Below are 71,632 nucleotides of genomic sequence, written 5' to 3' on the forward strand. Positions count from 1 at the left end.
TCATTAATTACATATAAGTTTAGTAAGTGCCTTCCACATTAGTCAGAATGCATCAGTACACAAAACAGACGAAGCGGGCTGCCTCTCAGATCTCACATCAAAGGCTACGTAAATGTTTTCTATAAACAGTGAGATATTAAATATTTTAGGGTTTGCAGCCCATATGGTCTCTCATAAATACTCAATTCTGCCATAGCTGTGCAAAGGCAGCCATCTCTCCATGGATGAACGAGCATGATTCTATTCCAAAGGCCATTACATTGGGATTTTTGTATTGTTTTTATACATCATGATTATGTTTTATTAAAGCAGCAGAAAAAGTGACTGTTTTACCCCAAGAAATCATGTTATCTGCACACCACAAATGCTTTGATTCCATCTATTTGTCCCTGAGCTCTTTGCCTTCAATAGTGTTTCGGCACACAAAAGAGAGATATTACCTCATCTCAGTAGAAATGGGCTTTGTGTTTTTCTTGTTTAGAAAAAAAAATATGGTGGATCTGACTCCTCTGGTACCAGTCTATTCCCACTTAATTTAGATTCTTGAAAACTAAGGCTGTGTTTTCACACGCACGCGCACACACATGCACATACGCACATAGTTTGAGGTGACAGCTTCAATTCTCCATGTTGGGTACTAATGAGCTGAAACGCCAGCAGTTGGAGCAACCGTGTTGCTGGTGGCATTGCCAGTGGTTGTGACGAGTTGAGACACCTTCATCACTTACATTCCAACACGCTCTTCTCTTTGATCAGCAAATGTGCTTTTGTGAACTCTACCCCAGCAGGTAAGGCACATCAAGCAGCAAAAGGCAAACTTGAAATTGGCAATCCTGATAGAATATTCAGGGTTTTTTTTATTGGGTTCTTCTACAGAAATTAAAGCTAGTTATTTTTCCACTGTAGTCTGAGTAGCCATTCTGTGTCCTTTTCTACCTCTTTGCAGAAAAGATACTTGGGCATTGCACGCTGGCTAAGGCAGGAGACTCAGCTGTTCTCTTTAAGGACATTTGTTTATTGGCCCGTGTGCCAAGAGTCAAAGACACCAGAATGTGACTTGTCCGTAGCCCGAGCAACACATTCCAACAACTGGGGTTTCCTGCCCTCTGCTGGTTCCAAGTGGATATTTGTCTATTTAGGAGTGTGTACGTATGTCTGTATGATAGAACATGTGTGTATGTGGGGTGAGTGTGCACATACACAAGGCCAGAGGTCAACATTGGAAGTCTTCCTTGGTCTCTCCCCACCTCTTTAGAGATAGGGTCTATCAGTGAACTCAGGGCTCACAGCCAAACTGCCCGCAAGCCCGTCTCCAGCTCCCCAGCGTGGGGATTTCAGGTGTCTGCAGTCATGCCCAGATTTTATGGGAGTTCTTGGGATCCAAACTCTGGTCTTTGTTCTTGTACGACCAACGCTTTACTGACAGGGCCGTCTTTCCTGCCCAACAACTGTATCTCTGGTGGGTAGAACACATACACATTTCCCCTTAAAAACAAAATAAACAAAAGTAAAACAAGTGAGAATGTGAAGGCTGGTGTGGGCTCTTAGCCAAAGAGCCAAAATTCCGATTCCATATAAGACATCATTGAAGGTCATCAAAATTGTAATGCTTGCCCAGAATTTTAGATTCCCAGTAGAGTTAGTAATGATGACACGTGGGAAAAAATGTCTTCCATGCCATTTTCTAAACAGGGGGTCTCATCTGCTGGCCTTGCAGAGAATGCTCTGTGAAGGCCAGGAACACCAGGCAAACATAAATCAGCCCGATGACTTCAGTCCTTCAATGCTTTTTATTTGGTGTGTGATCCCAGTAGGCTCCAGGATTTTCCCTGCTGGGGCCAGGAAGCTTTCAAACTGGAAAACACAGGCAAACGAACATCCAGAGAAGGACACACAAATGCACAAGTGGAAAAGTCTCTCTCTCTCTCTCTCTCTCTCTCTCTCTCTCTCTCTCTCTCTCTCTCTCACACACACACACACACACACACACACACACAGCTTCAGGACCAGTTACCCTATACTCTTTTGCATTGGTGTCTTCTGCCATCCTTGAATGATGAAGTGCCATCAATGGCCAACTCTGACTTTTCTGGATATTTCTGCCGAGACGCTGCTCCTCTCCCTAAGTCCCACTTAGGATGAGCATGCTACAGACAGACATGCAGGTGATGCCACCACTGGCCAGGCCCACACATACTGTCTGCCCTGCTCAGGACCTAGGAGTTCTAAACTCTTCTTCTGGTAAATGGCAGGCGCTCTCTACACAGCAGCATAACAGAGAGCCATGCTATTCCAGCCGAAGGCTTTTCCACAGCTGCTGGGTAAGCGTGGTAGTCTTTCTCCATGGCAAAGTTAGAGTTAGTGTTGGGGGAAGGTATCACTTTCGTTTTTTGTTGTTTTTTTTTTTTCGAGACAGGGTTTCTCTGTAGTTTTGGAGCCTGTCCTGGAACTAGCTCTTGTAGACCAGGCTGGCCTCAAACTCGCAGAGGTCTGCCTGCCTCTGCCTCCCGAGTGCTGGGATTAAAGGCGTACGCCACCACCGCCCAGCGGGAAGGTATCACTTTCATCTTCGTGGGAATGCACTGAGCACCACTGCTGAGTCCAGAATGGCAGGTCTTCCCCTGTGAGGTGCGACACTATCACCTCCCACCACCTCCCACTCCAGACGAGTACCAACAAGCTCCAGACACTGCTGATTAGATCCGCACACACACCACGTGAGGGGTGGTGTGTCTAGGGTAGCAGATACCTGCCGGCCGCTCTCCTGGGTCCACTCTGGGACTGGGACTGGTGAAGAGAATGGTAGAGATGGGCGTTTGATCCATGAGGAACATGACGTAGCTCTGAAGAGACATCAGGTTGCATCAGATGACACAGATCCAAGGATGCTGAGGAAAACATCGGGATGTGGGTTTTACTCTTTCAGGGCCACCTGTCCACCTGTCCTTTCCAGTTGTCTCTGTATCGGTCTAACCCATAACCATCCCTACAGCCATGACACCCCCCTACCCAGCCTCCAGATGCTGAAAGGGCTATGGTTTTCAAACTTCTGATAGATGTACATAGAAGGTGGGCATGGGGTGAAGGCTCCAGACAGGTAGTGGCTATGACCCCCAAATGCTTCACTGGTCCCCCGCCACTGAGTGGCAGACCCGCACACACTGATCATTTCTCCCTCATCAGCCTCCTTCCTGAACCCCAATTTCTCCCTCATCAGCCTCCTTCCTGAACCCCACTGTGCATGTTTCTTTCCTTCTCTCTTCTATTCTTCCTTCTTTTCTTTCTTTTTAAGACAGGACCTCATTATGTGGCCCAGGTGGTCTGGAACTCACAGAAAATCCTCCTGCCTCAGCCTATGAAGTGCTGATATCACAGGCTTAAGCCACCACGCCCAGCACCTTAATGAGGTCTTTAACACCCTCGTCATTCAGCCGCACCCACACCTTTGTCTCACTAGTCTCCACCTTCACACTGCTGCACCGTCTGAAATCCACACACTGGTGTCTACGTGCCGGTTCTAATGGTTACTTCTTTTTTCTTTCCCCTTTAAAAAAAACATTAGGTGCAATTTGCTTATCCTCAGTCTCGTGAGCTTTGAAGCATAGAGGGGCGTGGCACCTTCTGCCCACCTCCACATCTCCTGCACACAAACTTGTCCTACACACCCATCCCATTCCCTATGCATGTGCCCCAAGCCTGTGACTTTGTATTCTCCAGAACATCACTTGACGGCCCTATGATGGAACACAGCAGAAAGAACACTGGGTCTGGCTTCTCTCATTCCATTTCATGGCTTCAAGAACATCCTGCTGTACCCATTTTTTTTTCTTGTTACTCAGTAAGATCCCATCTGGGGTGGGCCACGGTCTAGTTAGCCAGGAAGGAGTAAGAAAATGCCTATGTAAAATACACACATCAACCTGATAAGCTAAAACCATCAAGAAGCTGTAATGTGGAAGTTGATCCTGTGCTTTGTCTGTCCCTTTACACAGGCTGCAGAATCCTCTAACTTCGAGGAAGAGAGTACCTTCCTCACACTAGTGGAGAGAAGTAATCTTAGCCCCAAAGACTGGGAACCTGGGGCTATGATGGACCTGGAACTATGTGGACTTCGGCCTCTCTCCACACAGTTCCTATGAATGAGTGACTGTTCTGGATCCCACTGACTTGCACCTACAGTGTAATTTCTATCATTGTAGACAATTCATCATTTTCTGTCTAGTATGGGAATATCTTAGTCAGCCTGAGTTCAGCCCTAGCTTTACAAAATCGTTCAAATGAATTTAAAACTCTGATGTTTTTCTCTTGTAAATCTGCCTTTTTCATATTTGGTTTCTAGAGCAGAGATGCCCTTCAGGTCAAAGATGGGTATGGGTCATTACCAGAATGCCCTGTGCTCCCTCATCAGCTGAGGGGCTCACGGTGCCTCCTAATCTTGGCTAGTCAAATAAAGCTTCCATAAACACCTGCTCGACCTTGTTTATGGGCATAGCGTCATTTCTCTTAAGTAGCCACGGCTTGTGGAGAGGCTGACTTGATCTGAGAAGTCAGCCTATGCCTGAGTTGATTAAGAAACTGCCAGATTTTGGACATTTTTGCCACATTCATTCTCTGCTGAGCAAGCAGGAGGCTCTGTTGTGGCTGCTGTCATCTTGTGCTGAGAGCCACAGAGAGGATGCTGGGTGCCCCTGGAGCTGGAAATGGGGTCAGTATCATTTGAGGACACAGCTGTGGACGTCACCTGTCAAGAGTGGTAGGACCTCAGAGGAACCTCTGCAGGGACGTGATGCTGGACACCTACTGCAGCCTGCTGCTCTTGGAGCATCGCATGGCCAAGTCTGAAGTGGTCTGCAGGCAGGAGCATGGATTTGAGCCATGGAGAGAAGCAGAAGCTTAACCACGGAGCCTCCGAGGTTGGCAAAACTCCAGAGGTCAAGAGCTAGCCTGAGAAACTCAGCGAGCTGTCACACACACACACACACACACACACACACACACAGAGAGAGAGAGAGAGAGAGAGAGAGAGAGAGAGAGAGAGAGAGAGCGCAAAGTATTCTACTTGAAGTGTGCCTTATGTGACATCCGAATCCACATCAGTGCAAAACCCTGCAAATGAAGACAGCCACCTCCTAGCTGAGCTTGAAATGGCACCAAAACCCCGAAGAGGTCACCAGACTGAGGAGTGCGCTGTAGTAAACAGGCTGCTATGGTTCTCCTGAGTCTGTGCCAAGAGCCGCTGAGAAATCCCACAGACCCACATTAGCAGGCATCAAACAACTCACGACAGTGAGAGCTCACTTCAAATTTAAAAATAAATGGGGCTCGGTGGCGATGTGCTTTCAATATTTGCGCCGTGTGTCTAAACTTATAAATTCTTCATGTTACCTTCATCTTGAGGATATAAACCCATGGGTGAGTGTTTGTAAATATAATCAGTCATGGAGAAACTGTAGCCCATTTAAAATTCCCCTTGAGCAAGGACATTTGTTTGATCATGATGAGTTAAAAGAAAAAAAACAAAAAACAAAAAACCTTTGCTGAGAAACAAGGTACTGGATGGTAACATACAGGTCTGGCCTCAGACTGTTATTCCCGCCTCACCACTGTTGCCCCCGCCTCACGCTGTTGTCCCCCCCCCCCCATCTCACACTGTTGACCCCGCCTCACGCTGTAAGTCTGATGTTAATTTTGAAATGGAATTATTTTATTGGACATTAAACTAGTTCAAATATAGGCAAATAAACATAATAATATAGAAAGACAGGAAGGAAGGAGGGACAAGCCAGAGGTGGGTGTGGTTCAGCGGTAGGGCATGTGTTTAATATGAGCAGGCCGTGGGTTCCACCCCAGAAAGGAAGGGAAGGGAGGTGAGAAAAAAAGAAAGGGGAGAGACGGGGGAAGGGAGGGAAGGACAGAGGGCTGTCAAACTGACTTCCAAGGTGGCAGTACCATTTTTGGAAGTCTTTTTTTTTTTTTTTTGGATGTCTTAAAATGTCCAGCAGAGGCCATCATTCTGGCCAAGCCTAGGTCTCATCCACCTGTCTCTCACACCATTCAGCAGGCAGCCTGAACGCCTCAACACCCTTCAGGACCCCCCGGGTCAAGCTACTTAAAACCCCAGCCCCAGCCCTCGCCTGCTGCCTCCTAGTCTGGACTGCATGGCTGGCTTTGAGTAGTCCAGGTCAGCTGGCCTTCTCTCTGCTCCTCAAACTCACTGCACACCAGCCCGAGTCCACCCTGCCAGGGACATTGGAGCCTGTGCTTAATGCCGTCCTCTGGGTGCTGGACACAGTTACCAGCAGGGTCTCTGAGTCAGGGCAGGTCCCTCGTGAGGTCTTCACAGGCTGTGTTCTGATCATCAGCTGCACTTCACAGAGAAGAAGACAGAGGCAGAGAGAAGCTCACTCGCTGGCTTGGCTGGGGCACGAGACCGAGGCACTGACGGCCGCGGTACCTACAATTCTGTCAGCCACCAAGCAGAAGGCACACAGATGCCCTGGGCCGTCTTGGGATGCTTCAGAAGGGAGGCTGTGTTTGCCACTGAGGAAGGCCTTGCTGACCAACGGTTAGTGACAAAATGCAGTTCACTGCATGCAAACGTATTCATCAGATGCTAAAAACGTGTTCCACTAACGTGGGTTTCCCTGGAAAGCCTGCGTACTCTTTGACGTAATGTGTTTCAAAGTGTTATTCTAAAAGGATGGCACAGGGCACAGGACATTTCTAAAGCGTTCAGCAGTGAGTTCCTAAACTGGGTCTAGCGTTGACTGTGCAGCTGCTCCCCTGCGCCCCAGGGACCAGCTTCACAAGATCCTCTTGGCCCTCCCCACCCCCATCATAGGAGCTCACCTCAGCCCACCACTTCTCTCCTGTGGTTGTTTTCTGTCTCTGATAGGGCACCTTCCAGGTGAAAGGGGCCTACTTTTCTGAGTGCTGAGGCACAGCCGTGAATAGGAAGAAGTTCCTGCTCTCAAGCACAGAGGCCAAAGCAACCATCGTGTGTGTGTGGGGGTGGTGGTGTGTGTAGGGCTGAGTGGTGGGGATGAAGGCTGGGCCCAGCATGTTGCCCTCAGCATCCTGTGTTCTACATAGCATTGATGGAGGCTCATGGAGTGCCCTCATGGTACGCATGAGGCTCTGTGGGATGATGCCATGGTACAAAATCCATGAGGTCCTAATAGGGCCCTCTGGGGCCCTTGTGCCTTCCTGACAATCCGGTGTGTCCCCCTTTCCCTTTTGTGGAGACGACTCCCTTAGTCAGAATCCTCACTTCTAGGGGACTTGGACCAGGACTCTAGTGCAGCATCTGCCTCCTAGGTCCCATGAATGGAATGCTCTAGACAGCAGGAGGGTGGCAGCTTACAAACACTTGTGGGAAGGATGACCAGGGCTCTTCACTTCTTGTATAGAGAGGACGGTGCCCAGAGTGGCAGGCAGATGACAGGACTGAGCCCAGAATCTGGGCTTCTGAGTCCTCGCCAGCCTAAAGTGAGCCCCTTCTGCATTTCCTAAGGAAGATGATAGGTCAGGAGTCCATAGATGTCCTAAGTCTAAATTCCCCCAACACAAAGCCCACCCATTCCATCCCAACCCTAACCTCAGGTTCTGGCTTCAGATTTCAGCCACCTCTGGCCTTGGGCAAGACCACTCCTTCTCTGGTGACTGGTGGCCAGGCTTTGTCCTGGCTGGGCCACAAGAGGGGCTGCAGAGCCCTCTCTGTAGATGGGAAGGAAGCCTGTAGGCCTCACGATCCGTCCACTCACTTACATGTAGAGGTGCACTGTACCCTCTCCTGGCCCCAGGGACCCAGGGAGACCAGTGAACAGCCTGGGTACTATAGGGTTAACATCCTCAGAGGCCATTGAGGATGAACCCCACCTCATCATGGTCTACTTTAGGACCCATATCCCATTTCTCTGGTAACTCAGAAAGGTAAACATGGTCTTTGCCACCTTTTAGGATTTAAGTTACCATACGAAAAGGCGGACATATTTGGATTTTGTTGAGGCCCATTGAGGCAAAACTTTTATCTCCTGGTCAGAATAGAATCTAAATTCTACCTCTGGCCTAGTGTGGGGACCTGGCAATCTAAGCTTCCCCAAACACTATATAGTATAGTTTTCTCCCCTAGGAGTCAATCCAGCTGGGCTTGTTAATCACCTAAGCAGGTATCCACCCAGCCTCACCCCAAGAAATCTGGTTCACCTGAAGACACCTAAGAGGAAGAAAGAACCAATTATCCCCTTAATGAGATCACATATGTGTCTCTCCCAGGAACCCCTCCCTGAGTGGGGGTTCCTCCTCACAGAGCTTCCACCCCGTAGCGCCATGGAGCCCGCCAACATTTTAGGGTTACTCAGAAAAGCATAACTTACTTTCCCTTCTCTTCGATCTCTTTCTCTCAGATAATGGGCAAAGCCTGCGAGTGCTTTTCCTGACTCTCTAGACCTTCTCACTCATTCTAGGACGCTCTTCCCCAACCCCTTTCCCATCATGCACCTGCTTATCCACCACGTGACTGCTCCCTGCTGTCCTCCACTGAACAAGCGACCCTCATTTACACAGTGTGCCTTTTGCTCCTTCTCCCTTCTGCTGGAAGCTTTTGGCATTTACACCTTGCCTACCCTGTTGTTATCCTCTCAAATGCTCATAAACTAATCCTCAAGTCCCTTCTGAGTCCGTCTCTAGACTAAGAACCAGAAGGCAGGAACCATGGTCTTCCCAGTAACACAGGGCAAGATGGCTGAATGGAGCTGCTAGGGAGGGAGGTCCCACTGTCTAGCACACCTGCTCGGAAAAAGGGGGAGGAACTTCATTTACTTGCCAGGATGAGAGAGGGGGACCAGCCAAGACACTTCCCACCAACCCCAACAACCTGGGCTTGATCTCCTGAACCGACATGACAGAAGGAAAGAATTGACCTTTCAAGTTGACCTCCACACACACACGGTGGAAAGTGCATGCACACACACACACACATATACACACAAATACATAAAGAAATATAATTTTGAAGTGTTTTAAAAAGCAGTCTGGAAAGGAAGCAGTTCATGCAAAGGTCTAAGGAACCAAAGGGAGGTGAGAAGTCTGGGAAAGTTGGGCAGGAGATGGAGGGAGAACTGAGTGGGAGCAGGAAGTAGGAGTCATGGAGGATGGGGTAGTGGGGACCAATTGAGAGTTTACATTCAGTGTGGTAGAAAGCTGGGCGACCATGTTGGGACTGTGGTATCACAGTGGAATGGAGCGTCCTTGGGGGCTTTGTTGTTAAGGAATACATGAGAGGCTCTAGTGTGGCCCTTTGTGCTGAGGAGGCACCATGCACAGTTCCCTCGAGAGCAGGGACCTCCACCACAGTAGACAGGATGAGAAGAGCAGACTACTCACCAGGCTGTTCGTTGGCTGACAGGCACTCTGGCCTCTGCCCTTGCCACCAGCAGGCCGAGTGTGGAGTGTCTGGGTTGATTGACCCAACATGAAGACGGCTTGGGCCTTAGGCTTAGCTAGATCCCATCTCAAATCACTGACCTTCGATGATCTTGGTCAAGTCCTAATCCTCTTGACAAACTTCCTCTAACGCAGAGAAATGATGCCTCTTGGTTGGCTTGCCAGGGCATGGCTAGCATCAACAGAGACTTCCAAGCACTGCATTTGAATTTAGTAGGCACTCTGTCCCCCGTCGTGACCAAGTGCCAGCTACGGCAGTCTCACCTGTCTGAATGCAAATTCCCAGGGGATCCATTTCATCCTGGATAGGGCAGGAAAGGGAGCTGTCCCGTGACCACTCAGGCACAGCTGTCATACCTGCTCTCAAGTATACTGAGCACAGGGCCCAGAGCCCCAGCATAAATCACAAAACTTAATGTTACACAATGGTTCTTCCTACCTCCCAATGCTTTCAATATGTCTGCAAGCTGGCCATTAGCAGTACCATCTCAACTGATGGAGAGACAGCAGGCACATGAGTGCCCTGGCAATCGAGTGGCCTGAAATCTGACCTAAGCCAGGAGAGGGGGTGCCGAGAAACTGCAAACTCGGAGGACACCAAAGGCAAGTGGTATGTAGCGACCAGGACCAACTGTCAAGTGTAGCCACAGGCAGGGCCTAGACCTGCTGGTCAGTGCTGGAGGGGAGGCTTGTGTGCAAAAATGAGGTCACAACACTTGGGCCCCAGCTGGCTTAGATCCTGGTGGAAGAATCCTAGAAGAGCTGCAGGGCTATGCGCCTTACCAGACCAAGCGAGGAGCTGAAGAGCCCCCCTCTCCACTCCTGCAGACCCCACTATAGGAAAACACTGCTGGAACTCCCCTAGACCACCATACCAGGGGCTAGAGAACACAGCGCTCCTTCTTTGCTCATCTGGAACCACCTACATCTGCGGGATGAGGAGCCCCTGGGTCTGTGCTGGAGCAGAGGGTTAGAGATCTGTCCACTCGTAGAAGAAAGCTGGACAAAGGAAGGGATTCCTCCTGCACAGGCTTTGGTCATGGAGATCCCAGGGTCTGAGCCCTGGGCACAATGACATCAATCTCCAGAAAACAAACCGACACAGGTCCTACCACGAGCGTTTGTCTGCACTCTGTTCTCAGCTCCAGCCTCACCTGGCCTCAGGTGTCACCAGTTTGACTTGTGCTGGGGAAGGGCTTCTTTCAGTCCACGGTTCTCCTCTCCCTTCTGCAAAGGAAACATGGCTGCCCATCTCAGGGCCAGGCAACCTCTATCTGAAGGAGCTCTGGGAGGGCCCAGGACACACCTGTAGGGATAGACGCTTCCTGTGTGAAAGGAAGGAGGACAGGGCAGTAAGAGCCAAAGAATGGGGCAGAGAGGCACTGTGTGGAGGGGGTGGGGAGTGTCCATGGCAAAGGCTGGAATCCTAACCTGGGGTCTGAGCAGAGGCCATGCTGTCTCTTAGCAATGTTGCTGCCATGTCCTACTCTGTCCCTGAAGATGAGCTTCCGCCCCAGGGAGTGCTATGGTCCAGCCTGCAGGGGCCAGAGGACGTGCGAATGCCCGGCATGTGGCAGAGGCAGGCAGAGGACAATGAGACACACATCTCAACACAGTAGCACTCAAAGAGATCAAAATGCATTTAATGTGGTCTAGTCTCGTTGCCTACATCTTTAGATACCGCTATGTATTGAAAATAACATGAAAATTCTCCAGTTTCACCATTTAAAATAGATTTAACATTCTATGACCTCACACAGGGCAGACACCCATACAGGGGCCTCCCTGTGGTGTGTCCTTCTGCCCCCAGGCCCTCAGCTGGACAAGGACCAGGTGGCACAGCACCAGCATGGGCTCAGGGCAGCCGCGTCGTTCTATGCAGCTCTCACACGCTGCACACAGCACCCACCCCACTGACATTCACATACACGCACCCTGGGACCTTCACACACTCACACATGTTCACAAGCACAGATGCACGCATGGCCTCCATCAGGACCTGGTGCAGAAGCTTACCACCGGACTCCTGCACACTCAGACTGCTGCACACTGTGTACAGCCTGCATAACCAGGGCAGGGCAGGGACTCACGTCGGACTGTGATTGTGTCTGTGGCCAGCACCCAACCCGACCAGTTCAGGTTAGTGAGCACCAGACCCACCTTACCCGTATAAAAAAAGCAGACACACACGGACTACCTGCACATAAACCCCTGTGTATAACATAGAGCAGTATACCAAGACTCACACACAGGGAGGCAATCATGTGAGCACATCTGTACATGCAGGCACACACACCCCAGCTTCCTTCCTCATGCACTCCCCAGGGGCCAAGCTTTCCTGCTTGGCACAGGCACACGCTCCCCTCTCAGTGGCCTCCCCCATTAGGTGCACTAAAAAGAGGGGCTAGTTTGGTCTTTAGCACAAGCAATAAATAAATACAGGGAAAGAGGAAAAAAAAGAGGGCAGGAGAATTTGAAAATACAGGATCCGCCTGCCTTTGGCAGAGATGAAAGGCAGCTTGAGCTGCTCTCCAGCAGGGCCCAGGGACTGGACCATTCTGGCAGACCTGGGCCTGGGAGGAGGATGGGCCAGAGTGCTGAATGTTTCAGGCCACTGAGATGAGCTGGGAGCAGGCCTTGAAGAACCAGGAGCCCCCAGACCTTGCTCTGGATGCAGGCCCACCTACTCAGAAAGGTGCTTAGGCTCCCACAGTGGTACCCAGGGCCCAGGATCTCCCCTTCTTCCCTCCCGCAGCCTGACAACTGCACAGAGGTGGGTGAGAGCCAAGCACCCCCACACTGAATGCACCCTCAGGCCCCAGGGCCAAGGCTAGAAAACTCAGTGAGATGTGAGGGCAGAGGCCAGGCCAAGAACACAAAGGAGCTGAGGCCTCTGCAGCAGGTCCTAGACAGACTCCTAGGCTAGAACATAGCATGAACTCTTAAGCTAGATGCCTGGGAGCAAGCCCACCTCAGGTCTCCCTAACTGGGCATGATGGGAAGACTTCACGGTTTGGGACCTCGGGGAGGGAAAGCTCCATCACAGGCCCCTAAAGGCTACACAGAAATTGTTTTATGACATTTCTCTGGTCATCTCTATGGTGGCAGGGGCAGGATGGGGACTGGGAAGGGGTGCTCCTCTCCTCTCCTTTCCTGGACTCTGCCTTCCAGCAGCAGATGACTGGCTGGGGCCAGCTGGGCTACCTCATGGCGCCCCAGGAGTGTGGGAGAAAAGCAGGTAGGGATGCAGTGGCTGTGAGACAGGAGGGGTGCAGCCTGCACCCTCGGGTGGGGGGGGGCTTTCTGGGTGTCAGGAGCCGAGTTAGGGGCAGCAGGGAAGGATTGGACAAGTCTGATAAAACCAAAAAGACGGAAGCCAGACAACCAGAGTGTCTAAGGCACAACTCAAACTGTGAGTCCTACGGGGGTGGGGCTGATCCACTTTCTGGGAACGTGGGAACCAGACCCCATGCTAATTTCCTGAGTGTCCTTTCCTAAGAAGCACCCACTCTGGTGTTTCCTACAGGCCCTCACCGCAAGGGGTGGAAACCTTGGGCAGACAGGGAGTGAGGAACAGGGGCACGGAAGGGGGCCTCCCTTGGGTCCTAAACCCAGCCCTGATCCAGCTGAGGTACAAAGGCAAACACAAATGATCAAGCCAGATTCATCCTAGTGGGCCCCCACCCCCAGAGACATCCAGACACTTTATTAGAATCGTTAACATGGTCACAAGCCTGATTCACCCTTAAGCAGGACACGTGAGGGAGACACCAGACCTCCGAGAACCTTCCGGTCTCTCCATCCAGCTGCTTGCCTGGCAGCTGGGAGTAGAATTCTAACTGTCCCCACACCATGGATTTTAAAAAAAATGCAACCACATGTTAGTGTTTTCTTGTGTTTCGTGGGGTTTTGTTTTGTTTTGTTTTTTTGTTTTTGTAAACAGTCTTATCCAAGTTAAAAACCAATGAGGTGTGCACACACAACTTTCTCCATCAGGGCTGGGACCTCTCCTGAGCTGCTTCTGAGGCCTCCAGAAGAGTCCTCCACTCCTGCTGTTCCCCTTACCCCAAGAGGTCACCACCTCCTTGCCCATAAATATACATCTGAGGCCACAGGCCATTCATTCTGGTCACCCGCTCTCTCACCAACTTCCCCAGGCTATTGCGGAAAAAACATGGAAAGACTAAGATGCTACAGAGTTTGTGGCCCGAGGATTTGGCTTGCTCTGCTCAAACCCAGGTCCCCAAGGGACCTGGGACCTATTGTGGTCAGGGCGGTGCTGCACCCAAGTCAAGGGCACTCAAATCTCTGACTCCCGTCTGTAGGACCGCTGCTCAAGGGCACCACTGCCGGCCTGCAGTCGGTCAAAGTCATGCTCCGGCTGAGGGCTGCGGCCATCCCGGTCTGTTGCCACCTCATCCTCCTCATCTCGGCTCAGGAAGGCCAGCTCGTTCTCATAGCAGAAGGAGTTGGCACTGGGCAAGAGGAACTTGTTCTCCACCAGGTCCTTGGCGCTGCAGCGGGGAGTAGAGGGCACCTCATAGGTCTTGTGGAAGTGTGAGTAGTCAATCTTGTACTGGTTCTTCTCCTCAAAGAGCACTGGCTCAAAGCGGTGGCCCCACAGGATCTCATTAGCCAGGTAGGAACTGCGAGCCTGCGTGGTCATGGCCGTAGCCTCTACCATGCCTTCTAGGATGACGACAATCTCAAAGTCGTCTGTCTCGAGGTCCTGACGGCTAATGCCGAACAGAGGGCTGGCCTCATCAATCTCATGCAAGATTGTGATGGGTGATACCAGGAAGATGCGGTCCAGGCCCTTATCAAAGCCCACGTCAATGTCGATCTGGTCTAGCGGGATGTACTCACCCTCCTCTGTGACCCTGGGCTTGATGAGCTGAGCCCTCACGTGGGCCTCTACGATGTGGCTCTTGCGAAGGTTGCCCACGCGCCACATCAGGCAGAGCTTGCCGTCACGCAGAGCCACGACAGCGTTGTGGCTGAAAAGCAGAGTCTGCGCTCGCTTCTTGGGCCGGGCCATCTTAGCCATGATGGCACCAATCATGAAGGAGTCAATGATGCAGCCTACAATGGACTGTGCCACCACCATGAAGACAGCCACCGGGCACTCCTCAGTCACACAGCGGAGCCCATAGCCAATGGTGGTCTGTGTCTCAATGGAGAAGAGAAAGGCCGCCATGAAGCCATGGACCTGCAGCACACAGGGTGTACGGCCACGGCCCTCGGCTGGCTCCAGGTCTCCGTGGGCGACAGCAATGACCCAGAAGATGATGCCGAACAGCAACCAGGAAGCAAGGAAGGCCAGGGAGAAGATGAGCAGCATGTAGCGCCAGCGGATATCCACGCACGTGGTAAACATGTCAGCCAGGTAGCGCTGTGACTTCTCATCCATGTTGGCGAATTCGATGTTGCACTGGCCGTTCTTCTTGACAAAGCGGTTGCGGCACCGGCGCCGTGTGTGCACCTTGCCGTTGCCGAAACCGTTGGCGCCGGACATGGTAACCAGGTGCAGTCCGTCCTCCTCTGATGAGACGATGCTGTAGGGGTTGGCCCGGCTGGCTGCGGTCATCCCGGGGTCTGGTGGACCCTGGCCTGCCCCCAGGCTGACTGCAGGCAGGGGCACTTCTGCAAAAGAGAGGACAGTGGGTCTGTCTGGGCAGGCAGTCAGGGCCCATGACGGTAACTGGCAGACAAAGCCCCCGTTTAGTCAGCACAGAACCGTCTTCCCTCCCACTCAAAGCCTGCTCCTCAAATCCACCTTCTCAGCTTGGAAAACAGGCTCCCCTGGCTCCCAGCAGTGCCGCTCCAGCCAGAAATCTTGGGCTCTGCTTTCAAACATATTTCTATTTCTCTCACCCCCATAGCCTAAGTCCTGGTCACCTCCAGCCTGGACCAAGGCAGGGGCCCCCTCACCAGCCTCACTTACTCCCAGTCCCTGAAAGGGACCAAGTTAGATCCCACCCTTCCTCTACTCACAGCTGCAAGGCCTGTAAGGTAGTCCCATAGCTTTGTTGCCTGGTTGAACACACACGCACGCTACCCACACACACATACACACACACACATATGTGCACACGTGTGTGTGCATGCTATTCCTCCATCTGCCCCCCCTCCCCCAGACAAACACCCTCCCAGATCAGTGCTGCTGTACATCAGACTGTGCCCCCATGTTGCCAGGGCAGGCCTCCCCGTGCACCAGAAGAGATGCACTTGGCTCTGACCCACACACTGCACACCCCACCCAGCACGGATCCTCGTGTAGAGCAGCAATAGCAACAACCATAATGGCTGTGACATTGGCCTTTCTTTCCCTCACACACGCTGGTCATTTATGTCCCTCACTGTCTTACCCCAGGTCTAGAACAGGTCTGCCAAGGCCCAGGCCTCATCGTGTCTGATAGTCTATGTTCACTTTGCCTGTCTTCACGAAGTCCACAGCATCCACTGAGCACCCATAGGCTACACCCATGATTTTTCCATCATGGGGTCATATGATATAAGAGTAGACACCCAAATTGGGTCTCTTAAGGTTTCCCTAACTTCAGAACAGGCGACTCCTCCGCCTCTGCTGAGGACTACAGGTCCAGAGACCTCACACATGTCACCTGCTTCCATGACCACTTTTGGTCTCCTGTAGGGAGCACCGTATCTCCAGGCCAGCCTAGCTCACACTCTTCTCAGAGAAGGCCTGAAGAAAGGGACCATGGCCAGCAGAACAAACCCAGGCTTTGTGCAACCCCATTGATTCATGAGAACCAGTGGCAGGCTAAGCCAGGGATCGTAGCACTGCCTGCCCCTGGAGACGCTAGCCTGTCTCAGCTGGGCTGAGCAGAAAGTGGGTGTCCTCTGGTGTCGCAGAACATTGATGAGCTGGACAAGAGCCCAACAAAGCCTTGGAGCCCTCAATCACCTGATGTCACTAGGAAGACAAAGAGATCCTAGAAGAAGATCCCATGGTAGCTGGGCACCTAGGGCAGGCTAGATGCTATCAGAGCTTCCTGCCCTTGGACTCTTGAGGGTAGTAGATCTGCCCATTTTTTCAGACAAGGGGGCTGAGAACAGGAAGACACTCCCCCAGTGTGCCTGTAGGCACAGATAGCAATGCTAGAATTCAGCCCTATCTGGACAGCACAATCCCTGGCCACATCTACATCAGAGGCTCAGAGGGACACAGCCTGAAGACTCTGCTACCAACACTGTGGTATGGGTGGAGACCATTAGACCAGCCAGATCGGGAAGCACTCCCCGAGTCTGTGCTGCAAGCCACAGTGCTGCTGAGTCCCTGAAGCCTGGCAGACACAGACAGGGCCATGAAGCCTAAGAACCACAGAAAGCCTACTAAGATGGGGAGAAACACATCCAAAACCCTCGAGTCTTCCTCTAACAGTCATAGGAGGTTCAAAGAGGAAAGGAACTCCCAACCAAGATATATGGGCAGCAAGCAGGAGAGCTGAGATCCAAACCTCATGTCTAACACAGTTTCCTGCCATGTGACCTTAGGCTCTACAGGGCCATCGGTCCTCATTCTGATATCCTCCCCTATGGCTACATCAGTTGACCACCTCACCATGGGTCTGTGTAGCTGAAGCTTGTGGCTGTAATGGTGGATGCTGTTTCTGTCTAGGCCAGGAGGCAGAGGATTGGCGGGGCTGAGGACCCTGGGGATCACACTGGGAAGACAGCTCAGCCCCAGATTTCTGAGCCTTCCAGGGTAAGGTGGTCAAGGTTGGGGTACTCAGACGCCGGGGGGAGGCTGCCAGATCCCAGGAACTAGGCTTGTGTGACCTAGAGGCCTTGAGGGATGTCCAGCGGGTCATGGCGGCTCTGGCTCCCACTATGAGCAGCAGCTGACCTGCAGGAAACAGAATCACAGGCATCAAAGACTGGGGAGCTCCATCCAGAAGCCTGATCCAGGAAGGCAGCCTTCCATCTGGCCAGCCCCATGGAACTGAGAGTGTGGCAGCCACTTCTGGAATCATCTAGGCAGCATCACAGACCTGGAAACTCCCACTTCTGCTGATATTCCACCCAAACCACAGAGAAAATCAACTTCATCAAGTGTATGCCTGTTCTGTACCTTGAGCCAGAAACCGATGATGAGCAAAGTCCCTTGTCCCCAAACACCCAGAGAATGTACGCGAGCAACAGAAGCAGACAGAGCCCTAGGACGTAGAAGACCCTCATGTGGGGGATGGTGAGGACAGACCCAAAAGGAGGACCCAGAAGCAGGAATTAGTGCCACAGAAGGCCGAAGGTCAAGAGGAGACCCCCACACCAAGGCTTAGACAACAAGAATGTACTAAAGATCTCTAAGAAACGTGAGGCAGAGCCTCCGCTGGGGTCATACAAGCTGGCAGGCTCTTGCTCAATGGGCATGTCATGAGACTGGGAAAGAAAATCAATGAGATTTGTTTCACTTGAAGAGGTCTAAGCAAGAAAAGAGGACAGCACCCCACTTCAGAGGTGGGGAAACGGAAGCCAAAGGAGAAAACAATGCTCAAGCCAACACTGAGGACCACGTTAGCAAGGCCTAAGCTGGCCAGTGGCAGTTCTGAACACTGCCAGGAGGGAACGAGGAGGCTCAGTGGAATACAGTACCTGAACCAGAAGACAAGGAGAGTCGAAACTGGACAGCGCTCAAAATGAGACCAGGCACAGTGGGTAGGAGAGGCCACAGAACCCGCAGGAAGAAATGACCTGTCCTGGGCCAGATTCTTGCCCTGGCATCTGCAGGCACAACCTCTCGGCATCCAGTAAGCTTGGAGCACTGGCCAGGGAGGGCCAGGACTGGAGCTCTGAGTGAAAAGAGCTGCCACCTAGCCTAGGGTGGGGCCTGGGAGTCACTGGGAGGTACCTCCGGATGGAGCAGGACATCCCATGTCAGTCTCCAAGGCTCTGGACACCTCAGGTTTCGCTAACATCCGGGAGGAACTGGGACAAGGCTAGGGACATAGTCCCAGATGTCGCCTAGATAGTGGCCCTGGAAAAGGAGCACCAGGTGAGGCCTCTCCCTTGGGCTCCTCCAGGATGAGGAGCAAAGGTGTCAAAAGTTATCAACTGCTGCTACCTTCCAGACACTCTCCTGAAACTCTGACATGCTCACCCAGGTAATCCCTGTAATGACCATAACAACTAATCCCTTTTCCAGGGAGGAAACTAAAGCTCAGAGAGATTGAGTCACTCGTCAAGGGACACACAGTCTCTAAGGAGAGGAGTTTCTGTTCTGGAGAGCTGGGATGAAAACATTCATCATTCCGGCCTCCAAGAGCAGGCTGGGGAGGGGGGGCATCACGTTCCACTACCAGTCCTCCAGACACCATTTCTTACCCATCTGGTAATAAAACACGCACTATGAACTGTCCCCAAGTTGGTAGTCAACAGCAGACTTTTAAGGGACAGGGGACTCTTGGAGCTCCCACATCAAAAGACTCCTTGGAGGTCATCTGTGCAGGAAAGGCAAGCGTGTGACCTGCCTGAGCCTGTTCCTTTCACCTGTGCCTATAGCAGACTTCAATCATCAAGCACAGAGCCTTGTCCCCACTGTAGCCAGGAGCAGCCAATGCAGTCACTACCCAGAAGTCTTAGCATGAGAGGTTCCACGAGGGCTCCCTGCCTCAGCCACAAAGGAAATGGGAGACCAGGCAGGCATAAGGCACAAAGTTCTCCCTTATGCCAGGCCCTGCCCAGAGAGCAAACCTGTGGCAGAGAGATCGCCCGGCCAGAGCTAGGGGATACAAGACCAGAAAGGAAGCTAGTCTCCTTGCTGAGAGTTAAATTAAGTAAGGCTGTTCAGGGGATGGAAAGTTGAGAAGGCTGACATTTCTTTCTCTAAATCTGGGACGATGATTCCCAGGCCACTCTTCCAATCCAGACTCCCTGGTCAAATCCTCAGACAACCTTTGCCCTCTTCCCCGGCAAATGTTCAGGGTCGGTGAACACACCGGACTTCTGCTCCAAGCTTACGTTTCCCTATGCTAGAGAAACAATGGCCACTCCATGTTGGGGTGGGTAGGTCAGTGCTGGCCCCCACCCCCAGGCCTCACCGCTTTGCAATCTCTGCCCTGATTCTAGCAGCTACATCAACATTTCTGCCTGAAAGCTCCCTGGCCATTAAAGCACACTCTGCCCATGGGCAGGGCAGGCTGAGAACCAAAACCACCAGGAGCTCCACTCCCTGCCCCTGGCATGAGACAGCTCTGAAGTCTATGTTCCACGTGTCACCTTGGCTGGGTCCTCAGCTAGGATCCCCCAACTGGTTAGATCCCCAGCTTGTTCTAGCTCCAATCACCTGCCCCCCTCCAAGCAGTAACCCTATCAATAACATGTCTTTATCACTCCTTACCTGTTCCTCCTCTGCCTTGTCTCTCTGAATTTCCTCAGCTTGTCTCACATGAAGCTCCCTACACTGGTAGCTTTGTCCCTTGGCTCTGCTCATGGGGCCTCTAGTGTCTCACATCTGCAAAGCCTCCTTGAGTTCCAATATCCCCTTCTCCAGGATGATCTCAGTAGACGGTACAACCCCTCTTCTCCAAGACGTCCTCCGTGCTCTCTCCTCTCCTACCCACTCTATAAAGACCTCTAGTGTTCTCTCTCTCTCTCTCTCTCTCTCTCTCTCTCTCTCTGTGTGTGTGTGTGTGTGTGTGTGTGTGTGTGTGTGTGTGTGTGTGTGTGTGTTTCAAAACAGAGTTTCTCTGTGTAATAGCCCTAGCCATCCTGGAACTTGCTTTGTAAACCAGGCTGGCCTCGAACCCAGAGATCTGCCTGCCTCTGCCTCCTGAGTGCTGGGATTAAAGACAACCATGCCCAGAGACCTCTGGATTCTCTTGTCCTAGTTTCTGCCCATCGGGGCCAGAAGCTGCTTCTACACTGTTTGAAAGCTGTTCTTGTCCTAGCCCCACCTTGGATCAGCCTTGGAGGCCCAGCGGGCTGGTGCGGGCCTTGACACAGGAACTGAGAAGCGTTCCCGAAGACTGGCGGGACGGGCGAGGAGGTGGTAGTGCTGTGACTGAGGAGACAGATACAAGCACAGGCGGGTGGTCAAGCAGATGCAGGGCTAGACCGGGCTGACAGATGTGTGGGTGTCTGGGCAGGAGTGACCAGATAATGGGTGGTTTGGTGGGCGGGTGGATGGTAGAGCAGGTGAATGGGTGAAGGAAATGAGTAATGAATGGATGGGATGGGCAACTAGCACTTCAGGGCGGATGACTGATAGGTGGGTGTTTTGGTGGTCAGATGAATGGACGGATGGGTGTGTGGATGGGGCGAGGTGGGGAAAGTCGGCGGGGTGCGGAGCAGAATCAGGTGAGAGCGGGAGGTGGGGGTGAGAGGATGCGTGTCTGATAGACGGGGCGTCAGGAGCTACTGGATGGATAGCAACGGCCGACTAAGTGGGTGGAAGAGACCAATGCGGGGGAGCGGAGGCACCAGTGAGCATCCATTGCTGGATGATGAGCTACACGAGCACACATCAGGACCTCACCCCCACCAGCTTGGAGTTGTCTCTAAGTCCAATGCCAAGTGGCAGCCACTGTCTTTAGAAATACCCAAGCAGCTGCTGCTATCACTCAAAGCCAGCGGAGAGGGGTGGGGCCTCCAGTTATTGGACCCAGAACAAGACAGTCACCACTGATGACGGCAAGTGTCGTGGTGCTCTCCAGGCACAGAGTAGACACCTCACACACATCGTCTTGCAGAATCCTCATGGAGCCACAGGTCTGGAATGACTACCCTTCCCTCTTCAGAGAAGCAGCAATGTCTCCAGGGTCATGAAGAAGCTTGGGATGCTATGCCTGTGTTCTAGTTACTCCTGCCAGGTTTCCCCAGTGCCACCCCCAGATGGCGGATAGTGTGATAGGCAGTATTCCCATGGATGGTGTGTAGGTGAGCAAACAGAGGACAGGGGGCAATAGCATTTCAAAGGTGCAGACAGGAACGTGCCTGCTTGCACACACACCCGACAGGGTGCAGAATCCGTTTTCCATCTGTCAAAGGGGCCCCTTCCTCCTGACCCATCTGTCAAAGAGATTTGGAGAGAGGATGATGGGAAGGGCTCCCTGGAGGCCAGGACCTTAAGATGTTGTCACCTTCCCCACCTTTCAGGCAGAGGTCATGGGGACGCCCAAGTCAGTTCTGTCACACTGGCTTTTCTGGTTGGGATTAAAGAAATGGTCAGTGAGTCACCCCCACATTCTAAGCCTCTGGGGCAAGCGACAATGGCAGGTTCGGAGATGCAGAGTTATTTTCAAAGCGGGGCTCTTCCTCTTACAAGTTGTGTGGCCCTCGGGGAGTTACTTCCCCTTTCTGTAAGCCTCTTCATCCCTCATTGTCATCTTTAATGCCACCTGTGCCCATGTTTGCCCCTCAGCCCGTTTACTCTAACCAGGAATCGGGAGGCAGGGCCAAATGTCACACAACTGGGAACGTCTACGGCAGGGACATCCTGCCTGTGAATTGTGGATGAGTCCAGACTGGGCTTGGACCTATGTGCACTATTCATTACAACCCAGACTTGACGGATGGCTCCTCCCACTGGGCACAGCAGGAGCCTGAGACTAAGAGGTCAGTCATCCAGGTCAGAACTCTGTGCAGAGAAGCTACAGAAGGTTCCGGAGAAGAGTGAGGGCTGAGAGTTGCGAATAATTTGTTCATCCCACTTCCTGTTGGCCACCTGGCTACGGCCAGGCTCTCTCAATCTGACTCCCCACCGGGGCTTCCCCCAGACCCACAGCTCCAGTCCAAAAACTCCAACAATCGTTCCTCTTTTTTATGAGGAAACGGGCTTATTGCAGAGAAGTGACTCACCCAAGGTCACAGAGCCCGGGTGGTGGCGGCGGACTTATAGATATATGGTCCAGGGCCCCTACCTTACCCTACCCTGCAGCAGCTACAACAGTTTACCAATAAGCTGCCCCCTCGGCTCAGCAAGAGCATCTTCACAGGAGCAGACATCATCCCAGATGAGAAGGCTGAGCGTACAGGGCAAAGCCTCTCTAGATCTGAGGCTTGGGCCCCAAACAGTCGCCAGCCAGTGAGGGAACGGCTCCGCTGGCCCAGGCCTCTTCTCATGCTAAGACTGGAAGGCCAAGTTCTGGAGGAGACAGGCACTTCCTGAGGCTCAGGTGACACGCAAGGCTCTAGCCAATATCCCCATGAAACTGAGCGCGGCGCCAGGAAGTGAGAGCCAGCCACAGCTCAGGGGATGGAGCCTGGCCCAGCAAAGAGTAGAAGATAGCATGTCAGCAATGTTGCCAGTTTTTGAGGGCCCCTTCCCTGGCTTCCGACTCCACACACCTCAGCAGGTGCCATGGGATGAGCAGAATCCTAGCTCTCCTGGCGTGCAGCGGCGGCCACAAGGCAAATCAGGGTCCTCGGCTGTGTTCAAGAGTGTTGGTTCAGGATGTGACACCCCACCCGGACAGCTGAGGACAGAAAAGAGGCTCCACGTGCGTGTCTGGACACTTTTTGGTAGACATCCAGCATCTCCTCAGGGTACACTCAGTCCCCTTGCTCCCCATAACCAGGGCACCTGAGTCTCAGTGTTCAGCCAGAGGTGACTGAGGGAGTTGGGGATGAGGAGATACACTAACCCCAGTGACATGCTGTCCTAGATGGCCAGGAAGAGTGGACAGCACCCTGGGAGCCTGAAGTTGAGGCCAGGACTAGAGGCTGTGGCCCCATCAGGGTAGACAACGGGCACCAGATGCCAGAGAATGTTTCTATGATATTTTTATCTTGAGAACATCCTTTGGGAGTTGGGGGACAGAGTGTCCTTGGCTCCAGGCCCCTGGGAGTAGCAAAGAACAGGGACCACAACAGTTGCAAGGCCCCATCCCGGGGTAAGGAGCACTTGGCCAGTATTTGGGTTTCATGGGTCCCTGGGTTCTGATCCAGCTTGCTGTGTGTCCAGGGAAGTAGAACTCTGCGCCTCTCTCGTGTTCCTGCTACTTCTCCACAGGGCCTGTTCAATGCCAGCTCAGAACTAGGAACTTGAAGAAGACAGAGTGGACCTCTGACTTCATTGGATGCTTTACCAGCAAGGGATGAAGCAAGGCAGCTAGATTAGAGACACACCAGAGCCCTGGGAGGCTAGGAAGGCTCTGGCCTGTGGTGGAGAACTCAGGAGCTTCCAGAGGAGTCTCTTTAGGCCTAGGAGAAGTGCACCGTCACAGGGACCATCCATCCTGAGATGGCCAACAACAGCAAGGGTAGCAGGGAGCCAGAGGTGTGTGTAAGTCTCAGAGTCTCCCAGATCTAGAAGCAGAATCCAGCCAGCTCTGCTTCTCTCACACTGGGCCTTGGCAAGCTTTGCCACCTCTGAACTTTCCTGAGCCTGCCAGTAGGGGCCTTCCGACCCAGCCGTCCAACAGCCTACAGAACCTGGGGCTAAGAAAGTCTAATGGAGCACACTGTTGTCAACCTAATTACAGGGAAGGTGAAGCTGTATTGAGAGTTCCAAAGGAAACAGGCCCTGGTCCAAGGTTACACTAACAGATGAAAGAAATAGAGGCCAGAGAAGGCTGCATGTCATACTGACGAGCTTGGACTTATTCCCACGAGTTGCACAGATCTCGAGGGCCATGATGGAACCTGAAAATCTTAAGTTTCAGCAATATGAACTGGATTCCTGCCCCTTCCAGTGTAGCCCTGGGCAAGTTACATCGTTTCTCTGAACTCAGTTTTCGTACCTCCGGTACAGGACTAATAATAGCGCCTGCCTCATGGGGCTGGGATGGGCTCTCAGTGAGTCAGCCCATGGGGATTGCCCACAGGAAAACCTCCTGCCCAATCACCCTACCCATCACAGCCCAGGAAGCTCACGGGGCCCTGTAGGGCATGAACCAACCCCTGTCACAGGAAGAAGGATCAGATAACCGGATGGGTATGAACCCCAAGAGAGGGGCCCAGAGGACAAAAGGCCTGCCAATGTCTAGTTTCCTTGGTGTCTCTTTTCAAACTTCAACTAATCTTAAGTCTCAGACATTTCCTGAGAGCCTTCTAGGAGCTTGCACAGAGGAACAAGAACTTAAGAAGAAGAAGCAGCCAGATATAACAAGGAGAATCCTGGAGAATTTGCCAACATAAAAATGTGTATCAGAACTAGACAGATGGCTCAGCAGTTAAGATCTTCTGTTATTGCAGAGGATTCAAGTTCAAGTCCCATCACCCACGTTGGGTAGTTCACAACTGCCTGTATATCCAGCACCATGGGAGTCAACACCCTTTTCTGACTTATTTTTGGGCACCAGTACACATGTCACACACACAAAACACACACACACATAAATAAGTCTTCAAAAACTTTTATGGTGTTGCTTATCAAACCTATCACAGTAAGACAAAAAGCAAGTGATAAATAGCCATTAATTGATGAATGGATAAGGAAAATGTGATACACAATGGAATATCACTCAGCTGTAAGGAAAACGAGGGAACCACAGGAAGTTCCACATGTGGCATCTTCAAGAAATAGTGCAGGCCCAGGAGGAGACGAGAGCTGACTGAGGACAAGAGCCACAGATATGTGGGGAGCTCCTCAGCTCAGTGAAAGTTGCAGACCCAAGCAGGAAGCCTGAGCAGACACAGGACAAGACCTGAGCCCCATAGACCATTTCTAAAACTGACCACATATTAATGTACCCAAAACAAGCTCCAAATACAAGAAAATTGAAATGACGTCCTGTATTCTAGACCTGGCCACAATGGATTAAAGCTAGGAGTTAAAGCAGCAGGGGTAACTACAGAAAGCACACAAGCTTGTGGAAACGGAACAGCACACTAGCAAATGAGGTATAGGTCACTGGAGGGATGGGGGAGGAAATCCAAGACTCCTAGGATGAAATGAATATTAAAACACAGCTTATCACAATCTCTGGGACACAGTGAAGGCAGTCCTACATGTAGCATTTATAGCAACAGTGCCTACATCAAAAATTTGAAAGATCTCAAATAAATAAATTAATGATACATTTTAAGGCCTTGGAAAAACAAGAGTAAATCAAACCCTTAGCAACAGATAGGAAGAAATTAGCAAGGTCAGGGCAGAAATTCATAAAATAGAAACAAACAGAAACAATACAAAGAATTAGCAAGATGAGGGCTGTTGTTGGAGGCTGCTTGTTTGTTCCTGGCTGCTCAGCCCTGAAATAACCACACAGAATCTGTATTAATTAAGTCCTTCCTTGGCCTATTAACTTATGCATATTTCTAGCTCACTCTTATCTCTTAAAGTAACCCATTTCTATTATTCTATATTTTACCACGAGGCCATGGCCTACTGGCAAGGTTCTGGCTGGCAGCTTGTGTCTTTCTCCTCTGGTGGCTCCATGGTGGCTCCCTGACTCCACCATCTTTTCCCCAGAATTCCATTTAGTTTTCCCTGATTAGCTCTATTCTGCTAAGTCACTGGTCAAAACAGCTTCTTTATTCATTAACCAATAAAAGCAACACATAGACAGAAAAATTTCCCACACCATTGCCCCTTTTCTGTTTAAATAAAAAGAAAAGTTTTAACTTTAACATAGTAAAATTACATATAACAAAACAGTATCAAGCAAGAATTACAGTTACAATATTTATATCTACTTTATCTTTTATTATAACTAAGGAAAACTATAATTACAACTATCTATTCTTCAACTCCATCAAAGACTCCAGAAAGATATAATATTACCTAAGTTAACAGTAAATGCATTGTAAGCAACTTCCAAAACTCTAGAATTGACAGAAATATCTTGCTACCTGGACAGTCACCCAAAGTTCTTCTGTACCATTGGGGCATCCATCTTCAGCCTATAAGCCCACAGAATCTGGCAGACTTTTCCATGAAGTAGGAAATTTCAAAGACAGTTCTGCCTATATTGGCAGTTTGTCAGTCACTTTTTTCTGTGTCCTGCAGAATGTCTGGCAACTTTTTCATGAAGAAGGAACCCTGAAGAATAGTCTCAGCTTTAGGCAAGTCCAGCAGTCATTTCTCTGTGTGTCCCTGCATGTCCAGTTCACACAGCATACCTTCAAGCAATCTAGGCAAGAGCAGTTTCTTGCCCAAATGGTTATTAAACTTCATGAGGAGCCTCTTCAATGCCCATCTTCCTCTTGAAGTAGATTGGTGCTACCAGGAGCAGATGTGTCTCATGTCATGAAAAGTCCTAAGTTATTAAAACTTTTTAAATGCCACGTTTTGTAGGTCTTTAAAGGTTTGAAGATTATCTATCTAACTGAAACATATCTCTACACATCTAGAAAACCTAACATGACTACAAGCTTGACTACTATAGATGGTTAGCTTATATTTCTTAATTATATATTACATTTCTAAATGAGCTGCACAAACACAATACCTTAATCAAGAGCAGAAATATATATATATGATGTGGGAGTCCCCTCTGTATGCTGTGATTACCATTAATGAATAAAGAAACTGCTTTGGACCTATAGCAGGGCAGAACTTAGCTAGGCAGGAAAATTAGACTGAATGCTGAGAGAAAGAAAGGCAGAGTAAATGAGATGCCATGGAGCTGCCCCCAGAGACAGACACTGGGAACTTTACCCGGTAAGCCATTGCCACGTGGCAATATACAGATTAATGGAGATGAGTTAAATTAAGATGTAAGAGTTAGCCAATAGAAGTTAGAGCTATGGGCCAAGCAGTGTTTTAAATAATATAATTTCTATGTGATTATTTTGGGGCTGAGCAATCAGGAACTAACTAGCGACCTCCTTACAACACACACACACACACATATTATATATATAATATATATTATATTTTATATATATAGTATCAATAAACCAAGACCCATACCAAAGCAAATCTCTATAGTATATCCCCTTTTAAATGCAAACACACATTTATAAACAATCATTTAGGGAATTTGAGCATAGTTCTCTCCAAACTGCTTCCTGACTTTTGTTGGGCAAAGTATTTTGGGGGGAGTTCACGGTGACCTTTCAGGATATCTTGGTCCATCAAACCACATTAGTCTGGAAGATATCCACAGGTTCTAATCCTCTGTGGAAACAAAAGAAGAACCTCTTTTTCCAAAGCAACAAATCCTTAGATCCAAATTCTGAAGCATGATACCTTTAAAATATCTATGCTGGTTTAGCTTAGCAGCCCATACAATGAAATGTCTTTCTGTACTTAGCTCCTTCACAGTCAAAAAAATTCAAAGAAAACACAATAATATACATAATTCATACTCTGTGTATTTTCCATATTTACATGGCTTATTTTTCTTACTCTATTACTTTTTCTACAAGTTTAAAATTTATAATCTTTACTCCTTTAATCTATGGCTGTCTGTATTCTTTTTATATTACATTTACTATCTCTTTACTCTTTTTCTTCTCTCTCCCAAGCTTATGTACATTTTTAAACACACTGTGTCTCATTTAGAGGTCTTTCATGTCTGAATCTGTCCTATTGTATACCTGTGATTCTTTTCTCCTGGAGAGCTTCTTAAAATGCTAAGTCATGGCCTGAATAGAACTAAGCCTGCTTTGCCTTTTGGCTCCACCCAGTCCTACAGGTCGGAGGTCCCTTCATTGCCTCTGAAAGCTATTCTCTCTGCCCCAGATCCAGGGTCGGGTCACAGCTGGCCTGTGTTGCTATTAAGCAAGCACTTGGTTTACAACCCCATTTAAATGCTTCATAGCCAGACCTGCCGAAAGAGTCAGAGTTCATGCTGGCAGCATGGACCAGGAAGCCACCATTTTGAAACCACAAGGGTTTTTGCTGCTACCCCTGAGTCAGGAAAACTTCTCATAAAAGAATTGTGCTTCTGCTTGCTTCTAGCAAAAGAGCCCACCCAAGAAAATGCTTAACTTTGGGGGTTTGTGTGTGTGTGTGTCTAGAATTCCTTTTTAAGCTTTCTCAGGTTTTACGTGGATTTAGTCGACCACATTGGCATGCCAATTTGTTGTAGGAGAATGCTTGTTTGTTCCTGGCTGCTCAGCCCTGAAATAACCACACAGAATCTGTATTAATTAAATCCCTCCTTGGCCTATTAGTTTATGCATATTTCTAGCTCACTCTTATCTCTTAAATTAACCCATTTCTATTATTCTATATTTTACCACAAGGCTCATGGCAAGGTTTCAGCTGGTGACTTTTATCTTTCTCCTCTGGTGTCTCTATGGTGTCTCCCTGACTCCACCATCTTTCTCCCAGAATTCCATTTAGTTTTCCCCGCCTAGCTCTATTCTGCTAAGTCACTGCTGAAACAGCTTCTTTATTCATTAACCAATAAAAGCAACACATAGACAGTAGGACTTCCCAAACCAGAGGGCTAAAGAAATATTTTGTGTTTTGGGACACCTGCTGCTCACAATTCAAATTCCAGCCCCACATCAGATAGCTGCCAGCTGCCTCTACCTCTACTGCAGGAAGATCTGAGCCCCTCTACTGACCTGTAGTAAGGCACCCACACAGGTGTCCACAGACATGCACACAAACACATACATGTAAACAAATAAGAGTTAATGAAACAAATAGCTGGCTTTTTGAGAAGATAAACAAAATTGACAAAATTTTAGCCAAATTAACTAACAGGAGCAAAATACTCAAATTAATAACATTAGAGATTAAAAGGGAGATATTACAACAGACATCAATGAAATCCAGAGAATCATTAGGATATACTTAAAATATATACTCTGCCAAATTGGAAAACTTTTAAAAATGGGTTGATTTCTGACATACCAAAATAAAACCAAGAGGAAATAAATAACCTAAACAGATCTATAACCAGCAATGAGATTGAAGCAGTAATAAAAAGTCTCCCAACTAAAAGAAGCCTAGGAACAGATGGAGTCACTGAAGAAAGAAAGCTACCAGAACTTCAAATAAGAACCAATATCAATACTGCTCAAATTATTTCATAAAACAGAAAAGGAAAGAAAGCTTTCAGACTCTTTTTATGAAGCTAGTATTACTCTGATGCCAAACCCAGATAAAGACAAAATGAAAATTATAGAAAAATCTCCCTAGTGAACATAGATGCAAAAATCCTAAATAAAATACTTGTAAACCAATTTCAAAATCACATCAAAAAGATGGTTTAAGGGGTTGGAGAGATGGCTCTCCAGCCAAGAGCACTGGCTACTCCTCCAGAAGACTGGGGTTTGATTCCCTGCACTGATATGGCAGTTCACACCTGTAACTTCAGTCCCAGGGAATCTGATGCCCAGTTTGGGACTCTGTGGGCACTGGACACAAATATGGGTGCACAAATACATATGCAGGCAAAACATCCACATACATAAAATAATTGCTTTTACTTTTAAAGACAACAGCGTGAGCAAGTTGGCTTTACCCCAGTGATGCAAGAATGGTTCAACATTAGAAAATCAATAAATATGATTCATTGCCTAGATAGATTAAATGACAGAAATCACATGATCATCTCAATAGACATAGAAAAAACTCTTTGGCAAAATCCAAGATCCCTTTATGAAAAAAAAAAAACACACACACAGAGGCTAGAAGTGGAAGAAGCACACCTTAATATAATAAAGGACACATGCCAAACCTATGCCAACAAAGCATAAGTGGAGAAAAATGAGAAGCATCCCCACTAAGATCCCTGGGAGCAAGACAAGATGCCCACTGTTATTCAGTATAGTGCTTGACGTCTCAGCTAGAGCAACAGCAAAAGAAGGAAATAAAGTAGACATAAACAGGAAAGGAAGAAGCAAAAGTATCCCTGTTTGCAGATGTATTATATACATAAGGGACTGTAAAGGTTGTGCAAAAACAAACAAAAACCTCTAATATAGAGCTAATAAGCATGTCCGGTGAAGTAGCAGGATACAAAATAGACACAAAAGGATCCTACATGCCAATGATAGACTAAAAAAGAAATCAGAAAATCCCATTCTCAATAGTCACAAAAACAAACAATAGATAAATAAATAATCCGAGAATAAATCTAATCACGGCCATGAAAGACCTCTGTGATGAAAATACTGAAGGAAGAGATTAAGGAAAACACTCGCATACACTAGCAGATAACCTTCCATGCAGACGAGCTGGAAGACACAGTGTGGAAATGACCGCCTACCAAAAGCACTCTACAGATTCATCATGATCCAAATAAAAATCCCAGTGCCATTCTCCACATATATAAAAATCACAATTCAAAAATTTGCGTAAAAATCACAAAAGCCTAAAGACAGTCAAAGCAAAGCAAAGATTACTGTGGGAGGTGTCACAGTGTCTGATCAAATTACACTACAGAACCATAGTAATAAAAGCAGCATGGTACTGGGGCAAAAACAGGCACATGGATCAATGGAATAGAATTAAAGACCCAGATATAAGTCCACGCAACTACAGCCACCTAATTCCGTGACAAAGATACCAAAAACACACTCTGGAGAAAGGACATTCTCAACAAATGGTGCTGGGAGAGCTGGATTTCAGCATGCAAAAATGTGAACTTCATCCTCTTCTTTCACCCTGAACAAAATTCAACAGGAAATGGGTCAAAGCCCTCAGCATAAGACCTGATGGCCTGAAACTACCAGAGGGGAAGCCACCTACAGGCACAGGGAGGAACTTCTGCACAGGCTAGGAGACCAGCAGTAGCAAAGGGCGTCTCTTGAGGCTACACAGCTTCTGTAGCAAAAGAAACGGCCAGCCAAGGGAAGAGGCAGCCACAGGACGGAAGGGCATGCTTCCCGCTATACATTTGATTGCTTTGTTTTTCAGACAAGTTCCTCTAGGTAACCCTGGCTGGCCTGGAACTCCCTTTGTAGACCAGACTGATCTCAGACCTGCCTGCCTCTCCAGAAGCAGAGGATTTGTATCTAGAATAAAGAATTCAGAAAGCTAAACATTAAGAAAAGAAACAACCCAATGGAAAAATAGGCAAACCAGGTAAGTTGGTCCATGTTTTTACTCCCAGCACTGGGAGGCCGAAGCAAGAGGAGCTCTGTGAGTTCAAGGCTAGCCTGGTCTACTAGCAGTTCCAGGATAGCCCAGACTTTATAGAGAGACTCTTTCTTATAACAGGCAAAAAAAAAAAAAAAGACAAAGAACTGAACAAACAAAAAAATTAAAAATTTCAAAAGAATAAAACATTGCATCTCGCACCAACCAGAATGGCCATCATCAGGAATACAAATGACGACAAACGCTGACGCGGATGTGGTGAAGGGAGAGTTTTTTCCACTGTTAGTTTCCACCACACAACCAGTGGAAACCAGTGCCACCACGTTGGGAATCATTCTGGAGATTTCTCGGAAATCAGGAACTAAAACTGTCATGTGACCCAGCTACGTCTTCCTAGGCATATACCTGCAGGACTCTGTACCCTAGCAGAGAATCTCACATGTCCATGGCCATTGCTGCTCTGTCTACAACAGCTAGGACATGAAACCAGCCTCGATGTCCATCATCAGGTGGATGGATAAGAGAAACGTGTGACGTGGACACAATGGAATATTACCTGGCTGTAAAGAAAGACGAAACCATGAAACTCTCAGGGAAATGGATGACACTGTGAAAACGATACTAGATGGGGTAACTCTGGCCCAGAAAGACAAACTTGTGTGCTTTCGCTAACTTGTGGATCTTCAATCTTTTGTTCTGTGTTTAACTTGAAGCACAAGCCAGGCAACGAGGAAGGAGCCCTCGATGGGAGCACAATGAGAAAAGGAGATGGTAGAGCATAGGTAGATGAAAACAAAGAGGAGGAGGCTGGAGGCTGACAGACTTAAGTGAGGAGGATCATGGGAGCATAGGGAAACCAGGGGTGCGGAGGAAGACCAACCGGAGGGAAGATGCACGGATAACCACGTGGAAGCCTGCCCTCTCCCAACCCAGCTACAAAAGTAGTCAGAGGGATAGTGGAAAACGTGTGACGTGAAGAGGGGATTGCTGGGGCTTGAAGGATTAAGCCAGGATAAGGGTGAGAACGTGGAGGAGAGAGGATTAACCCTAACTAAGGATGCATGAAATAGCCTCAAGAAAATCCACTATTCTAAGCTAACTTCAAACACGACTTAAAAAAAAGAGTTCAAATGCAAAAACCCTGCATGGGTGGAAATGTGCAGGGCACAGGATACCTCCCTAGGAGTGGTTGGTCAGGGAAGCCCCACAGAGCTTCAAAACCACATAGTCTAGCTGGGCACCATGGCACACACCTTTAATCTCAACAAAGTCAGGTAGATCTCCTAGAGGCCAACATGGTCTACACAGCAAGTTCTAGGATAGCCAAGGGCTCCATAGTGGGATCCTATCTCCAAACAAGCAAACAAGCCATTGCCATGGCTCTTGGTTATCCTCCATAACTACAGAGTAAGACCCTATCGCTGAAGAAACGGCAAACTTTGGCTGCAGGGCATAGAGAAAGCAACCTTAAACTGACCAGGAGACTTCCTCCCTGCTGGTCAGCTTTCATAGGGCTGTAAGGTGCTATGCAGGTGTGGGAGGAGGAAAGACATCAGTCTTACCCTGGGCTTACCTTGTATGATGCCATACCAACCTTCCCAGCAAGACATGCCTACTGGTGCAGTAGTGGCACAAGTGTTATGGGTTAACTAATCACTTTCTGGTGGGATCCGAGACCTGCTCCACAGGAGGGGATTTCATGCCTGGAACTGAAATATGGATCCAAAGTCCCTAGCTCAGAAGGTCGCGGACCCTAGGAAAGGACCTGCTATTGCTGTTTTCCTAAATGGCCATGCTGTCTATTGCTTTCTGTTTATGCTCACACACAGACTGCAGTGCTCTCAGCCTGGGTCAGAGGTCATTATGCAGGGGCAGCAGTCACTGCAGAGATGAGTAACCGGTCAGTGTCAAGAGTAAGAGACAGTGTTCAACCCTAAGCAGGACACCTGCATCACACCCACCACCAAGGCTCAGGGACGTCACAGAAGAGGAGGCCAAAAAAGGCAAGGGCTGAAGGATGGGAAGGAGTGCCGCAAATACTGTTTTATAGCCAGGAGGGCTGTCACGGACTCACAGATACTGTGGTTATTTGCATACAGTCAAGCCAAAATTTTAGCACAGACGGAGGAAATGACCTCCAGGCCCACCCCAGACTGAGGAGCCATTGGTCATTGCTGAAGGAGAGAGAATCACTGAGGATGTGGCTACTGGTTGAACTCCCATATGCTCTATACCTGTGTACATTTGAGCAGCAATAAATGGACTTAGTAAAAAAGACAGACAGACAGACAGGTAGGTAGGTAGATAGATAGATGATAGATAGATAGATAGATAGATAGATAGATAGATAGATAGATAGATAGATAGACAGACAGTGGATAGATAGGTAGATGATTGATAGATAGGATAGATAGATGATTGATAGATAGGTAGATAGATAGGTAGATAGATAGATAGATAGATAGATGATTAATAGATAGGATAGATAGATAGATGATTGATAGGATAGATAGATAGATAGATAGATAGATAGATAGATAGATAGATAGATAGTAGATAGTAGATAGATAGGATAGATAAACAGACAGACAGATGATAGATAGATGATAGACAGACAGACAGAAATATCAAAAAAACCCATGAAGTTGAGAAGGAAGTTGCTGAGAGAGATACAGAAGGAGTCAGATGGGAAGAGAGGTGAATACAATCATATTTCATTGTATGCACGTATGAAATTCTCAAGAAAAAATCATAAAATTTGCAGATAAATGAATACAATTTGAAAAATTATACTAGTGAGTTTATCCAGGCCCAGAAAGGCAAATACCACATGTTCTCTCTCATCTGGTTTCAAACCCTTTAGTTTTGTATATTTCACTTGAAGTTTATGTGATAGTCAAAACAAAAACAAAAAACAAAAAAACCAGAAACAAGCCTGTGGGGGGCGGGTAACACATTAAGGGAGGGGAGATAGTCAAACATAGGCAAAAGGAAAGCACAGAGTGGAGCTACTGGAGGTGGAGAGACTCCCACCTGAAGTGGGGGTGGGGTAACAAGTCAGGAAGGTGAAGCAGAGGGGAAGGTCCATGAAAAAGCTATCTAGAAACAAGCGATCTCCTCACTCGGGTGAAGAATCACGAGGATTTAACCAGCACTTGGTGGGTCAGCACGTGCAGATGGACCAGAGGAAACCGCACTACCAATCCAACACACCTGAAGGGGATAAAACATAGGGGACAGGAAATCATGGGAAAATCCTCCAGGTGAAAGGTTTAAGTGTGGTTGGTAGACAGGAGGGCATAAGGAGTGGGTGAGACAAAACCAAAGACACATGAGTTTTAAAAATTCAGGGGTTTGTAAGCTAAGTAAAAACATAATATTTTTTAAATAATTTAATCAGAAGTACACTGTTCAGCTGAACAGTTCTGCTCCCAGAAGACACGGGTTACTAAATGGTCCAGTATTTCCTCACTATGCCCCTGCCCCTCCATTTTGGAATGGTAATGTGTATTCTGTGCCATTGTATGTTGCAAGTATGTAATGTACTTCTTTTCTTTTACAGGTTTACAATTAAGAGATTACCTTGAGTCTCAGAAAAGACTTTATACTTTGTGCGTTTACGCTGTCTTGAGACTATGAAAGACTATGGGGACTTTTGAAGTTGGACTAAATGCATTTCGCGATAAGATATGTTCCAAAGTCTTTGGGAACCAAGGGGTAGAATATGATGGTTTGAGTGACAAAGGCCTCTATAGGCTCATATGCTTGAATACTTCATCTCCAGTTGATGGAACTCCTTGGGAAGCATTAGGAGGTATGGCCTTGTTGGAGGAGGTGTCTCACTGGGGACAGGCTTTGACGTTTCAAAGGGCTGCCAATGTGTGTTATCCCTCCCTCCTGCCTCTGCCCCTGGTTGTATCTCAAGATATAAGCTCTCAGCTCCTGCTCCAGCGCCATGCCTGCCTGCCTGCTGCCATGCTCCCCACCTTAACTGTTATGGACTCACTCTCTGAAACTGTAAGCCCAATAAACCCTTCTATAAGCTAGCTGCCTTGGTCATGGTGTCTCTTCCTGGCAATAAAAAAGTAATTAAGACAAAAAGTAATTGCGAGCGCTCAGCTACGGATAGGATGTCTATGTCAGCCTCTCTCATCCAAGGCTCAAGGAACTTTGTCCAAAAGTAGGCAGAAAGCATGCAAGAGTCAAAGGAGATAAAGAGGAAAGCTGCCAAATGCTCTCTTTTAGACATGACATGGCTGTTGCACACAGCCGCTGAGGGAGCAAGAGTCACGTTTTAGAGATATGTCTGCTAGCAGGTTGTCCATCTCCAGTTTGCACACGGGCAGCACTAACTGGTCTAAAGGGATGATTAATACAAGGATGATGATGATGATGATGATGATGATAGTAATAATAATAATAATAACGAACAGAAGCAGACAAGAAGTTGAAAGGGAGGTCGGGGGTAAATACAATCAAAATACACCATATACATGCACCAAGCCTTCAAAGCATGAATACTGAATATTCTTTTTTAAGAAATGATTCCTGTGCTCAATAGGCAGAGTACACAGAGCTGAGGCCTACAGCAGGCAACCAACGAGGGTCACATGACTTTCCATGTCTCTAGACCCACATGATGCAGTCTCCAAGAGGCCCTTCACGGCGCAATGCCCTCCTCTGCTGGTCAGAGCACAGTGAGTCCTACCAACTCAGAGATGCCTCCTCCTTGCAGTCTTCCAAGGTCTCCCGACTCCCCTGCTATCCGTCCAGAGCACCCCACATGTCTCTCAGGCTGTACCCTGGGCCTTGCTTCTGCTCAGTGTATCCGAAAGTTCCAGGTGGGTGGCCAAGCAGGTTTGAGACAGGAGGGAATCAGGCACAGACGCATGCCAAAGTGGGCACACCAGACAGAGGCCCTGAGGCTGGGCAGCGGCCTGGTGTGTCCCAGGAATCTGAGTGGTGGTATCCCCAAGTTGAGCATGCTGGAGAGAGCACAAAGGATAACGGGATGGAAGACAGTGACTCGGGTGGGGACACGGGGCTTGCTGGCTTCCCCTTCTTCACGAACCAAAGCAATTAATGAATAATCCTTGTCGCAGAGTGATACTCGAGCTTCCTGCTTCCTAGTCCTTCCTTGCCGTGTGCTTACTGCCCTACCCAGGGCCCTTTCGTCTCTATTCTCCAACTCCTACAGGTTCTTCAGTTCCCATCCCCTGTACTTCCCTCTGTCACTAGGACCAGGCCAGCCTAAGTTCCTGAAGCTGCCCTAGCAGGCCAGGGCCACCCCCTGGATGAGGCCTGAGTCTGATTCCCCTGAGGGGCCCCAACATATGACCTGGGAGGCAAAAGGAGGGTAGGTAGGAAGATGGAGACTGTCCTATGCCAATAATGCCAGAGCAGGGGTGGGAAGGTGGACGCTGTCCTATGCCAATAATGCCCGAGCAGGGGTGGGAAGATGGCATTTAATACAGCAGCAGAATTCTCTCCACGCCACATTCTTTCCATGCTCACTGTCCAACCTTGGGGCATCTGGCTGTCTGGATGCCCCCTTCCACAAATACTCCCTTCCCACACTTCCATCTTCAGCTCCCCAATTCTTTTCAGACATGCCTGCCTGGTCTCTAGAATACCCTAACCATGTCTGGGATTACTCAGATTCTTCTTTCATACTGTTAGCTGGCCTTCCAAGACACGAGAAATTTCCCAAACAGTCAACTGAAGCATGCCTAGCACCCAAGTTTCCCTCCACTTTAATCCTTACGCACACGCACACACACACACACACACACACACACACACACACACACACACGGTTACCTGGTGCAGTGGTTAATCACTGGTTTTAGACTCACCACAGAAACACACCTCTGTGTGTGTAAATGTTTCTAGGAAGTTTAATTGAATAGAGAAGACCCACACTGAATTAACGCTGGCTGGGGTCCTAGACTATGTGAAAGGAGAAGGCGAGCTGACGACCAGCATACACCTCTCTTCTTCCTGAGGATCCAACCTGACCCACTGTCTCCCACTCCTGTCACCATCCCCTCCCACCATGATGGACGGTATTGACCAACTGTGAACCCTTCCTCCTCTAAGTCACCTCTGACGGACAGTCAGGATCTCTCTATTGCTCTGCCTCCGAGCCCTGAGGACAAAGGACAGAAAAGTGTGTGGCCCCATCTGTGGTGGATGGGATAGACAGTCCCACGGCTCCCTCCCTGCCCCATCACTGCTAGCTGAGGCGGCACCAGACAGTTCCTATCCGCAGCTGCAGATACCATCTCAATAAAGCCCTCACTGCTCCTAGTTACCTTCACAGCAAAAGCATCCTGCTGAATAAGTAGATGGTAAATGTGCCCTGACCGTGGACAGTGCAGCACACAGCCAGGCAAAGGGTAGGGACCAATGCCAGTTCATGAGCCCATAGGGCAGTCAGGGACCCACATCTGCTCCCTATGGTCTCATCCCTTTACCTGTTGACCCTGAAGACATGTTTATGAGCGCCAGACCTATGCAGGGTGTAAAAAGAACAGAGTGAAAGGCGTGGTCCTCTTGATGTTTGGGGTGGGATTGTTCTAGAAAAAAGTCACCAGTGCATAAGACAAGGCTTTGGGAGGTGCTAGATGGCCACCCGGGGTGGAGAGAGCAGGATTATGGGACAAGAATGTTGCAGGCAGAAGGTAAAATGAACAAAGGCTCTGAGGACAGGGTGGGCTGCACAGTGCACGGTATGAGAAAAAGAGGGGTGGGGCAGGAAGTGAGGGGCCCATGGGGAAGGCAGCTTGGTGCCCTGCCTTTGGACACATGAACCATCCTCAGTCTCCCAGATCAAATCCACAGTTGGGGTCTAGCGTGCTCATCTCCACCTCAAAGCCCTTCCCAGGCCGGGCGTGCAAGAAGAAGACGAAACTGAGGAGGTTTCCAGAAGGCGAGCAAGGGGTATCAACAGCACCTTGTCTAGTCCTGGTATGGTATTGCTCTTGGTGGCTCCAGTCAAAGATGAGACTGGGGAACCCCACCCCCACAGGTGACAAGTGGGTCCCCTCGTGAGGTTCTGTCTCCACATACCTGTCCCCAGCCTCTTAACACTGTGCTTTCTAAACCCATTGAGGTGACATTGTACATCAGAGTGCAACATATGCCGCCACCGTTTTCCAGAGCCGAGAACTCAGCTCAGAGAGGGCAAGCGCCATGCCCACAGCCCGCCAGCTAGCAAGTCCTTGGCACAGCAGGGGTAGGGATTTGGGGCTCCAGAGCTGCAAACACGGAGGTGCAGAGTCACTGGCAGGAATCCTTCTTGGACTGTGTGCCTCTTAGCAAGGGTTTAGGTAGCTAACTGATGCCATGAAGAAGCAGGGGCTGCCAGGTACCTGAGTTGGTGCCTCGGGACTTGGTGTCCACCCCCTGCTGCCCCAGCCCATAAGCATAGAGTTCAAGAAAGCGGTCCATCTATGGGGAGCAGGGGTTTTACCAGCACGTCTCTGTCGCAAGAGCCCCAGGAAAAGCCTGCTCCTGTTTGGCTCAGGAGAGTGAGAACATCGTTCTTCGCCTACTGCCTGTGCCTCTTGACAACCTGAGAGACACTCCTGGGAAACCTGCCGCTCTGAAAGGGAAACCTCCATTCAGAGAGAGGCGCCTGGGGAACTAAGCAGGCTAGTCATTTTGGACCTGGGCTAGGTATCTGGGTGAAGTCACTAGGGCACACTGCTGGAGCAGCTGATGAGACTCACAAGTAAGTAAGTCTGCCTTCCTACCAGCTCCACCTTCTGGGAAGATGCTAGGCTGGGGAGGGGAGGGGACACGACACAACTCTTTCTACATCTGCTCCTGGGTGCAGCCTGCTGTAGCCTGCTCACTTCCACCTCAGAAGCACGGTATGTGTGACTAACCTTTGCCGCCTCCAAGTTCACATCTTTAGAATGGGCATGTTGCCTCCCTACCACAGCAGGTGGAAGATTAATGACATTGCTCCTTGTTCAGTGCCCAGAGCAGACCTGAGTTCACAGTGGGCAGCATACACACAGGGCTCACACCGCCACCGATATATGTAGCATCTTTACTCACACATGGCCTAAGGCATGGTGCGTGTTCTCCTAGAACATTCCCCCAAGATCAGGCCAAGGGCTTGGGGGCAAGAAGTTTATTCAGGAATCGGTTGGGAAGCTTAGACAGGGAATTTGAGCCAGGAAAAGACGGCAGCATGGTCAACGGCCCCAAGGGGGCACCAGACACTAGGCCTAGGAAGACCCTTGGAGGACCTCCAGGGTGCCACGGGTGTCAAGGGCTGTGGCCTGGCCTAATACCAAGTACTGAGAGCTGCCACCAGCCAGTACACTCAGCCCACAGCTGTGTATGCAGGCAGCCACAGTGCTTCAAGGGGCACAGGGTGGAGCCTAGGAAATAATTGGCACAGTTGGCCTCATACAGAGGTCAAGAAAGCTCTGTGCAGCTGTCACCGTGCGGGCAGCCTGCTTTCCCATGTGTGTGCCTTCCCAGAGAGCAGATCTGGTCACACCCGTGGTGCTGTGTGCACCAGGACTCTGTGTCGGCTCCTGCACATGTGTATACACAGGCGTGGGCGCACACACACACACACACACACACACACACACACACACACACACCTTGTTCAGGGTTGCGCAGAAGGGCAGATGCACACACCCAGCCTAAGCAATGCTGCAGGGTGGGAGAGATGGTCTGGTCACCTTGGCAACGGGCAGTATCTAGCTAGTCTGGGGCAGCTTTGGTTCAAAAGAAAAAATATCCGAACACTGAATACAAAAAGAGGCTGCATGAAGAAAAGGAGTTGGGGGTGAGGGTGTCACCCCAGCAGCCCCAGGCCAAGTGGGCCTAGCTGAGTTCCTGGGTATAGGGTCCTTTCAGAGGCTTGGGACGCCTACATAGGGGAGAGCCAACAGGGGATAAGTGTCCTAGGGTAATGCTACTGGAGGTGAGGGTGGGGGTGGGGGACATGATCCCAGGGCTACTGAGCCTCGGAAGGCATTTGGCACTCTGTAAGCACAGGCATGCTGGGCCATGCCTGCACAAAAGTCCCCAGCTCTGACAATTAACACACTAATTGCGCATGCTGTCCAGAGCCGGTGCATTAGCCCAGGTCATGTGGTGATTTATTCACGAGCTTCCAGCTCCTGCCTGTCCCCAGCTCATAGCCTCAGCTGCCTCTGCTGGGTGAGGAGGCTGAGAAGGAGGCAGACACTTCCCTGGCCTTGCTTTAAAACCCTGCATGCTGTTTGTATTCCATCAGCCAAGAGTGCTCGGGATGAGCCACTCCCTGCAGACAGTGGCAGCTGTAGCCTCCAGTCTGGCAGCGAGCGACAGCTGGGAAATGCCTCCTCTCGTATCTGAGGAACTGGGGTTCAGAGGTGGCCACTGCTCAAGAGCCCATGGCTGGAATCTTCAACACAATAACAGAAATGTCCCCAGACTGCTACCCTCTGTGCAGAGCACAGCCTGCGGGGAAGATTGTAATGTTAGTCTCGCTTGATAGAGAGCAAACTGCTGTTCAGAGACGGCAAAGGACTCACTCAGGGCTAGACAGCCAAAAGAGTCAGAGCCACTGGCTTTAGAGCCCATATCCTGAAGGCCCCATCATTTAGCCTCCCTAGCTCAGTTCTGAGTGGTCCTGTGGGGCTGCCACCATTATAATACTTTAAAGATGGGGAAACTGAGGCTCAGAGGACTAGAGAGTTTTCTTGAAATCACACAGGTACTAAAGGAAGTAGACAGGTGACTTGGAGGGACAATGGGCTCCCATGTGGGCCCTGGGTAACCCCCTGAACTGTGACCCCAGAACTAGAGTCTGCAAAAACACCTGCCTGGGAGCAAGAACGGCTCAGGATAGTCAGCCCCCACTACTGTCTGAGTCACAACCAGGGAGAGTGCCCTCCCCTGTGAAGTCACCTGCCTCTGGGGACAGCCCACCCACCAGCCCTGGGGGAAGACCCACGCCACAGAGCAGCAACCTTGGGTGGAAATTGCAGTGACCACCCCCCAAAACGGAGCCCCTCACTCAGGCCAGCACAGGCTCGGCAAGTCAACATGAGCTTAGCAGCATTCTGAGCCCCGCCCCAACATGTTCCCTAGAGCATCCTGCTGGCTTCTCTGGAGACCAATGGGAATGCCAGGCTACTCTCACAGGTCTACAGCCCCCTTGCCCGTGAGGACTAACTCCCCTGTGAGGGCTGAGGTGGCCATGAGGACTCACCATCATGTAGACTGCTCATCGAGCAGGTGGCAGAGCATGCAACCGGCTTTGAAGACCAACCCTGGAATTCCCTGGCTGTGTGATCTTAGGTCCCCAGACGCCCCTCTCTGAGCCTGTCTTCCCAGTGTCTGCTGGACATTTCTCTCAGGGCTCTGACAGAGTGAGGCATCACAGCAGGGCAGTGGGCATCTCTGATTGACCTCAGCCTCTGCCTACCTCCCAGGACTCTAGAGCAGCTACACTAGGGCAGAGATCCGGGCACAATAGTGGACATCTGGGGCTGGCTACTTAGGCCCACCGCCTAGCTGTTCCTGTGTCACACAGCATGAGAAGGCAGACCACACTCTGGAGATGGCTTTACCCACTCCGCAGAGAGGTTTCAACCACTCCCCAGCCTCCACCAGACACCAAATGCTCTCTTCCTCTTTTGGCTAGTTCACAGCTTTTGCTCCAAGCTCTGCCTTTTGGTCACGGTTAGATATTGGACAGGCCACTGTCCTTCTCCTGCCTCTGTTTCTCCACATGTAACACGCAGTAAGTAGGCATGATGTGCGAGGATCGCCAGGTTCATAAGCAGTTTAGTGCTGAGCCTGGCGTAGAGAAATGTCACCATCTTTATCGTAGTTGCCACCATTTCTGTCTACGCACTGGGGACACATACTTCGCTGCAGGCCTAACGGGGTGTCAAAAGTTTCTGGAGAAACAGATGGATGTTTTCTGGTGGCTCCCCCTTCACAACACAAGATCCCACAGCCCATGCCTCCCGCTCTTACCAGGCCATCCCTCCCCAATGTCCACAGCCTGCCCACTACCTTCCCCCTTCCCACCATTCAGCCTCCAGCTGAGCTTCTGGTGCTGACATGAACACAGTGAAGGCACAGCAGGGGCCCCTGACAGTTTGCAAAACAATAATTTAGAGATTGCTCCCAGACACCAAACCTTACTCCCTCAGGAAGCCTTAAGGAGCAGTATGATCCCGGGGCGGTGGCATACATCGTTAGGAGGCAGAGGCAGGCAGATCTCTGTGATCTCAGAGAGAGCTCCCAGACAGCCAAGGCTACACAGAGAAACCCTGTCTTGGAAAACAAATGAACAAACAAACAAACAAAAAAAGAGCAGAATCATACTTTTACAGACAGGAAAACTGGGTTCTGGGGAAACAGCCTGCAGATACTCGAGAGCTTGGGTAGACTACAGCCCCGTCCTCAGCCTCTCTATCCCAGCAAAGACCGTCATTGTGCCCACACTGAGGATGGTAACCCTAAGCTTGGAGAAACCACATCCTGGGAATGAAGGGCTTAAGTGAAATCCTGAGAGAATGTCCTCTGCCTAAGGTACCATTGCTCAGTGTGGGCATGGAGACAGACCCAGAAACTACAGAAGGACTTGGTTGCTCAGGCCCAGTGCCTTCAAACAAACAATAGTCAGGCATCAGTTGTGAAATGACAAGGAAGAGAGGCTCCTCACAGCTCGCGTCCACCAGATCCCAGGGCACCCCACAGGGGCACTGTAGTCCTGGGTTAGACCATTGGAGACTGCTGGATCTGTAAGATGAACACGCGAGCAAAGGAAAGAATTTGAACAAAGGAGGAGCCGCTGAGGCTGTGGAAGTGGGAAGGAGCCTGTGAAGAGAGAGGTTTCTATCTAGGGAGAGCCTGCATCCCAGGACAGGCGTGTGAAAGGAAAGGCCACATTCAGGGAGGATGCCCAGGATGGACAGAGATCAAAACCACCAGCCCTGGGGTGTAGCCAACCATGGGAGCAATGGAAGGGATGGACCTTCCATCCCGGCTCAAGAGAACATCAGAGGCCCCAGAAAATCCTGTAAGCCTCTGTAAGTCCGCGTCCTCCCAGGGATAGGAATAGAGTCCTAGCATCCTCCAGCATCGTAATGTAGGCGCAATGTGTCAGCATGTACGAACAAGACCGTGTAAGCATCCACTCTGTAGGCTTTCTGGGCCCAGAAGACCAGGGCATAGCTGGAGTAGAGGTGAACTGGAAAAGTCTGGACACCAGAGACAGCAGGTATAGACTTACAGAGAAGATATAAAAGACCCCAGAGACACATGGACTTGGGGTTATAGGCCTGGTCTCAGAGGAACAACTCTGTCCGAATAGTGGGCTGCCTTGGCAAGGCAGAAGTTATATAGAGAGCCAGGGGAATGATGTTCCACTGGGATCCTTGTGCCTTGGATTCATAAGCACTGCCTTCTCCTCCTACGGCTGTCTGTGCATACAGCACCGTACCCTCCCAGCCTCCTAAGTTCAGAAACATTGACGTGCAGTCCCAGCACCCACCCTCCCATGGCTCACACCACCGTCAGGCCCTCCAACTGCATCCAGCTACCTCTGCGCACACTGCACAGTGTCTGCCGTGTAGGGAGCCTGATCCTATCTGCACTGCCTATCTAAGGCCCCCACCTTTGAGTTCCCTGATCTTGGATCCTCGGTTTGAGGCTGCTGGATTATGAAGAAGGCATGGTTCTGTGGCCATCTTCCCAATCCACATCAGCACCCCTAGGCTGAGGGAAGACAGGTGTCTTGGAGTCCCTCCAAATCCAGCTTATTTCACTGCCCTGGGGGAGGAAGCTCCTGTCAGTCCTCATGCCAAACGAGCTACAAGAGGGTGGGGACCAGCTAGGGCTGTACGCCCCCCAAAACAGCTGCAGTAGAAGGTGGAGCCCAGAGAGAAAAGCCCTGTGGGGCATCTGTCCATCTGTCATTTCCTTGGCATCCCATTACAGCAGCCAGACCAGCCTTCCCTGAGGAGCCCAGGCTTTTGGAGCTGGCAGTACCCCGTGCACACATGCTGGCACACAAGCGAAGACAATGACCCAGTCTGTAGGCCCAACAGAGAAGGGCCCTCCTGCTCTGTTCCTGCTCTGCCCTAACTAGTCCAGCAGCAACCACTTCTGGCCTCTCCTGCCATCTTCTCTCTGATACCCTGCAGCTCACCCCTTGATTTCACGGTCTCTGCTCACACGGAGTCCACGGTCATTCTCCTCTTGACATGCAAGTTCCATGGAGCAGGACTGTTTTGTCACCCAGTGTCCTAAGGCTATAGACTCTTTACCACCTCTGGAAGGACTCCTTCCTAAGGAGTCTAGAGAGAGTCCAGTGACAAAAAAGAACCCTGGATATATCCTACAGCAACGGATTTCAGATAGCCAGAGGGGACAAGGCCCTGTGGACAAGAGGGTGATCATCCATTTATAGGAAAGAGCAGAGAACAGAAAATGGGCAGCTGTGGCATAGGCCAGTGGGTTCTCTTTTGATTTTTCTCAGCAAATCAAACCATCCACAAAGTCTAAGGCTTTACTGGGGAGGCTTGGGCCCAGGATCTAGAGGATAGGACAGGCACCAAGGACTTAGATCAGAAATGAGAGACAGGTTCAGGAATGGTTGGGGAGATGAGGGTTCAGGATGGGTGCTGGCAGGTGCAGAAGTGTTTGCTGTGGTTGGCCAGCTTCCCCACAGCAGACTGCAACTGTGTTTAGGCTTTGGATCCTTTGGCTCTTGTTCTCCGCAAGTCCCAGAGGACTTAGGTAGCAGTCAACTAAGAATTTCATTGTCTAGAGCCCAGAGATGGCTCTCAAGAGTACTCTAAGGGCCCTCCTGGGCTAAACCCTCCCCTGAGAAGACAGGTGTCACCGTAGCCCTTGAGAAGCCAGGACCCAGAAACACTCACCTCGGAGCCTTTCATTGGGTCTCAGGAGTCTGTGAATACAATTGCTTCTCCACAGGACCTGGGATCCCTAAAGCCAAATGGAGGGATGGATGGATGGATAGGTGGATAGGTGGATGGATGGATAATGAATGAATGGAAGGTTGATGGATAGATTGTGGTGGGGGTGGGGATGGATGGATGGATGGATGGATGGATGGATGGATGGATGGATGAATGGATGAGGGAGTGGATAGATGGATGGATGCTTCCTTAAGTATCAGATTCTTAAACTATAGATTTACATATAGTATGGGATGCATATGTGACTCCATATGGTAACTCAATATGGGTCACAAAAATTGCCAACGGTAAATATTTTGAACAGGCAATGATCAAAACTCAATGCAAAGTCAGCATGTCATGAATCCCATGCATTTCAGGCAGTGCTTTTCTTCATTGCATTGCACAACATCACTTAGCCTTGATTCTGAACACTTCATGCCCACTCTGCACTGAGCCACACAACACCAACAAACACTGCCTGAAACATCTTGGCTCAAATGAATGCTATGGACTGCAGTGTTTTTAATGCACACATGGTGTTCTGATCTTACAGAAACATATATTTCTCAGCATATAAGTATTTTATATATTTGGATTGTATGGTGGCTTGAATGAGAAATATCCCTCCTAGGTTCATGTTTGAACACGTGGCCCAACCATTGGTGGTGGTATTTGAAAGATTATGGAATTTTTAGCAGGCAGAGCCTTGCTGAAGGACATACAATATTGGGGGTGGGCTTATAGGATTTACAGCCTCACCCTACTCCCTCCTCGTGTGCTCGCTCGCTCTCGCTCTCTCTCGCCTTCCCGTTCTGCCATGCTGTGCCTTCCCCACCACTGTGGACTCTAGCCCTCTAAAAATGTAAGCCAGGCAAACTCTTTCTTCCTTAAATTGTTTTTGGTCCTGGTATTTTTCGCAGCAGCAGAGAAGTAACTAAAACAGATTGTACCATGAACATTTCATATGTATATATATATGTGTGTGTGTGTGTGTTATAATGCATATATCACATGTGTTTATATATAACACACAACACACATATATGTATATGTGCTATGCTATATAAAATCAATAATGTTTGATTTTTAAAATTGTTACCAGACAGATGGTTCAGCGGTTAAAGAGCATTTGCTACTTTTACAGAGAACCTGGGTTTGGTTCCCAGTCCCCAAAGGGTGGCTTACAACTGTCTGTAACTTCAGTTCAAGGGATTTAATGCCCTTTTCTGACCACCAAGGGTACCAGGTATACACGTGGTATACATACATACATGCAGGCAAAACACTCATACACATAAAATAAAAATAAATCTTTTCTTCAAAAATTGTTGCAAGGCTAGGCGGTGGTGGTGCACCATTAAACTCAGCACTCGGGAGGCAGAGTCAGGTGGATCTCTGTGAGTTCAAGGCCAGCTTGGTCTACAGAGTGAGTTCCAGGACAGGTTCCAAAGCTGCACAGAGAAACCCTGTCCCCCCCCCAAAAAAATTGTTGCCAGGTGTGGTCATGCACACCTTTAATCCCTGCACTCAGAAGGCAGAGACAGATGGATCTCTGTGAGTTGGAGGCTAGCCTGGTCCTATAGTAAGTTCCAGGCAAAGCCAGTCAGGGCTGCATAGTGAGACTGTTTCAAATAAAGCTGCTTGAATTTTATTTTTTTAAAAAGTTCAATGAATTTCAGTTTGAGATCAGAGCAGATTCTTTTTCAATCATTCCTGAAAAGACCCTAAACATAGTTGTGCCATTTTCTACTATGTATTTATGCAAAAACACATTCTCACCTCTTGACAGCTATAAAATCAAAATATTATCAATTCTGAAAAATGTTACTCTATGTACTAGATACTCTATGTCCTAGAGTATCTGATATTCAGCTAAAATTTAATTATTTATGTAAAAAGTAGTATGTCCAGTTCATTAGTATGCAATTTTTTTCATCTTTATTAAATGATGAAATTACACACATATCAAAGAGCTGCTTTAAAATAAATTGCTTAGCCGGGTGGTAGTGGCGCATGCCTTTAATCCCAGCACTTGGGAGGCAAAGGCAGACAGATCTCTGTGAGTTCGAGGCCAGCCTGGTCTACAGAGCAAGTTCCACGACAGGCTCCAAAACTACACAGAGAAACCCTGTCATGAAAGAAACCAAAGGGAAAAAAAAGAAAGAGGAGAGAGAGAAACCTTGTCTTGAAAAACAAACAAAAATAAAATAATCAAATAAAAAATAAGTTTCTTTATGATTTACTACCAGTAAATACTTAATTAACCATCCTCTATACCTCTATACCCAGGGTCACAGGGTAAAAGTGACCACGGGAAAGTGTGAAGAAACCTTGTCCACAAGCAGGGCAGCTTCCACACCACAGCGTTCCAGAGCAGCCTAGCACACTTGTGACCAAATGCTTGAGAAGTTTGCTGTGCCCATCTTCTGCGCCCACCTGGTCTAGGAGGAGCACAGCTGTGAACGCCAAATGGTTCCCAGGATGGAGCAAATGAAGAAGTCAGAATCAAGCATATAAAATAGAGAGAGGAGGCACTCTGAGAACCTGCATGGCCCTGCCCAGGATCCCAGATCCAAAGGACACGAGAAACTGTGTGTCTGTCCTCCAACCTGGTCCAGAGCAAGGGTGAAGTTGACTGGACCGGTCCATATTCACAAGGTGAAATCACAGGGGGACAGAAAGCTTCAGGTCACTCAAGCTGGGTATGAATCCTGACCATGTCTCTTTACCATGAAGCCTCAGTTTATCTGCCTGTGAAATGGCCCTCTGCCATCTAGAGCTTTTAAGCAGCTATAAGGTGTGGCCAAGCGCTCATCTGGAACAATTCATGTGAAAGGGAGCTTCTGTCCTATTTTTCAGAGTTACAGAAGTGAGGGTTAGAGAGATGACTCTACCTTCCAGTCACACAGAAAAGGGACAGCCCCCACTTAAATCTGGGCCAATACAGCTTCTGGAGCTGATGGTCAGCACTACTCCCATGATCCTTAGCCATCTCCTGGGAGAAGATCTCAAGCCAGGCATCTCCCACCAGCCCACAGCATTCTTAAGGCACTGAGGTTTCACTTCACGGCTTTGGGGTATCGATTGACATCTGGGTTGGGCCCCTGCCTCCTAACTGCTCATCCCTTTCCTGTCCAGGACATTTTGATAATTAAATAGGATAATTTCTGTACAAGCACAGTGCCCAGCACCAAAAGATCTGGTAACAGTCATTTCATTGTTATCTGTGGATGCCAAATCTCAGGGAGACATCATACCACTGCTCAAGAAGCAGTGGCACTCCCTGTCCCCCCAAACCCCCTGGAGTAGGGGGAAGGCCATAGACACTGGTATCACCAAATAAGCACACCTGCACGGGAACATGCCTGGTGGTAGACGAGGAAATAGTTTAGGCCACAGGTCCAAAGACAATGAGCTTTTGGGGAAACCCGGACACTATGGATGCCACCGTTGGGCTCTGGGCACACAGAATGATGGAGACAGACTGGTCCCCGCAGAACCTCACTACACCTTGGTTTTGGAGTCTGCAGAGGAGTAGCAGTTACCTGTCCTTTGGGTCAGCTGAGAAGATCCAGAAGGACAAGAAAAGACACACCGTGGCAGACACTAACCACTTGGCTCACTGACCAACTAGTGGGGTAAGAGAGAGATCTGAGAACACCCTCCCCAAAGGAGCTGAACTCTGGGCATGAGCTACAAGAAGATACCAGCCTGGACAGCGTCTCACATCTAAACCAAGGGAAGTGAAAGGCTTTGCTGTCAAAGGTGGTATTGTCAACTACGGGCATCCGGTGGCTATGGTACACAGGCTCTGCTGCGGTGCCCTAAACTTGTGTGACACCATGGGGAGCTCCTAAAATCATAAAGACATATATAGCCCCTTCAGCCTCTGTAGAACCTATTTAGAGGGCCTGGGCGTGGTGGCTAAGGCTGGACAGAGATCTAGGAAGTTAATGCATCAGAACGAGCAAGTTAGCTAAGCAGAAATTCGGTCTCTTGCCTGAAATACCAGGCAAATCTCAAAACCATCTTGCCATAGAAAGTAACATCTCCCACACCCTTCCATGTGCCCGGGCTATATGTGAACTCAGATTGCTCAAAACCACTTCAGAAAGAAGGGACCACTACCATCTCTGTGCCTCAGAGAGGAGACTGGACACAGTAGCAGAGCCACCTGCCAAAGGCTCACACATGGGAAAAACTAAAATAGAATTCTAATACTATGTGTTTCCAAAGGACACCGTCCAAAAAGTACATCTTCTCTTTCTTTTTAAATGATGGTAGTGTGTGTGTGTGTGTGTGTGTGTGTGTGTGTGTACCATGACACACACCTGGAGGTCAAAGAACAAATTTTAATCACCAGTTCTGTTCTTCCACTTTTATACAGGTTCTGAGGGTTGTGCTCGGGTTGCTAGGCTTACATAGCAAGTGCCTTATGAACTGATCCATCTTGTTGCCCGGGATTTTATTCTTTACAATATTTTTCTGGTACTGGAGGTAGAGATCAGTGGCAGGAGGATTTGCCTATCGTGCATGAGGCCCTAGGTTCGGTTCCCAGTTGAAGAGATAGGAAAAAAAGATTAGAATGACAAAGAAAATTCCATATCACAAAAGCTTGCACAAAATTATTAAAGATAATGTATTCATATTCAGATTCTAATATAAGCTATAGATAAAACAAACATATATGGATGTCGTATATAGGCTTGGGTCCCCTCCCTGCATATCTCATCACATATATTCTAAAACCTGAAAACCAGTTCTGAAATTCAATGCAGGTTGAATCTCAGCATTCTGGACGAGAGGCTCTGGCCATACTGTTTCAATCCCCAACACGGCAGCACCCGAACCAGTTCCGGGTCTTGTGCTCCCTACTGCTACCACTTCCACATTCTAGACCTCATCCCGCCCCAGACAGAACACCAGGTACATGGGCACAACTGCCTTTCTCGCTCTGGTGTCCCCATTGGATAGAGGCAGATTTTGAGGCTCCCGAAGCTCCTGATCACCATCACTCCCCCGTCCCCCAAATCTATTCCCTAACAACCTGTACCTATTTAGGGGTTTTTTGCCCAGCTACACCTGGCCAAAGGCCAGCGGGAGGCATTTGGGTCATAGAGGACCAAGCCTGGTACTGTGGGTCTAGGCATTTGCTGCAAGGTTAAGGCCAGGACCCTGAGTGGTTATGGCTGTGCTGGCCAGACCCAGTCCAGCTCGCATTTAGCAAAAGAGAGGGGACGGTGGGTATGTTCTGTCACATAGGTCTGGGGTCCTGGAACGTTCTAAGAATACCACAGGGGCTCCTGGGGACACTCCTAGTGGTCTTCAGGTTTCCTAAGTCCCAGAGAAGGGCCTGGCTGCTTTGACCAAACAGGTGTTGCCAACAGCTTGAGACCCAGCAGGTAGCAGTTGGCATGGCCAAACCTCCGGCTGCACAGTGGAGGGGGTAACAAGGAGAGGAAGCTGCCCTGCCCTGCCCTGACCACAGAGCCAAGTACAAAGGGTAGGAGAGGATGATGTCTTGAGAGAAGGGAAACTCTAGTGCCCATTTCACAAAAGGGAAAACTGAGGCTTAGAGCAAAAGCACATCCATGGCCATTATCACCCCTCCTGGAACCAGGGCAACATAAAATTTCCTCACAGGGTCTTTCTTCACCTCAAACCAGGATTCAAGAATGGCAGAGGACCAAGCAAGTGGCGGGCGGCCAGAGGCAGAATTCACAGCAGAGGTGGCCCTCTCCCAGGCAGAAGGTGGGCCCTGCCTGAAGATTAGGGTGGCCCTTCCTCTGGAAGGTCCAGGAAGGGGCAGACAGGGAAGCAGGAAAAGTGTTGGGCACTTCCCCCCTTCAAGTCCAAGCAAGATTTGCTCTGTCCTGAGGGAGCTGGTCAGTAAGTTCCACAGCACAGATAGATTAGATCTCACAGAGGCTGGGGAGCTGGACAGCGAGAGCTGAGCTATTGGGGGAAATTAAAACACATAGACCTCACACTCTTTGAACCAGAATTCTTGGAATCGAGATGGTCTAAACCCCCTGGGATCCCAGGAAGGAGGTCTCCAGCAAGGCCCTAGAGCTTCTCTAGGGGTTAAGCTGCTCCAGTTCTGCAATTCCAGGTTCCCTGCCTCAGACCGGTAAAACTTCACAAAGAACCCATGATGTGTGAAGTCAATGGCTGGGCGAGTTCAAAGGCTCCACAACTAGGATCCACAGACTCGGTGACTCAGCCCTCGTCTTGGAGACAGGAATGGAACCCTGGGCCCAGTGGGCACTGAGCACCACATGGCCAGGATCGAGACACAGGGGTGGGGGAAGGGGAGAGAAGGGGAGAGAACCTCTACATTCACACAAGCACTGGGAAAGACAGTCGCCCAGAGAACATGAGACATTCTGGGGAGAGAGAAGCACGGCTGAGAAGGGATTCATTTTCTACTCTTACTATTTAATTGTACCATGCAACATTCCTGTAATTAAAGACTGTAATAACTAACAAAGGAATATGACCAAGTCCATGATTTCTCCTTGGCTTGTCTGTTTTATACTCCCCCACCTTCAGAGATATCATCCCCGTGGGGGCCCCGGCAAAGGGAAGGCTTGTATACATCCACAGCCCCAGCCTCCCGGCACAGGGCACAGCACGTGCGTGTGCCCAAAGCTATTTGTCGAAAGTATAAACGATGCTAAAATTTGACATCCTCAGGGCCTGCGTCATAGCACTTGAGAAGTCAAGACCTCTAGGATTCTCTGAGAAAGGAAGGGATGGAAGAGAAAGAAGAGAGACGCCCAGAGCTGGCCCAGAGAGCAGTGGCTATGAGACGAGGTCGCCTCTGTGACCAGCAAGTGACCAGGTCACCCTGAGTTTGCCCTAGCCCTCCCAGGTCAATTTCTACCAAGTTGAAATGGAACCTCCCCCTCCTGCTGGAGACTCTAGAGCCTCAGGGGCCACCAGTGCCTCTGCCTTCCATATGACCTCACCAGACCATGCCAAGCCCCCACAGGCTTCCACATCCTCTCACAGGCCTAAGAGGAAAGCTGGCCTTGGCCTGGAACCAGAAGGCCAGAGGCAGAGGTCGGGGCAGGGGGGTGGTGCGGCTGCTGCCACCCAGAACGCCAGCTGCTGGCGGTGATTTATTTTTGCTTTAAGTGCTGAAGAATTGCAGGGCTGGAGCAGCCAGCTTAGGGGGGCCTGAGCTGCAGCTGGAAGGAGGAGGAGGTAAGCAGGGGTGAGGGCCTGCCTCTGGCCTGGGCCCCATAGCTCCTCTAGACCTCTCCACTGTCCTCTCAGACTCACCCGGCCACAAAACCCAGCACCCCAGTTTCCCTTCATCCCCGCCCCCACCCCATCACCAAGTCTCCATACAGCTAAAAGGAGGCCATGGAGGGCAGAGATACCCAACTCACTACTAACGGGCTATGAGACCCTTTCTCTGGCCTCAGGGGATCTACTCCCACAATGGGGATGTCATGTCTCCCTACCAGAATACTCCCCTCACGATGGAAGCAGGGAGAGCTGCCCAGGGCTCCAGTTCAACCTTGACTTGATCCCTCCTTTGTCTCCAGGTGAGCCTCAGAAGACAGGACCCCAGGCCCCACCCACTCAGTCACTAAAGAGGCTGCAAGCCTGGCCTTTTCAGAAGCCATAGGGACATCCAGGAGAGAAGAGAAAGGCCACGCACTGACCACAGGAAAACAGAGAGTTTTCTTCACAACAGACACTCCTAAAGTTGAGCACTGAAAACCTGAGAAGTTAAACATAGAGAAAATATGGAGGCCATGTTCAAGAGACTGGAATGGAAAAGCAAGACACACTGCCCAAAAACCAGAGGCCAGTGGGAAACAATATTCTCATGCCATTGGTCAAAGCCAGGCTGGACAGGAAGGCAGATAGAAGGCCCACCAGCAAGACCCACCATCTAAGAGACCAGCAAGGAGCCAAATGCCACCTCTCCTGGCCTCAGAGTACTCACACTTATGAGACTACTCCCAAGTAGCTGGGGTGGGGACATACTTAGCTAGAGACTGCCAGGCTCAGACAGGAGACTGAGCAAAAAAGGCTCCAGCCAGAGAGGAACAGACTACTCTTGCTGATGAGCCACAGGATGTCAGGGCAAGGGCTCAGAGCAAAGCTCTGGATCCCAGCTCAGCCTCAACAAACTCCACAACAAGCTCAGGAACTAGGCTGGCACCCCCCGAGGTTCTGTACGCTCACCTGCAGATAGATGGACCACAGTTGCCACTACAAGACAAACCCAGCACGTCAAAGCGGCACACAGCTGAGACCACACACCCGCCCACTGCATGCACTGAACACCTGCTGTCCACTGACTATTGCCACAGGCCCCGGGGGCACAGCTGTGGGACAACAGGACCAAACCCCTGAACGCTAGTTGATAGCCCAAGACAATGTAGAAAAAATAGAAAAATAAAACACTGGGGGCAGACGGCTCTGAGTTCTACAGAGAGAAAACAGTGGAGCTGGGGGAAGGTAGGGGGGAGCAGCATGACTTTGCTGCTGTGAGGAGTAAGTCCAGGGGGCGGGGGGCTTCAGCAAAGAAGTGGCATTTGGGCCGCACATGGAGGTGGAAAGGAAAGAGTCATGTACAGATCTGGGAAGGAATGGTCCAGATAGGGAAATGGTACGTGCATAGATAGGCCTTGATGTAGGACAGGCCTGGCCTGTGGAAAGCAGGGCAAGGAGGGCAGGGAGAGAAGCAGAAGGAAGAGCATGTAGGGAGTGAGGCTGGACTGGAACCACGGCAGGGTGAGCTCACAGTAGGTTCTCAAGCAGCAATGGCCGGCCACTCCACACCTATTACGGTCTATCCTTTAGCCATCTGGAAGTCTGAGTTCTCCCAAGAGACCAGGCTTCAGGTGAGGAGCACAGAGAACCCTTCAGCTGCCCAAAGCCTGCATGGGGACATTAGGGGGCTCCCAAGCCAGACCCACAAGACTTCATCCACCAACCCAAGAAGCAGCTGATACCCAGCAAGAGCAAAGCTGCTCCTAGGGCAGCTGAGAAAAGTATTCCTATGCCTGCCAACCAGGCTTGTGTCTGGGACTAGAGGCCGAAAGGCTAATGGGGGTGTAGGGCCAGCGTCTCCTAGGTCCCCAGAGCTTCACACTGCCTCTGTGGTTGTCACCTCAGCAGCCAAGCAGGACAAGTTGAGCTTTAGGATATCACTGTGGATAAGAATGGACATAAAGGCCAGCCTATGGTAGGAGGCCAGCATGTGAGGCTTCTTCCATGGAAACCCACTTCTCTCTATCCAGTTTCCCATGAGGCCAAAGGAAGACTGGGCTGCAATGAGATTCCCAAGGCTTGGGCACAGGGTTCACCATTCTCCTTCATGTGGTCTCCTCTGAACACTCCCAGTTTTGCCAAGCCTACGCTACTCTTAGAGGCATGTTCAAAGGCTGCTCCTCCATCCTGGGATACCCTGGGCTTCAGTTCCACTTAATGATACAAAACTGAGGTCAGGATGCTCCACCAACCTCCCTAGTACCACCCTATTTGCCCTCAAACCAAACATTCCCTACACAAACTTACTTACTAAACAGTCACTTACTGTCTGTCTATGCTAGACACTCCAGATCACACCCATTACAGCTCACGCTACATCACAGAAACACCACCACTGAGGCCTCAGGCGACATTTATGGAACACTAACTTCATGGCAGGCAGCTTCCTGGGAGCTAGGAAGGCAGTCCAGCCCTGGAGCTTAGTGGAAACTGCCGGGGGTGGAGGCCAGCTCAGCACACAAATGCCCCCAGCAAATGTGTCTGTGAGTGGCAGGAGGTGCGGCCTGTCCCTGGGAGAGCCCTAGGCTCTGGCTCAGAAGCACACAGGCTACACTGAAGCCCCACAGCCTTCTGGCCTCCACTCCCATCCGTATAATGGAGCCAATACAGCCCTCTGCACTGGCAGGCCATTAGCAAATTAAATTAGCTGGTCCATCTCTGGGCCCTCAGCTCCTTCCTGGGGCCAGTTCCTCTGGAAAAGCCCCATCATCACCACCGCGCCTCTGAAGTATCTGCGGCCCTGTCTGAAGCTCCAGACAGCCCCCTTCATTCTTGCTTTAGCCACTGACCCTCCTGCTGCCTGTCCCCCTCACCCACTGTTCACCAGCAACCCTCTTAAGGGGTGGGCTCTGCCTGCCCCTCCTGCTGTCTGTGAGCTGCCCCTTGTCTGCCTCTCTTCAGTGTCAGTCCCTGGCAGGGCTCCAATGACAGGCCAGAGGGGAGGGGCATGTGTCCATGTTTCACTCACAGCAAAGCCCTGGCCAAGGCCCAGCCACAGGGACCAGCTGCATCTGTTGCAGGAAGGGTCTTGCCCAGAGCAGGAGTTAGGAGCCGAGAATTGAGAATAACTATCGCACAAGCTTTGCGGCATCGTAGCAGACCTACTTGGGGGCTGGCAAGGACCACAGAGATTGCTGGGAGTGATGACGTAGTTGCTTCCACCCTAGCTATGTGCCAAGGCCTTTGGGTGCCATGGCTGGTTGTGCCAACTATGGCCCCAAGCACTGGAAGCCCGGCTGAGCCAGAGGAAACTGTCTGCAGGCTGCACTGGCCTGTGTCGCAGAGCCTAGAGGTGCCACTGTGACCAGTGTTGTTACTGTTATTGCTGCCATCGCTAGTTCACCGCTAAAGGACCACTTAGTGCTACCTGGTCCTTCCTGGGGCAGAGCAGAGATAGGGTAGTGCTGGTAGGAAGGCCTTTTGATTTGAGGCCCAACATGTTGCATGGCTCGGAAGCACCTGCTGTAGATACCTCTCCTGGTACAGCGGTCTCCTGAACCTCGCCTTCCACTAGGCACACACCTACAGGGGACCCTGCCGAAGGAGCCTGGTGGCAGAGGACTCAGCCGCCACCCCACGGTGCCCACCCAACCCAGGAGAGAGGAGAATTCTTAAGTGATCAAGGGTTTGAAGTTCACACATGCTGGGTCTGTACCAGCACTGCATTAACAATAGGCTTTCTGCATGCATATAGCCGTGTCTCCCTGGAGAAGATGGTCCCACCTACTTTCTCCCCAAGGATGTCTGACCCTTTCCCCATTCCCACTATGCTGAGGCTGGTCCAGTGGGCCATATGCCCACAGCTATGCATTTATTCTCACAAGTGGCTCCGCCTATCTGGGGTCACCTGCTATGATAGTGAACTTTGTGTCTCCTGGCTAGTTGAAGGGACCTCTTGAACACAGTGGATGATTTTGCTGAGAAGCCTCTTTGGTGGTCCCCCTACAAGCCCTGGGGGGACAATTCTGGGAATACAGAGGAAGAGGTCTTCAAGGAGGAACCTGGTACTCAGATCTCCCCTCCCTGACCCTCTCCTGTCATGCTGGCAGATTTTGGTGAAGGGTCCCAAATCAGCCACCTGGTGCAGGGCCAAGCTAGAATCTAGTCGGGAGGGACAGCAGCCAGGGCAGGCTTTTGTTCATCTCTCAGAAAGTGTGTTAAGGCCGGGAGGCTAAGCCTTCTGGGTTCCCACCTTGGAGGAGGCGGCAGCTGATTTCAGTGGCATGTGGGCGCCTAGGCAATCCGGAGAGCCGAAGCCGCCTCACCAGGGCTCTGGAGGCAGATGCCAGGGCCAGAAAGTCCCCAGATCATTACTGCCGGGTTCGGGCTTGGGTACAGGTAGTGAGGAAGCAACTAGAAAAGAGCCAAAGACTGTACCACACTCTGGGGACTGGCAGAAGGGCAGCCCCAAATCCCACCAGGTCCACGCGGTAGGGAGGCAGAACCTCCCAGAATTTGAGGCCTTTACCAAAGAGACACTTGCCTTTGAACTCCATTCCCAGCATTCTAAGGTATTCAGACAGACGTGTGCACAAACTAAGGCAGGGGCTGTCTCAAGGGCCTCAGCTCTCGGGCCCTCCTACGAAGCTGTCTAGGGCTCTCCACTTCCGCTGCCTCTTTCAAAGGGTCTAGTCCCCCACTGGACACCAGAATAGACTTGTGCGTCCAGGAGAAATTCCTCTGCCCTGAGCCCCCGTTGGTTTCTCAAGACCGACTTTAAGAAGCAAAAGGTGCCCCTGGACTTGCAGACTGACTGGATGGTGAAGAACCACGTCCAGAATATTTTTACTCCATGACAGCGGCAGGAAAGAAATTACTCCAGAGATCCAGGTCTTAGCAGGGGGCATTCTCAGGTCGCTGGTCAAGCCTGTGCACCCACTCCGTACCCCTTCTTGATCACAGGTCTCTCTGGTAAGGTCACGCCTAGGACCGATGCTGCGCGCAAAAGTGGCTCCGCCCGCTGCCTAGCAAGCCCCCTCAATCAAGCCGGCCGAGGAGGGGGATCGAGAGCTCCTCAAAGTTTCCGAGAGTGTCCCCCCTGCCCCGCAACACACACACCCCGGGACAGAGGTTAGCCCGGAGCAAAGTTCCCTGGTGGCTGTAGCCCGAAACATGGCAGTGGAAGAAAAGCTCGCTGTCAGCATTTCATCTGGTGGTTCACCAACGGAGAGGAGAAAAAGAAAAGGAACAGAAGGAGCCCTTCTGCCTCACCTTTCCTGTTGCTGCACCACCCCGCGCTCACCCGGGGCGGGAAGCTGCCTGCTGAGAGCTGGGGCCGAGCGGGTGGGCCGTGCGCCCGCGGCCGCCTTCTTACCTCGGTCAGTGGCCGGGGCGCGGCGCGTCCCGCGTCCTCCAAGATCCGCGCGGCCGTTCCCGGTCCCGGCCGCCGCTGCGCTGGCTGCATTGCCACCGTTGCCGCCGCCGCCTCAGCGCAGCCCCTGGGAGCGCTCCACGCCGAGGGGCGCGTCGCTCCCGGGCGCCGGGCGCCACCAGCCAGCCATGGGTTGGGGGCGCACGCCCAGACGGCGCCCCCAGCCACTCGGCGCTCGCTCCGGGCTCGCCGCTGGCTTCTGTCACTCAGTCCCGCGGCAAGCACCGCCGACCCACCCCCTCCCCCGCCGCAGTTATCTGATCCCGGGCAGGGCCGGGCGCGCTCCCCTGCACCGGGTGTGGGTGTCCTGCACCTCCCAACGGGCTTCGACCGCACAGGGCCCCCTCCCCCGGCGACCGTTCCCAGGGAGGCGGTGGCAGCGCAGTCGCGGCGTGGCCGGGGGAAGACGGGGAACGAGGAATGGAGGGCGAGGAGGCGGCGGGAGGCAGAAGCTCTGCGCGCACCCAGCTCCGCGCCCCGCTGCCACAGTAGCCCAGCTCGGCAACTCCTCCAACTCTCCGCCAAAAGCACGCCCGCCCTGCGCGGCGGCGCCGCTGATCCCGCCCACCACCGCCCTGGTCTGGCCCGGTGGCCCCTCCTGGCCCCAGCTGCCCCCCACACGCACCAGCCACTTGCGCACTGGAGCGCGCGCGCGCGAACACATACACGCGCACGCGCGGGGCACACACACACACACACACATCTTTTCGGGGACACGCGCACGCACAGGTGCATGGCAAGCATATACTCTGACTACACACACACACACACACACACACACACACACAGGCAAGGGAATCTGGACCGGCTGCACGCAGCAGGATACCAAGCTCAGGCGTCACCTGCACAAAATGCATGTGATGAGGAGCACAGTGGCTAAGGTGTACAGGTGCACGCATAGTCACATATGCACGTGTGGAGTGGGATCAGTCAACACATCCACACAGGAAGGCATTCCCCTTGCACACCAAGCACGGGGTCATATGCACACTCTGCCTTCTTTAATATCATATCTCTTCTTTCCATCTTGTATTTAGCTTTCGTCTCTTGTTTTCTCCTGTGTGCTCCTCCCCCTGGCCTCTCCACTGATTTGATTCCATGTGTCTCCCCTCCCCTTGACCAATCTTGACTGGAAAGCACCCCTGGTACTCTGCTCTCCCAGGCTCCTGGAGCATATTGTCTGGGCCTCACATCTCTGCCTCCTGCAGGGCCTGGACCTTTCAGCCTGGCAGACAGATCAGCCTTAGCTGGCCTCAGGGAAATCCCATTTTAACACAGGGCTGACCCCCAGCTCAACCCTAAGGCTGAAGAATCTGGCCAAGAAGACAGGTCTACAACCAGAACACAAGCTTCACAAAACTCCCCAGCCCCTTGGTCTCCAGCTCCCACATAATGTGAAATAGAATTATGCATTTGAATAGCAGAGACACTAGATGCAGGATCCTAGCCAAGAAGCATGGCTTTCTGGCCACCCAGATGCCCAGGCTCTGCTGACTTATTCAGAGCTCTGCAGAACCCACCAGCCCAACTCCAGGGAGCCAATGTCTCATCCAGGCCCCAAAGTCCCCAGAGAACTCTCCCACCTCAGGCTGTGCATATCCTACCTCCTTGACGGAGCAATCCTCCACACAAGGTACTTCAACACTCAGTGTCAGGATTCCCTGCGCTCACATGGATGTTATGGGCTTACTGGGTTACAGGACTGCAGTGAAGATTAAATGAGATCAGTGTGTGTACAGTTCTTAACCTGGGAGAGGGGCTGATGAAACAGCTCGTGGGTCTTGGGTACTCAATCTATGCTGGCCTCTACGCTAAGGCTGGAGTTATTTTGCTGTACCCCTGAAAGGTACAACCATTGACCCACTTTGCAGATAAAGAAACTGAGGCACAGAGGTTTAGTTGCTTTTCTAGTCAGAGAGACAGACTGGTGGAGGGAGTCTCAAATAAAATGTATCCTTAAGATGGCAATGTCTCCCTGTCTCACCAGCAACTGTTCAGACTACAACAGAGAGAATATGGCTATTTCCAGGGACTCCATTCCCAGGCTCCCAGACCTAACTTGGACAGGCACATGATGTCCTGATTTCCACCTTCTCCTGAGTGACCAAGGAGGAAAATGGCTCAGGTCCCCCTGCTCCATTTTACCCAGCCCCGGTGCCCAGAAAACAGAAGCCAAAGGCAGGAGTAAGGAGAAGCCTTCCCTTGCCTACAATCTTGTCTGCCCTCTCAGGGAGAACAGACACATGTCACACCCAGGGGACTCCACCACAGACACGCCAAAGAGCTCACAGCATGCTGGTGGACAGAAAAACGGACAGAGCTCTATGATGTTCCCTCGGGTCTAGGATCTTTGTTTTTGAGACAGTGTTTCTCTGTGTAACAGCCCTAACTGTCCTGGAACTCTCTTTGCAGAGCAGACTGGCCCTGAACTCAGAGATCCGCCTGCCTCTGCCTCCTGAGGGCTAGGATTAAAGGCATGCACCACCACGCCTGACTTCAGGTCTAGGACCTTGAGCAGCTCCTGTACTGAGTTCGAGGGCCTTACGCTGGAGCGTACGCGCATACAGGCAGCCACTATCAGCTGCTATCTAAACAAGGGAAGCCTGTGTAAAGTCAGTGCTGGGGGGTCTTCCTCCAGGACCTATTAACAGATACATGTCATGTATAGGACAAGTGTCTTGCCCACGGTCATCCAAAAAAAAAAAAAAAAAAAAAAACACCTGCCAGAGAAGTGGCCCTGATTTCCATAGCTACTGCCTTGTAGATGTCACATTCCGCCCTCTAGCTTATGAACAGGGACCAACTTTATTTCTTCATCAGAATCACATCTCCTTCTAGAATGTTACAATTCTACCAGGCTCATGTTCACAGCCTCCCCATGGGGAGCACGCCCGTGCTCAAAGAGAGAGGGCTGTCACACAGGAAGGCTCTCTCTAACCAGGGTTCTAAGTGTTCTAAGTGTGGAGATGTCATCCCTAGTCTCTCTTTCTCTCTCTCTCTCTCTCTCTCTCTCTCTCTCTCTCTCTCTCTCTCTCTCACACACACACACACACACACACACACACACGTCATCCTGCCTCCCTCCAGAGTAGAGGGGAGGAGTGTTCAAGAATGTGCCCAGTCCCAATTAGACTGCTCCCAGCTCAGGGACCATGGGCACGTGTCCCCCTTCCTTCTCTGTAAAGCACAGATGTCCCTAAGCACAGAAGACAATTTCTGCAGCCTGCAGGTATTCCCAGGGGCTTGTCTGGCTGTCCTTAATCTAAGAGAATCCTCCTGTGCACGCATACAGCTGGGCCCTGTCTGTTCTCTCAGTCACAAGCCCTATACCCTTAGAGCCTCAGGCTGAGACAGTCAAAGGAAGTCATCAGGTCATTTGGAGACTCCTTCCTTGTCATGAGTACAGCAAAAACATCATAGACATCCAGAGAAAAGCCCCAAAGGTGTGGCTATGCTGTCCCCATAGGAGGTAACAACAGTTTGAAACGTTGGCTTCTCTGCCCAGTAATTCTAACAACCAACTCCTATGGAAACCAAACGGTCCATGCTCACGGTCTATGCTCATGGTCCATGATCATGGTCCATGCGCTCGGTCTATCCTCACAGTCCATCTTCATGGTCCATGCTCACGGTCCATCCTCATGGTCCTTGCTCACGGTCCATCCTCATGGTCCATGCTCACGGTCCATGCTCATGGTCCATCCTCAGGGTCTTTACTGGCCTGGCAGCACCTGGAGCTCCCCGGGAACACCTTCTCCTAGAGGCCCACTTAGGATTTCTTCTACCCATCCTAGATGTTGGCCCAACCTCTGCCCTTCAGCCCTCCACCCGCTCCATTCTCCCTTCCGGCATACTGGCCAGCCATGCGGCTGATCCTGTCCTGGCCACCTGCTCACATTTCAGGCAGAAATGCTGTTTTTCCATTGCTTTTCCTTCAGGGCACCTCAGGACTCCCCTGGGAAAAGCCACCACTAGGACATCCATACTTCCCCTGTCTTGCTTTGCCTTCTCACCAGATGTCTGGCTTCCTGTGCAGACTAGGGCAGGCACCTGGCTGATGTGCAGACTACGGCAGATACCATGGGCATGTGGCTATGTCTTCAGAACAAGATGATGAACACGGTGGAGAATCCCACTCTTGGACAGGTCTGCTCTGCCCAGTGCTCATAAACACATCTAAATCACCTGCATAGACACTGTACGTGTGTGTGTGTGTGTGTGACCGTCTGAGGAACACACCTGGCCTCCTACTCCAATATTAATCCTGCCTCTGATTGATAACCTTCTAAGAAGTCAGAAAGAACTGTGTTTGTGGGCCTCAGGATAAGCTCTTGTGATAGGAGCCATGGGCAGGAAGTCAAGAGGCACAGGGAGGGGGGGGGCATTCTGCCTGAGCCCCGTCCACAGTCTAGGCAATCAGTCAAGTGGGAAGAGGCCTGTCGTTCCAGCTATGAGCCACAGAGTAGAGCCCAGGCCCAAGAGCTGTGCCCTTAAACTGGCCTCTCTCTTCAGCACCATTTGTCCCAAGATGCACATTGCTGACAACTATAATAGTGATGTGTATATTGGCCAGTGCCAGCTGCCTGTCTGCCAGGCATCACACGGTAGAGGTAAACACCCACCAACCTGCACTGGAGGTGATCGGCAGGTAGGTACCATCCCAATTAGACGGGTAAAGCTCAGTAGGGACAGAGGCCTTGTCTCCAGGAGAGCTACGGGGGACGGCTGGAACCTTACATGCCATCTCACACACACACACACACACACACACACACACACACACACACACACACCCTTCCCCTGCCCGGGTACCCGTGGACTTCTGGCTGAGCCAAAAGCATTGATTTAAGGCACCGGACTTCAGAACCATTACTATACTGAGAATAGGACACTGAGTTCACAGCCCCTCCCACCTGTCCGGAAGCTAACATTGATCAGCTGGCAGAGCTGGCAGCTGACTGCTTCCCTGGGCAGGGCTAAGCCCTACTCCTGCTCCTCTCCAGGACGCAGCAGCCAGGGGCCAGGCTGATAGCCAGGACTGTCTACCGTGTTTGAGCCAAACTCATAGGCATGAAAAGGCAGGGGCTTCAAGCCTCTTCTTGTCCAGGCTGTGACACTTCTAAGACATGCCACCCGTCTACCTACTGCCTTAGAGTCACCCCTCTTTCTGAGAGCCTTCATGCTCTGTCTAGTCCCACCTCACACCCCACTTCCTGCTTTCCTCTACCATCCTCAGGGCCAGCAGTGAGCACCACAGTGATTGGCTGAGGGATAGGCATGTGTTGGAAGCCAACAAAAGAGAACCCACCCCAGGGCTTCTGCTGATAGGTAGCAGGTGCCAGAGGGCAGGGGCTCTGTATCCTGGGCTGCTTGCTGGGAGCAGGGAGCTGCTGTGGACACTTCTACCACCTGAAGTGACACACCGTGAGAAAAGCAGAGTCGAGACTCTGAGAGGAACTGTATTCCAGATAGGTCTTTTGAGCCCCCGTGGCTCTAACCCTGGGTTTTTGAATGTGAACCAAAACCCTGCTTTAATTTAGGAAACGTTTCCGTATTCTCAAGAGACCGTGGAAGCCATGGGTTTGCAAAGAGCATCAAGGCTTCCAAAAGGCCCCTCCCACTCTCGCTCGCTCCTTCCTTTCCTTCCTCTGCCTCCACAAGGAGTGAGAGGTGCAGACCCAATGAAGTCACAAGGGATCCAGTGAGGAGCTGACTCTCCTCTCCCTTTTCCTCTCTTCCTCTAAAGGGACGAGCTTCCAGGCCTTCAGGCCCCAGGAGGACAGAAATAAAGGGCAATAAAGGGAGGGAGGGAGGGAAGTGGCTTCAGTCTCTCAGAGTTAAAAATAGCTTCCCGAGGAGGCCTCCTGCGGGTTAATCTGGCCAATTATCCAGCCCCTCTCCACCCTATGGGCACTGCCTCCTCCTTGCTATCCTCCAGGTGGTCCCCACATGGGGCCATCATTCCAAGGACATAGGCCTCTGCCCCAGTGTGCCCCCTACCCCCACAGCTGAACCCTGGCCCTCCTTCCTCAGCATGGGTTCAAGAAGGGTGGAAGTCCTGGTAAGTCTACCCAGGCCTGGCCAACAGAGGTCTGTGTTTATCCTGACATGAAGAGAGGATGATGCAAAACACTCTGCTTCCCTGAGAAAGAAGATGGGAGGCCGATTGGGGGCTGCTGGGGTCCATCTGCATTAGCAAACTGAAAGTCTACGAATTCAGACACCAGTGTCCGTGACTTTGTCCTGGGAGGGGACCTTGACTCCATTCACTTCTGCGTCTTGACCTTCTTCCCAAGGGCTCTGGACTTAGACCTGCCTGATGGGAACCCATTGTATGAGGTGTCCTCCCATAGGCTCCATTCAGTTGGCCAGGAAAGGGGAGGGGCAGGGTGGTGACAGGCATAGGACACATTGGCACATCCTGTGGCTCCAAGCCATTTGGTTTGATTTGATATTGATGAACACGGCTTCAGTGATTTTTTTTTTATCATTCAAGTGACTCTACTAGTGAAATAAAGGCCAATAGAACAGTGATGGGAAGAGACGAATCTTTCCGGGGGGACCAGGAAGACTAAAAGCCAGTCTTGTGTCCGTGCCCTATGGCCTAGTTCTCCTGCCTGCCCCAAGATGGGGGTTGTTTGTTCCATATTGAAACATTCCCCCTGGGAGAGCAAAGGCTCCTAAGACCAGCTAAGTGGAAGCAATCTGCTTATTTCTTAGAAGGTTCCAAGCTTCGCAGTGCCCTTCCCAAAGCCTGTGTAAGTGAAGAGCAACTGCTGGAGAGTGGAGCTTCCTTTAAGGGAAGCTGCCACCACGCTGGAGTGGACCTTTTTTTTTTTTTTTAGTTTTTCGAGACAGGGTTTCTCTGCAGCTTTGGAGCCTGTCCTGGAACTAGATCTTGTAGACCAGGCTGGCCTCAAACTCATAGAGATCCGCCTGCCTCTGCCTCCCAAGTACTGGGATTAAAGGTGTGCACCACCACCGCCCGGCTAGGGGGGGACCTTCTTAATGATACAACCACCTTTGAATCATTCGTGCTCCTGAAGGTGACCCAAATAAACCAATCCGCCAACATGGATTTGGTGGAATTGTTCTTTCTTCTGTTCAGGAGTCCCAGCCACTGTGAGTAGAACTCTTTGGTCACCTCTCTCCAGGAAACAGCACACGGCAGCTGATCTGGACTAAGCATGCGGAGATCCATCGAGCTGGACAAGTTGGGAGGGCTGGTCAGTCTTCTCACAGCCTTGGCAATCTTTAGGGGGGAAGCAGGCTAGCTGGCTATCTGCTTAACCCCTGCTTTAATTGGGGGTTGATGCCACTCCTGCAGGGACCCTCTCGGAGGGTGATTCTCTCTGTGTTAGAGACAGACTGGGGCTTTAGGAGGGAAAGCTAGCTCTGAACCTCTACGTTCTGGACCTCAGTGTGCCAGGGGCTGACCTCCTGAGGGGCCACTGCTCTGTGACGGTCCAAGGAGGCTGGTGATCAGTTGAGCTATCTTGAACACAGATGGTGTAAACTGGGTCAGAGTTGACTTCACAGGACCCCACCCCTTAGGTGCCAGTTGGCCCCCCGAGGCATAGTCCTAGGAGCCAGCTGAGGCTCCTGTTTATGGGAGCATCTTTGGACTGGGCTAAGGAACAGACCTGGAAAGGAAGGAGATGGAACTTCAGGGCCTAAGCCTTTGCCTTCTTCTTCACAGCTTCATTTTCCTCAGCCATAGAACAGACATGGTGGCCCGTGGGGGTCTCTGCATTACCCCAGTACTTTGGTGCTGCCCAGTGGTCGAGTGCTCTGACCACTCACTGGGTAAGTGAGTAGATAGCACAAAGAGCCCAGGAGACACCACACCGAAGCCCCAGCTAAGTGCCTAGCAGCAGGGCCTGGTGAAGAACCTCAGCTGGTGGTCTCTAGTGGCCCCACATGCCCTCAGGCCACAGCATGTCCCTCTGCTTGTCCCACCATCACAGAGCTCTGGGAAACACCCCTCTACAGTTCCACTTGTCTCCTCTGTCCTCCCTGCCTAGCTAAGTCTCTCCTTTTGGCCTCACCTCCCGGATTTGCCTCAAGCTTCAGCCCCCTGTAAACTGGTGGCTTCTTACTCCCCAAGTCCTGGAGCAGCCAGCTGTGTGTCCCCATCCTGTCTGCGGTGATTAATAAATACAACAATGGCCTGGATCTTACAGGAACTCCAGGGAGCCCGTGTCTTCTCTCAAGGATGCCCTTGTCCCACACGCCTGGACCAGGAGGCTCGCTCACCTCGGGGATACTCAAGGTGCCACCACCCTTTCGCCCAGACTACAAATGCTCTTCCTGTTGGCATCTTGATTTTTTTTTATCACAGGACTATTGAGGATTCCTGAAATGAAGGAGGCTCTCCTTCAAGCTGGCCCAGCTACAGCGTGGGGAAACCTGAACCCCATTAACCTGGCTAGAGATAAAGATGGAATAAAGAGCCATGGGACCTAGAGATGGAACATACCTTGTTGTACATGAAGGGTTCATCAGGGACAAGTAAGTAGGTCAAATATGTCTTCTTTTTTTCTTTTTTGTTTGTTTTATTTTGTTTTTTTTGAGACGGCCTCATAGAACCCAGGCTAGCCTCGAACTTGCTATGTAGACACACAACCTTGAACTCATGATTCTTGTGCCTCCATCTCCCAAGTGCTAGGATTAGACAGGCCAGTGTCATCATATCCATCTCTTCTACTCCACTTCTGAGCTGTTCCTCCAGGAAGGTATAGCTCGGGCTCTGGGAGCCAGGAGACTGAGTTCAAACCGTAGCCCCCTCATTCACAAGCTGTGTGACCTACGAAGACTCACTAGGCCTCACTTTGTCTCAGTGTTTTCCTCTGCTAGACAGACTATGCTATATTAGTGCCTGCCTCACGGAGCTATGGTGAGGGCCATATGAAGGGGAAGCAGGGTCCAGCAGCTGGCACGTAGCAAGTCTCCATAAATTCTAGAAACTGTTATTCCATCGCTGTCATTTGCTGCATGTGGAGTTGCTGGTGCTGCTGGATATTCCGGTCAGGAAGCTCTGGAGAGAGGTGCAGGGTAGAGCCCAGGGGCTTCCATTAGACTGGGACTATAACATCATTTCTACTATGAACCTTAAGCTGAAATCCAACTATAAACCAAAGCAGCAAGCCCCAGGGGGTCAGCAGCACCTGGTACTACCACCTAGTGAAGTCACAACCCACCCAGGGCTGGTAGATTCCAAATGTCCTTCATATTCATTTCCAGTTCACGGTGGCCAAACTCCGAGCACATGCCGATGAAGGTGCCATTCCCAGATGGTCTGTATTTTCTTTTTTCTCTTTCTCTCTCTTTCTTGTATGCATGAGTGAGTGTGTGTGCATGTGTGCGTGAGTGTGTATGTATGTATACATATGTCACTTAAGACAGAGCCCAGAGCCTCCTACATGCTAGGCAAGTGCTCACCATTCAGCTACTTGTGATTTCAAGATAGAATCTCAGAAATCTGCCTAAGCTAGCCTAAACCTTCATATACCCCGTCTTAGCCTCTGGTACAACTGGGATCATAGGCCAGTGCCACCATACCAGCTACAGAAACATTTCTAAACCCTATGAACACCTGGCCTCCTCTAGTGTCCCAAGGTCTGTTTGATAACTAGGATTCTGCAGAAAGGCCAACAGCACAGAGGAAGGACAGGGTGTCTCAAGCAATGGCCTTCGGGTGCTGAACATACTGACCATGATGCCCTCAGCCCAGACTCCACCGCTTTGGTCCTGACCTTATCACTGTGTGCTTCAAGACCCAAGTCAGTCTATCTTCCTGTGCATCTTGAGGTCCCCCTGAATAAGCCCTCAAATCTCTATAGCTATCATGGAACTTGGGTGAGGGGCGTATCTAAGCCCAGGGGCCAGGCAGCTTCTGCCGACCTTGTGTCTGGGATCTAGTCTTCAGTATCTAGCCTGACCCCAGCATCCTAGCCAGGCTTTTTATGCCTCTGGCCACTCCAGAGTCCCCTCTAACAGCTTCCCCCCACCCAGCACACACATCATGTATTCAAAACGGATACTCATAGAACAAAGGAGAAGCAAATAGTGACATCCGTAAGGTCCTTCCCATTGGGTCCTTCAGCAGGGTCACCCACAGGGAAAGGACTCTGGAATGAAGCCAAAAGCTGGTCTGGAGGAAGAAGCTATCACCCACAGCAGAGCTGGTGACTGGGCTGAACCTGGTCCCTCATCCCTCCTCACGGTGACCCCAAACCCTATGGAGCTCTGATCACCCCCGCTGCCAGCACACTGATTTTCTCCAGGTCACCAGACCATTCCTGCCATGGTATTTTAAAGATGTGGAAACTGAGGCCCAGAGACATTAAACCCAGGGTCGCACAGCCATGGAATCACTACCTCCAAAGTAGATGCTCAGAAAGCCCTCTGCTGTGTGATGCCCGAAGCCCAGTGGGGATCTGTTCAAGGACTCCCAAGTCCTCAGGTGTCAGCTGCCTAAGAGAAGAGAGGGCAGAATTTGCACAAAATGCGTGCTCGTCCGTCCATGTCCTTCCTTATCCATAGGAGCACAATACTGAACACAGCATGAATGCTGTGTGAACCACGGCTGATACTGTCTGGGGAACAAGAAATCAGCTTGTGCACACTCAGACAGATTCTATGGTCCCCATCATTGCAGCTGTGTGGGAACGGAACCCAAGGTCTGGCACATGCCAAGCCAAGCCAAGCAAGCTCTCTACCACTGAGCTACACCCCAACCCTTCTTAATTTTTAAAAAGCCATTTCATTTTGAGGTAGAATTTCACACAGTCTCCCTGTGGACATAGAAACTGAGAGCCAGGCACAGCTGGCCTGGGGGCTAGTGAGTGCTACTTTACAGGAGGGGCCTCCAGGCAGCTTGTCAAGGCATGTGGGGTGAGGCGATGGTGCGATCAGGCAGGCAGGGTAGGGCCAGGAGGTCAGAGACCAACTGAGCGCCATTGTCCCAGGCTTCCTCCTGGGCCTTTGGCCATGCAAGGGCTTAGGCACAAAATGAGTGCAATGAGCAAAGCCAGATGAGGAATTCAGGGCTGTGTCAGCACATAGCCCCAATGTGCAGGCTGCCCCTCCGGCCTCTCCAGTGCCCCTCAGCTCCTCTCTCCATAGCTGGAGAGGGCAGCAAGAGACTGAGGGAGATAGTTTGTCAATTTGCTTTTGAATGATTTCACTTTCTGCCCAGCTATGCTGCGCTGGCCCTTGGGGACTCCTGTTGTGGGAAACACTGACCACAGAATTATCAATGGAAAATTGGGTTTCAGAAGGCCAGCAAGGACCCTGATCACACTCCACAGTGTAGCCTCTGTGCCCGACTTGCCATCTCCTTTCATTTTAGAGCTGGAATCCCACTTTAGCAACAAGCCCATCTAAGGCCAGGCGCTTGCCTGGACCTGGTGAGACAACAGCCATGAAGGGGTGAGAACATGGGAGGTGGTGGGCAGGCTGAGTCCAAGCACCATGAGAAGTGACTGCTCCAAGCAGCCTCTCCCGGAATGTGACAGGCTGGGGAATCCCACCGAATCCTCTATTCCTTGTGTCTGGAGATGCTGGTCAGACCTAACTAACCTTGAGTTCAACCCCAGAAAGAAAAAAAAAAACAGCTTAGCCACAACCTGGAGGCCCTCGTCCCCTCCTTCTCACCCTCCCTAGTGTCTTCTCAACATAGACCCTTACCCCAGGGCCTTTGCGTTCAAGGCAGCTCCACACATCGCACACTGCCGACTTCTGAATGACTCACACATCCCCTCCCAGGGGGAGGCTTCTTTTGGATACTTTATATAAAATTGTATCATTGCTGCCCTGTGTTCCTTCCAGGGCTTTGTTTTGCTATAGCTCACTAATCCAGACCTGACATGGTGTCTAATTTCCTCATTTGTTGTGTTAATTGCCAGTTTTCTTTAGGAAGCCAGGGATATTTGTTGTATTGACTGCTGTATCCCTGGTGCCTAAATCAGTACCAGGATAACTGGAGTCAGAACGGAATCTTCACAAAGAAGCCTCAAGGGAAGACCTCCCTATTTCCTGTCTTTCTTCTATTTTCCTCCTCCTCCTTCTTCTTCTTCTTCTTCTTCTTCTTCTTCTTCTTCTTCTTCTTCTTCTTCTTCTTCTTCTTCTTCTTCTTCTTCTTCTTCTTCTTCTTCTTTTGGCAGGGTCTCCCTTTGTAGCGCTGGCTGGCCTGGAACTCACTGTGTAGATCAGGCTGGCTTCTAAGATTTACACTCTGCCAGAAGAGTGCTGGGCTTAAACGTGTGTACCATCACACCTGACTACTCTGTCTTTTTGTTGGCTGGTTATTGGTTGGTTGGTTTATTTTTGAGATGGGGCTTCACTCTGTACCTACTGATTGTCCTGGAACTTGCTATATAGACTAGAATGGCTTTGAACTCACAGTGATCCATCTGCCTCTGTTTCCCCAGTGCCGGGGTTAAAACCATCCTCATCCACCATGCCATACCTGTTTCCCCATTTTAAAAGGAAGGAATATAATCAGCACCCCAAACTGATTGTGACAAAGCCTTGGACCTTCTCTTGATGCCCACAGTCATCTTTTTTTTTTTTGTCTTACAAAATATTGTTTTATTTATATATTTCTTTTTTTTACATTTTTTAAAATTTATTTATTTATTAAAGATTTCTGTCTCTTCCCCGCCACAGCCTCCCATTTCCCTCTCCCTCCCCCAATTAAGTCCCCCCCTCAGCCCGAAAAGCAATCAGGGTTCCCTGTCCTGTGGGAAGTTACTAGACCTGGATGGAGGTGGGGGTTCCTTGGACTTCTCACAGTCATCTTGACGGACGACTACACACAGGAGGAAAGTCAGGGTCTTTGCTTTCTTTCTTATTTGTTTCTTTTACTTCGGCTCAGACTCCCACTTGATTCCATATAGTTAGTTCATCACTAAGGACTGTCTCTCTAACCTGTCCCTTTCCCCTTCCAGGCTGAAAGCAGAAATAAGTCATGTCCTAAGCCCGCCATCACCTTGGATTCCAGGAACAGCAGAGCCTCTCAGGACAGACCACCTCATCTGGTACATCTGGATTCAAACCTGTTCTCACCTGCTCCTAAACTCTGAGGCCTCCAAGGAGATTTCTTCATCCCTCCCTGACGCCATTTCCCCATCCGCGGATGGATACAGAAACGGCCTCCTCTAAGACTGTAGGAACTTTTAAATAAGGTAGATTAGGAAAACTGCAGTAGGGCATAAGAAGGCACAGAGCAAGCACTGTATCATCCTGCTCGTCCATTCGTTCACCTACCAACTGCCTCTCCACCTACCCTCCTCCTCACCCACCCACCTCACCTGCCCACCTAGCTATCCACAAATCTGTCAATCCACCCATCCATCCCCATCGTCCACTTATTGTTGGTGGCAGACTCTTCACATGTCCCTCCCAGTGCCCTGGCTTCATGTCCACTTGTCTGTCTACGCATCTGTCTTGTCACCTACAGCATCAGCTTTTTCAGCCTTCCTGTCTCTTACTCCTGGGGACTTTTCCAGCTCCTAACCCCAACTTTCTCTGTATAAATCCTCTCTACCTCCTGCTGCTGGCAGAGCAGAGCCAACCTTCACATTTAACTGGGTCTTCACCTTCTACACTGGCCACCTCAGATGCCTCCAGTTCACAGAGTGGAAGAAA

The 71,632-nt window shown here is 50.5% G+C and overlaps 1 protein-coding gene across 5 annotated transcripts; it reads right to left on the reverse strand.

The window, feature by feature from the left end:
- Nucleotides 1–11,065: 11,065 nt before the first annotated feature.
- On the reverse strand, nt 11,066–58,577 carry Kcnj12 (potassium inwardly rectifying channel subfamily J member 12). 5 transcript variants are annotated; one of them, XM_075992295.1, is made up of 3 exons: nt 18,061–18,202; nt 17,030–17,314; nt 11,066–15,087 (listed from the first exon to the last, which is right to left on the reverse strand). In XM_075992295.1, the coding sequence occupies exons 2-3, from the start codon at nt 17,277–17,279 to the stop codon at nt 13,745–13,747; spliced, it is 1,593 nt and encodes a 530-aa protein (XP_075848410.1). In that variant the 5' UTR covers nt 17,280–17,314; nt 18,061–18,202; the 3' UTR covers nt 11,066–13,744. The 5 variants fall into 5 exon arrangements, with proteins under 5 accessions (XP_075848410.1, XP_075848411.1, XP_075848412.1 ...); XM_075992296.1 differs by lacking the exons at nt 17,030–17,314; nt 18,061–18,202 and adding an exon at nt 57,820–58,577; XM_075992297.1 differs by lacking the exons at nt 17,030–17,314; nt 18,061–18,202 and adding an exon at nt 57,923–58,575.
- Nucleotides 58,578–71,632: the final 13,055 nt, after the last annotated feature.

The sequence above is a fragment of the Microtus pennsylvanicus genome, chromosome 11 (genome assembly GCF_037038515.1).
Source record: "Microtus pennsylvanicus isolate mMicPen1 chromosome 11, mMicPen1.hap1, whole genome shotgun sequence".
NCBI lineage: Eukaryota > Metazoa > Chordata > Mammalia > Rodentia > Cricetidae > Microtus > Microtus pennsylvanicus.

What these genes read in the sequence shown, in the direction of transcription:
- Kcnj12 (XM_075992295.1), bottom strand. Translation starts at nt 17,279, where the DNA reads ATGACCCGCTGGACATCCCTCAAGGCCTCTAGGTCACACAAGCCTAGT. An exon ending in TTCAGCTACACAGACCCATG is followed by an intron (nt 15,088 to 17,029) that starts GTGAGGTGGTCA and finishes TCTCTTTTGCAG; the next exon opens with AAGTGCCCCTGCCTGCAGTC.